A 72,089-nucleotide genomic window follows, 5' to 3' on the forward strand; every position below is an offset into this window, starting at 1 on the left:
AACATATTTTACATTAGTTTGTGATTAAACTTTTAATATATATTTTTTAATTTTTAATTTACTGAGTTATTTTTAAGGTTACATACACTGTTTCATTTAGTCCTCTTATTATATTTCTTAAAAGAGTAAAAAGCTCCTCCATAGTTTGAGAATCTTTTTTTAACCTGAAATAGGTTTGAATAAAAATAATTTAAGATTTCACACTTCTTGTTTTTTTTTTTTGCTTTTCCTTTTATTTTTTCTTCCTGTGTTTTTACAAGTTTGTTTCACATTTCAAAATAGTAAAATGAATCTAAACACTTTAGATTTTGCTAAATTTAGCATATTAAAAAATTTTAAATAGGAGTTTAAGGGCTCTAAGATGGAAAATCTTCGGAAAAACTTGACTACGATTATTATTGTAGGAGTTTCATTTCCAGCTCCATCTGTTCTTCTAATCATTCTAAATTCCAAATGCAGTGTAAACAGTTAAAAAAACCAAGTCTTACAAATCAATTCTTGCCTTTAAACACACGATCTTCGGAGTCGCACGCAGCGTCTGTATAAGCAGACTCCTCCCCACTCTTGGGGAAAACCCTGCCTAATATTTATAACGTTATGACATACTGTAATACTCACAAGGTGGTTGTAGAAGTATAAACACGACTGGAGTTATCTGATTGGCTGCTGGTGATGTAACACCCATGTCAATACTTCCCACTGAACGCACGTGTTCGACCTTTTATTTAAATTTCCATTTCATCACAGCAATAAGACACTCGGGGCGGTGCATTTTCTGTGAAATGATTATTGCCTTGGGCCTGAGGTGCTGCCTCGCACACACAATGCATCAGACGAGGAGGTGTCCGTGGTTGCAACCTCCTCGCGTGAAAGGCACAGCCCGGTCCAGTCTTTGTGAAGGAACAAAATAAGTTCACTTCCTTGGGCACCGCCACCCACCCCCAGCAAATGACAAGGCTGGAGCGCAGCTCCCACCGCACAGTTATTTCCAAAGTCCCAGGTGAACTCGTGGCGAGAGAAGGAAAATGTGCTTCCCGGGCGCGGGTAGGTGCGTGCCGGCAGCGGGGAGACGGCCAGACCCTGACACTCCCCAGCTGTTAGTCCTCCGCGGAGCCCGGCCCCGGCCGCACACGCCCGCCCCCTCCCCGAGACCCCCAGCCCGCCGCCCAGCCTTTTGTCCCCCGCTCGTCGGCCGACTTCCTTCCCCGCGGCCGCACCCCCGCCCCCAGGCCGGAGGCGCGGCCCGGCCCCTTTCCCGGTCCCCTGGCGCCCCCACCCCACCCCACCCCAGCCCAGCCCCAAGCCCAGCCCCCCTCCCCCAGCCCGGCCCCCACCCTTTCCCCCTCCAGCGGTTACTGCTACCCCGGTGCATTGTGGGCGCACGGTCCGTTGTTCATTTGCCATTCGACCTCCGCCGGGGCCTGGTCGGACGGAAACGCTCCGCCGGCTTTATTGTCGGTTCGTTATGTGGCGGAGCCCGGCAGTTTAACGTGCTTCTCGCCCTCAGCGCCTCGGAAGCCGGCAGCGGGTTGGGACTCCTCGGCGCGCCGGAGGAAGGATATCTGTTTGGAGGGTCGGTGTGTGCGCGCGGCTTTAAAGAGGGGGCAGCGGAGGGTCTCCCCGCACTCCGCCTCTCAACTTCGAAGGCCCCACGCGCCCCGGCTCGCTGCTCACCTCTCCGCCGCCCGCCCCCTTCTCCGCGCGGGACGCTGCCCGGAGCGCAGCGGGGCGGGGGTGGAGGATTACGAGGCGGCCGGAGGCGGCGGCCCGGCGGGCGGCGGCGGCGGCGGCGGCGGCGGCGGACGCGTGAGGTAGCCCCGGGGAGCGAGCGCGAGCCGGGCGGGAGGGCGAGGCCGAGCCCCGCGAGACCGGAACGCCCGGGGTGGGGGCGGGGGCGAAGCGGAGGGGGAGCGCGCGGGACGCGGCCCGAGGCCGGGCGCGAGCCGGGGCACCGGGCGGCGGCGGCGGCGGCGCGCGCCATGTCGTTCAGTGAAATGAACCGCAGGACGCTGGCGTTCCGAGGAGGCGGGTTGGTCACCGCCAGCGGCGGCGGCGGCGGCTCCGCGAACAATAACGTTGGCGGGGAGGCCTCGGCTTGGCCCCAGCACCCCCAGCCAAGACAGCCCCAGCCGCCAGCGCCGCAGCAGCTCAATGGGCGGGGGGCCGACGAGGAAGTGGAATTGGAGGGCCTGGAGCCCCAAGACCTGGAGGCCTCTGCCGGGGTGGCCGCCGCCGCCGAGGAAACCAAGGAGTTGCTGCTCCCCCAAGACGCGGGCGGCCCCACCTCTCTGGGCGGCGGTGGCGCAGGGGGCCCTCTGCTAGCGGAAAGGAACCGTCGGACTCTGGCCTTCCGAGGCGGCGGCGGCGGCGGCGGCGGCGGGGGGCTCGGCAACAATGGCAGTAGCCGCGGCCGGCCCGAGACCTCGGCGTGGCCCCTGAGGCATTTCAATGGGCGAGGGCCCGCGGCCGTGGAGCTGGAGCTGGACGCGCTGGAGGGGAAGGAGTTGATGCCAGACGGCGCGTCCCTGAGCGACAGCACCGAGGACGAAGAGGAGGGGGCGAGCCTGGGCGACGGCAGCGGGGCGGAAGGCGGCAGCTGCAGCAGCAGCAGGCGGTCGGGCGGCGATGGCGGGGACGAAGCGGAGGGCAGCGGAGTGGGAGCTGGCGAAGGAGAGACTGTCCAGCACTTCCCGCTCGCGCGGCCCAAGTCCCTAATGCAGAAGCTCCAGTGCTCCTTTCAGACCTCCTGGCTCAAAGATTTTCCCTGGCTGCGCTATTCCAAGGATACTGGCCTTATGTCTTGCGGCTGGTGCCAGAAGACCCCGGAGGACGGGGTAAGCGGGGACCTGCCTCCAGTGGGGCACGACGAGCTTTCGCGAGGGACCCGCAACTACAAGAAAACCCTCCTTCTGAGGCACCACGTCTCTACTGAGCACAAACTCCACGAAGCCAACGCCCAGGTACGGTGTATTCTGCTTCTGCTTCGGGAGAAAGGTTTATCAGCTGAAAACCCCGTTTTCCTGGGTGAAGACATCTTTCCTGTTGGGAGAGAGGTGTCGGGAGCTTACGCGTGGGGGGGTTAGAAAACCTGGGAACAAGTTTTCAAAAGTTACCGGGGGAGGGGGAGGGGGGAATAACAATTTTCTAATTGTAGCGCTGAATTTGTTTTAATTTTTTCATGACGCAGATTTCTTTGCCCATCAGGTTGAATCAAAAGGAAAGTTTAATACGCGAGGTGGAAGGGTTTAACCCTGTAAGGTTAGCTTTGTGGGGTCAAAATGTTATTAGCTGTGGTTTTAGGAAAGCTGCTTTATGTTGGTAGTCTTTCAGCTTGCCGGTGGAAGTCAAATCTGGTAACTCTTTGAAGAATGAATTAAACAATTTCCTTAATCTTTGACGCTACCCCTTTTAGGAGAACATCCAACGGAGAAAAATATTTTTTATCATATCAGGATAATGTGAAATATGAGAGCAGTATGTAAATGTAGAGGAAGCTATGTGGATAAGACTCCTTTTTCGTGGATTATTTTACTAAATCCATCTCCGTTAAACTTGTTGAACTTCTCTTTCCAAAGGCATACTTTTGGTAAATTGTGGTAGTTTTTGTTTCCTTCTACCCAGATTTTTGTGCTGAGGTTTTCTGTAATCGCCCCTTTTCAAAAAGTTTCTTGTAAATGCAGTTTACTTTAAACTTAGCATATTTGAAATGTTTAATGTAAAGTTACTTATACCAAGTAGTTGATTTGGACTGGTAGAGAATGTATTTACCAGACTCCTTAAAATCATAAGTTCTTAGTTATAAAACAAGTAAGCTATACTTCAGTTGTTCTTAGCTCTTGTTTTAATATTTCTAGTCTAAAGATAATAGTCTTACCATTTTGATAATCCTTTTTCAAGCCAAACAGATGTTGATCAGTGCTTCGAAGACTTTTAGACAACCTGTGGTGGTGGATCGAATTTATTCTTTTGTATTGCTAGCCATTGATTTTAGAAAGTCACCTTTCGGATATTAAGTCCCTTTGTGTCTTTATTGGAGTGATCTTGCTGTTCAGAACACTTATACTGGAGTTAATTAGGCACTATCCAATAACCCTGTAGCCCAGAAGTTTCCCAGAAGTTGAGGCTTTAACGTTAAAGCATAGGGTTGTTTTTCTCAGGGGGCTATGGCAACAGTTTTTGCACAAGTTTTAGTTGCCTAATAAGCCCTAGAAGGAAGGTCACTTAAAGATATAAGGCCCAGAAAGGTTAAGTAAATTGTCCCAAGTCTTACAGTTCTTCGTGATAAATGAGACTGAAGTCTATAAGGAATGTTGCAATGGAAAAAAAAAGTTTTGGAGTAAATCTCGGTTCAGATCTCAGCTTTCTGCAATTACTAGCTTTGTGAGCTTGGGCACTGGAGTGCCAAACTTGTCTTCTGTATGCCGAATACAGATGTCCCTTACTCTGCTCTGGCAAGTAATTATTCCGTTCCCATTTTACAGAAGAGGAGTCTAGAGGCTTTAAAGAGTTACATATTCTTGAAGTTATTTAGTAGTATGGTGGAGGTGGAAGGCTTGTGAAAATGAAAGTGTGCTTTTCTAAATGGTAAGTTGGTTATTTAGAAACATTTAAAAAGACAATCAGAATGAATTTTCCTAATCCAGTGGACCAGTTACTCTTATCTTCTTCAGCGTAGTCTACCTGTAGGCAGATCTGAATGGGAGTACAAATTATAATTAGCTGCTTAGTGAACCTGAAATCAGGAAGGGGAATTAGTGGATAACTTTATGATAGACTTAGTGTGGTGTATCCTTCTCCCCTAGGCATATGTCTGGATTAGGGAATTCATTCCTAGGTAAAACCTTTTCTAAACTTAATCCGTGAGTTATCCCTCCCTTACCCTTTGCCCCCTTAAACTCCCTTTTTACAGATATAATCTGTAGACCACCTTTTTTCTCTTAGGACATTATTTCATTAGACTGAGAATAATAAAGTTTAGTAGTCATGTTTGTCTAAGGCTATTTATTGGTTCCCTGGATTGGATTTTGGATGTTATTTCTGTTTTCATTCTAACTAACCTTAGTTTGGGGTGTTACCTTGTGATTGACCCCAGGTACCACCTATAGAATCCTTTTGTCTTGTTATTACATGAGTGTCAGGTTCAAGAACTGACTTATTTTTTCCTACGGGCAGAGTTAATCACTTTTTTTTCCATTGCCATGTAGCCTTTGATTACCTGTAGGAGGCAGTATAGCACAATCTGTAAGAGCACTCTTGAGTTTAAAGAAGGGGGACCTGAGTCCTAATCCTCTTTCTTGGCAGGAAAATGAGTTAGTTACCTTCTAGTTTCCTCATGTATGCAAAGTATATATGCCAGCACATAATCCCTCAGTAAATGATAACTGTTATTGTCATCATTACTTATTTTCCTTGTAGGTAACTATAACAACATTTTTGGGGGGGACTTGGTACCTCATGTCTCAGTGTTACCAGTTTTCTCAGTTTGGGAGCCACTTTATCTCATGGAATCACTCTTGATTCTAGAGAGCAAACCAGTTCTCTTCTTCATACTTCTAGAGACTCTGGCCATTCAGTTCTTTGAACATTGAGACTTTCTCATCATACATGCAGTTTTTCTCACCTTCGTAAGAAATATCTTGCATTAGCCTTGTCCTGTCTTAAAAATGCTGAAATAAGAGTTTTGGAGTTCCTCTGGCAAGAATTAAGTTTGAGGCTAGGGTGTAGTTCACTCCCTTTATCCTCCCCTCCCTTTTTTTTTTTTAAACCCAGAGGACTAGCAAGATAGTTTTATTATTATGAAAATAATACATGCTCATTTTCAAAAATTGGAAAGTATAGAAGGATAAATAATAGCAGATGAGTCTCCCTCTTACCTAGTTCCCCCTCACCTCCCAATAACAGTTTCTTCTATCTACTTCCACAGTCTTTGCACATACACGCATCTGTGTGTTTATCCTCTCTTATTTAAACGTAATCAGGAGCACATGGAGGCCTGTTTTTTTGAGAAGAGTTTGGCCAAATCTTAGTATGTGAATAAGGGTTACTTTACTTTTTGTTTCTTATATGCCTTCTGTAAGAGAAAAGTTATTTTCCATTAATTCCATGGTGGTGGCCAAAAAACTGCGGCACATTCTTTTTTTTTTTTTTTTTGGCTGTACCTCACGCCTGTGGGATCCCTAACCAGGGATCGAAACTGTGCCCCCTACATTGGAAGTGTGGAGTCCTAACCATTGAACCGCCGGGGAATTCCCTGTGGCACATTCTTAAAACCTTTGATATTCTGTTATTTGGATGTTGGTTGTTAAGGATTGCTCATGGGAGAGTCCATAAATATGCTTTCAGAATGTGTTCTGGAGCCTTCTATTTCAGAAATACCCTTGTATTTTTAAGGATTTGTAAGGGACAACATGTAGTTTCTGTTTTGAGTAACAACTGCCTATATCTTAAGAGTCAGGTTCAGTGATTAGCTCATATAGGAGTTGACCATTTGGCCCAGAGGACTTTAAAATTGCTTTAATAACAGTGATTACCACTGTATCTTGGTTCAGATCACTTTCTACCCAGTTGTGAAATTTTCGTAGCCTAAATCACACATTCTGTCAACTCTTTCCAGTTTAGTAAGCTTAAAACATGCACTCAAATGTGTTATTGTTATAAATTTAGTTAACCTTTCCAGAAAGTAAATATTTAATTCAGATCAGTGATCTGATTAAAATTACTAATTGGAATATGTTGGTGAGCAACAAAAGCAAAGGTGGGACAGATCTACTAGCCTTCTTTTCATTTGGCAAAAATATGTTGTTTGTTTGTTTTAAAGATTTTGGAAGAAAGACTGAAAAAACCTTAAACTAGCAAGGAGAAATAGGTATTACAGATGACTACGGAGCCTATGGCCCATTAAGTAATCAGTTTGTATAAGACATAGGTTCTAACAGTCATTCATTGTGTTTGATTTGGTAAAAGCTGGTTCCTTTTCCTTGTGGTTTTTACTATATGTTACAGTGTATCTAGAATTGGCTTGTTTCTCCCTCTTAAATTTACATACACATATTAGGTAGATACAAGGCACTGAAGATAAGCCTATATAAATAAGACATTTTTCTGCCCTCAAGAAACTTGTACTCTAGTAAGGAGAGACAGACATAAAATGATAGCTACCATGTTAGAAGTATATTCAAGTTACAGTTAAGACACTAAGGAAAGTCATCAGTTCTATTTGTGAAGGTTGGGAGAAGCTTGTAGAATTGGCTCCTAACTTAATTGTGTTAAGTGAATAAGTGTTGAAGAGGGGAGGGCATTCCAGGCATTGCAGTGGGAAGCAGCTTGGGCATAGTGGAAATTGATGGCTTGATGTGTCTGAGAAGTAGATAATTTGGTTGTTGAGCAGGATGAAAAATCAAGTTTGAATGGGTAGACAGACTCCAGGTTATGGACGATCTTTTTATGTTGAAGTGATTGTATTGATATTTTATTCTGCTAACAATGGGCAAACTATTTAGCAGTTTCAAGCAGGGGAGAACCACGATGAAATACGCGTAAGTTGCTGTTTAGAAGCACCTGTGTAGTGTGTATGTGTGGGTTTTGAGGAGAGCTCGTAATAAAGCATATTTTTGGCATCTAAAATGGTTGGAAGTTGTAATCACCTGAAGGCTAATACCCCCGGCCTATAGATTTAGAATTTCTAGGGATAGTACTTAAATTGCAAGGAAAGATGCCATCACTCAAGGAGATCAGAGAAGTGATAGAAGATTGCAAAGGAGATTTTCCTTTCTTTCTCTACTGACTGTTACATAATTTGTCAGTACTACTAGCAGGCATCTATTTGGCATCATGTTCGCAGTGGCCTTGTTTGTCCTCATTACTAGAAACTGAATTTGGGTTTGTAAGTGGACATTGATGTTTCAAATCTTTCAGTAGTAAAGATTTTTGGTTTTAATGCTTTTAGCTTACACTTTGATGTTTATGTTGGAAATTGTTTTTTCTACTGATCCATTTATCAAAAGAGGACTATAATTCTCGGTAGGGAGGTAAATACTAATTATTTGATTTTTTTAGCCAAATAGCATTTCTTTATTTATGGATTGACTACAGATGAGCTCACTGCAACTGAAGTTCTCTCTCCCATTGTACCCCTCAGAAGGGTGGGGAGACTGGGTAGTGTGGTCTTGGATTCTCTGCAGGTTGGTGGCATTATCTAGCTCCCCCAGCTAGAATGCTGTGAAGACCCTATGATCTCCCTCCCCTCCCCTACCTTGAAATCTAGTTAATCACTCAAGTATGGATTTTACTTTCCAAATTTTTTTCCAGGCTCTGCCTCTCTACCTCTCCCCCCATTATTATCTCTGTTACCTAATTAAGGTCCTTGTTTCTTGGCGAGTGCAGTGTGTTGCACTATTAACAATAGATTCCCCTGGTCACAGTATCTCTAGTCTTCATCCCCTGATAATTATCCTCCACTTTGCTGCCACAGTCATCTCTATCTCCTAATTCAATCAGATCACTACTTCTAAAGCTGTGTAGGCACCTATGGCAGTGGTTAATCTTGTGCAGGATTCGAATCTCTTGATAATCTGATGCAACTTATAGACACTTAGCTCCAAAAACATTCATAAGAGCATATTTGCATTTCTTGGGCTTTTTTGGGATCACCTTGAAGTTCTTTCATAAATCTAGAATTGTGAGGATCTGTAGACCATCTTGGTTCTTTTTCTCATGCCATCTCATTTGCTTAGAGTGCTCATCCTCCCATTCCACTCTTGGCATCCTTTAAGGTTCAGCTCAGATCTTTCTTTCAAAAAGCATCTCCTCCCCCACCTCCAAAAAAACTGGATTAGATACACTTCCTCTCTGCTCTCATAACATGCTTGTTATACTCTTCAGTACCTTAAGAATCTTGCTCAGTAGTGATAACTTCAGGTTGGGAACTAATTCATTTTGGGTCTGCAATGTACAACCTGTCTAAAGTAGGCATTCACTTAATGCTTATTAAATAAGTGAGTAAAGTCAGGATTTTTCAAGCTTTTAGCAGCTTTTTCTCTGAGTAAAATATTTACTATTTTTTGTCCTCTCTGGAAATAAATTTGAAGATAATAAGCTGTGAGGATTTTAACCAAATGTATACTTTTCTATATTTTCTTAATTTTGGAAAAGTTAATTAAGGTGTCTTCCAGATCTAAAATTATAATTTTACATATGGGCATCTTCACAAATAAAATAACGGAAGACTTTTCATATTTATAGATTCTCTGGTATAGCAAATTGTCTGATTTTTGAAGTCTGACCATTCCCTTAAAATCTCCTTGTTTATCTAGTTTAGACTAATGTCTGGGCTAAGTCGTGTTTTCCTTTTCGGGAAAGAGAATAGAAAATTTTCCAACTGGTCTTTAAAAAGACTAGTTTTGGAAATATTCAAACCTTTTTATCAGTATATTTTTACTTATCAGTGATATCTCATGTTTATCAATATACTGAGAATGGACATAGAATGTTAAAGAAAGAACTAGAGAGATAGATGACTTCTTAGGGATCTATTATGACTTTTGTCTTTAGTACTAGGAATTTATTTGGTTCAGCAAATAATATTGGCAGTTTATTTTAGTGCTTATTTTGCTCTGTTTTACCCATATCCTCAAATAATACTCCCGCTTGTTGAATACATATATTCTTGACTTGTAAACCCTTCATTGTGAAGAGCATGTTTAATAGGTGCTACAGAAACATGGCACAGTGCTCTGATCAATACTGAAGGAGAAACAGCTGGTGTTGCTTGTAGAAACAGGTAACATTACTGTTCTTGCACAATAGTAATGAGAAAAAGTAGTGGTTGAATAGCGTGTTTGGTTTTGCATAGTTTGTGTCAAAAATGGAATGGGCAAATATTTTGGTGGATAGGCTTTTGTCTAAGTTATTTTTAAAAATTAGGACATTTGGTCTGATAATGGCAGAGAATTACAGAAATTAGGACTGGCCCAGAAAATTCAGAACAGTCACCATGGCCTAAAATAACTGCTATGATGTAGCCGCCTCCTTTTTAAAGTGTTTCGAACTGCTTAGTGTATAAACTTCAGGCACTTCTTGACTTGTACGTGCTAATTCACTGCTTCCACAGACTCCTTCATGATGTGCTGCTAAATTTTGATCAGTGCTTTTTGCTTCTTCCAAGTATTCATACTGTTACTACAATACCTGTTAGAACTTCGAACCGAACGAGCTTTGCTGGGCAGGTATGGCATGCGTAGCAAAGCTTAGTTTTAGGCTTGCATCAAAGAAAGATGCTGCAGTTTGGAAATTTGCTGTAGTGAATAGAGAGCATAAGCAAATTAGTAAAAAGTCTTTTAGTAAAAGTAAACAGTATGATGCTTCTGTAGAAAATTATACTACAGCAGTAACTATTTTAGATATTTTTAGTATTGGTTTAGTTCTTTATATATTCATACAAGTCCTAAACATTTCCCATTCCCTTTGCTAAATAGTTTGAAACTTCACAACATACTGGTTGGTTTATGTACAAGATCTAAAAGTTAAAATGTCTTTTTAACCTCACTTCCTTTCCTCCAGCCCCTCAAAGCAAACATTTGGGACTTAATCATGAATTACTTGATTACTTTACTCCAACTGTGGCTGTTAGCAGGTTTAGCTTAGGATTGGGTGTTTCAGTAGGAAAATATAGCCAATTTAGAATATTTTGGTCTGGCAGAGCAAGAATGTGGGGGTGGGGTTGGAGTATAAGTGTGCAGTATGAAAGTATGAAGTATAAGTATGCAGTATAAGTATGCAGTATAAGTATGCAGTGTAAGTATGCAGTGTAAAAGTATAAGTATGCAGTATAAGTATGCAGTGTAAGTATGCAGTATAAAAGTATGAAGTATAAGTATGCAGTATAAGTATGCAGTATAAAAGTATGAGGTATAACTATGCAGTATAAGTATGCAGTGTAAGTATGAGGTATAAGTATGAAGTATAAGTATGCAGTATGAGTAAGCAGTATAAGTATGCAGTATAAAAGTATGAAGTATAAGTATGCAGTGTAAGTATGAAGTGTAAGTATGAAGTATAAGTATGAAGTATGAGTATGCAGTATAAGTATGCAGTAAGTATAAGTATGAAGTATAAGTATGCAGTTGAGGTGCTGGGAAGTGATAGGGATGCTGCCAAGGGTCAGTTGGAAATGCAAAGGAAATTCTCCACTTTCTGCACTTCATTCTGTAGTGATCGTGTACTCCAGATTTGCAGGGTTATCTGTAATGTTTCATTATTGTGAAATACTGAAGTGTCCCGGAATTCTAGTGTTTTGGTTCTTTCAGTTGACTTCTCATACCTGGAAGCAGCACGAAAATTCTTAGATAGATTATGTGATCTGGTTTAGTTTCAGAGAATTGGGATTGTTATATGCATGACCCCCTGTGTTCAGGACTCAGAATGAAACCTGTTATTTTTGTAATTTAGCCCTACCCATGGTGGGGTTAAATGGAGATGTGGGATTGCTTCAGGAATCTCACCACCATTTAAAATATTCAATGAGAAATATTTTGCAGTCCTAACAGCTTTTTTCCCTACACCCTTTTTTCCCCTAATTCCTCCTTCTCTCTTTTCCTCTCCAAGCATATCAGTCCTCCCAGCATGTATCTTTTCCATGTTTTTCCCAGGCTCATATACTCATAGATCTGTATATATGTATCTCATTATTTTATAGTAATGACCTGTATTTAAGTTAATATTTTGTGCCAAAGAAAGTAATGAATCTTTAACACTTAAATAAAGTCAGCATTGTCAGTTATCTTTTCTACTAGAAAGGTCTAAGCACTTTTTTTTGCTGGAAAACAATTATTACTTCAGTTATCTATGAAAGTTATTGAGCAAGGTGCTGAGAGAATAGACACCTGCCTTATTTAGGGAGCTTAACCACCTAGTCACTTTGTGAGTAAAGTCCTGAAGTTCTTAATTAGAAACATTCATAGTACTTACTGCTTTCTAGTTTAAGAAGGCGTGGTGACTTGCCCAAGGACACACGCTTAATAACTAGCATAGGCAGCATTCCAAATCTAGATCACACTCCTTTATTTTTTCTGTTGATATCACATGTTATTTTATAGGAAATTACCATAGCTTTAGTGTTGCTAAAATGAACTGTAATGAGTACTTATAAGATTGCTAAGAGGGAAGATTATAAACATTAAGAATTTTGAGTTCAGGAATTTTACCTGATGGATAGTATTTATGGTCCTAAAGAGATAAGTCATTTTGAAAATTGATTGGGAAATTATATACTTGGTTATTCCTGTAGTTTGAAGCACATTTTTTATTAGGGTCCTAACTTTATCATTAGTTAGATTTAATTAACTTTGTTGACCTAAACTATTTGACTCAATGTTTGCCAAGAGTTTTACGTATTTATTATTTTATTTATTTTTATTTTTGGCTGCGTTGGGTCTTTGTTTCTGTGCGCGGGCTTTCTCTAGTTGCGTCGAGCAGGGGCTTCTCTTCGTTGTGGTGCGCTGGCTTCTCATTGCGGTGGCTTCTCGTGGTGGAGCACAGGCTTTAGGTGCGCTGGCTTTAGTAGTTGCGGCACGCAGGCTTCAGTAGCTGTGGCTCATGGGTTCAGTAGTTGCGCACAGGCTTTGTTGCTCCGTGGCATGTGGGATCATCCCAGACCAGGGCTCAAACCTGCACTGGCAGGCGGATTCTTAACCACTGAGCCACCAGGGAAGTCCCTTAAATAATTCTTAATCCATGTCTTCAGCTATATTTGAAAAGATAGCATGATATGTGATACATATTCTTTAAATGAAATTCTGCCGATCCTCAGGATGTTTCTTTTTTTTTTTATGATAACAGTGGCTTGAAGCGAGCTAAACTGTTCACTCCTTTCCTCTCAATATTTGGGATTGTGAACACTTCAGTCTCAATATGTAATGATTACTAACAAATTAGTATATTTGATAGTGCTTTTTAAAAAGTTACTGATAATGATTTGTTGTCTTTGGTCTGATGGCTTTAAAAAGTAAATAAAATTTAATATTAATGTTTTCCATGTATTACAGGAGTCAGAAATACCATCAGAGGAGGGGTACTGTGACTTTAATAGTAGGCCAAATGAGAACTCTTATTGCTATCAACTTCTTCGACAACTAAATGAACAGAGGAAGAAAGGTATTCTCTGTGATGTCAGCATTGTGGTGAGCGGAAAAATCTTTAAAGCTCATAAGAACATCCTGGTTGCAGGCAGCCGTTTCTTTAAGACTTTATATTGCTTTTCAAACAAAGAAAGCCCTAACCAAAACAATACTACCCATTTAGATATTGCTGCAGTTCAAGGTTTTTCAGTCATCTTGGACTTCTTGTATTCTGGTAACCTGGTGCTCACAAGCCAAAATGCCATTGAAGTAATGACAGTGGCCAGCTATCTTCAAATGAGTGAAGTTGTTCAAACTTGCCGAAATTTCATTAAAGATGCCTTAAATATAAGCATTAAATCAGAAGCTCCAGAGTCTGTAGTTGTGGACTATAATAATAGAAAACCAGTTAACAGAGATGGCCTGTCTTCATCACGGGATCAAAAAATTGCCAGTTTTTGGGCAACACGGAATCTTACCAATTTGGCAAGTAATGTAAAAATTGAAAATGATGGTTGTAACGCCGACGAGGGCCAAATAGAAAACTACCAAATGAATGACAGTAGTTGGGTCCAGGATGGTTCACCTGAATTGACAGAAAATGAGTCTCAAGGTCAAACAAAAGTGTTTATTTGGAATAATATGGGGTCCCAGGGAATTCAAGATACTGGCAAAACAAGGAGGAAAACCCAAGCTACGAAGAGATTTATTTATAATATACCACCTAATAGTGAAACAAATTTAGAAGATTGCTCAGTGATGCAGCCACCTGTTGCCTATCCAGAAGAAGACTTGTCATTCATCAAGGAAGAACCAGGTAAATACTGTATATACAAACGTATTTCAGTTCTAATTCTGGTTGGATATAATCTTGTGTGTATTCTTAAAGTATTTTTTTTCATTATAAAAAGAATACACATAAGTAATACTAAAATTTGAGTCTTTATAATAGAAGGGAGAAAATCACTCAAACAAGCACATATTATATCTTACATAATCTTATACTAAATGTAAGATTTAGCATGTCTTAGTTTTTTCTCTAAGCATGTAGATATGAGTTTCTCAAAGGTTGTGTTAAATATAGGAATTTGCCCATATTTTACGGAATGTGGACTCCATGTATAGTTCTTTGACTTTCCTGATCTTTAGCCTCTGATCACTTTTTGTACCCAGTACTGGAAAAGATAAAATCTTCTGGTTGTAATGTGTGATCCGTGTGTCATTTCAGGACACTTTTTGGGATCTAGTTAACACTCTTTATTCTTAATTTTCTTCGTAAACATATAATTGTTTTATAGAAGTTTGCAAATGTTAATGGGATTATTCTACTTTGTTGAGAGCTACTGTTCTGTGCTCCGCATAGATCTTTCAGAAGCTGGAATATTTTAAATTTGTCCCACTATTACCTCATTTTCATTCTCATTTACATTAGTTAAGTAAGAGAGAGGCCTCTGAGACCTTTCTCTTCAATATATTCCCAAAGGAATATATATAAGAACCTCAGCATATCACATTTGTAGTGTGGGTTTTTAAAAAAATGGAGTGAGTGGGGGACCATTGTTGAAGATTGAAAATAGATTTGAAACTTTTCTTTACGTTTAATTTGATTGTCTGTGTTTAACTTATTTGAAGAAGTAGCCCAGTGGGTTTGAGATTTTCCTATGTGGACCCCAGACTTGTCTACCACTGTCATATACGATTTAGTGCTTGTGTTGCTTCAGAGCTCTATAACTGTTCAGTGTCTGATTTACGTGATGGTGATCATCTGGGGATGGAGTACTTTCTGTTAAAGAGAATCATTGTTGTTAGCTCCCAAAGGGCAAAATGCCATAATCCTGTGAAATGGTTCCTCTGGCTGTTTAGGTTTGGGTTTAATTTTCATTGGTAGAAATTTTTAATCATGTGAAAATCAGTATGCATGTGTAATGAATACTATTTGCTGATCTTTCCCCTCCTACTTATCAAGTATTTAGCAATAAAACCCCAGAGGTAGTTTCTTTAAAGTATTAATGGTAAGTAGACTTTCTTAGCAGCACTTACGTTTTGTCTTAATTTTTAGTGTAGAAGACCTTGAAGCAGTTCTCAGAATTAGAGCTACATTGTCTTTTTCTGCATGAATTAATCATTTAGTAGTATGGTGGGAACCCTGTAGTGTTTTTTTAAATTTATATAGATAACACGCAATATAAGGAGTTAGCAGATTATTTTGTGTAGTAGTTGATTGACAAAACTAATCAGAGCTAACCCCGTTCTTAAAATTAATGCCACACATAATTGGAGTGATTCAAAGAGAAGAAAAGCAGTAATTTGAACCACAGTGCATACTTTCAAAAATAACATTGCTAGTGATTATCTTAGCAAGCACCCCTAGCTGTATCAATGGACTAAGTCTATCATAAATTAATTTTTGGTAGTCTAGTATGCTTTTAACTTATCTCTAATATCTTATAAATGAAAATTCTGTTTTGTTATTGATATCACATTACTATCTGATGAACCTTGCTTAACTCACAAGTTTGGTTGTATCAGTGATGTGCTACATTCCAGCTGTTAAAATTTTACACAACTTTTTAGTGCCTCTGAATCCACCTTTATTCAGTGGCAGAAAATGGGTCCTGTAAGAGCTAGAACATAATATGATACAGAGCCAGAGGCTGGCAAATTTTTACTGTAAAGGGCCAAGCAGTAAATATTTTTGGGTTCGTTGGTCATAAAGTCAGTTACTTAAGTCTGTCATTGTAGCCTGAAAGCAGTCAGACAGTATGTAAACAAATGAACATGGGTGTGTTCCATTGTTGCCGACTTTTGGTATAGAGCAGTGGGTCTTAATCATGGCTGCATGTTGGCATTACTTGGGAACTTTACAGGCCATCATGATTCTTGGATCTCTCTGCTAGGGATATAGATTTAATTGGTCAGGGATGTGGCCTGGTTGTTGAAACTTTTATAAACTCTGCAGGTGATTGTGTTGTGAACCAAGGTTGAAATCCGCTGATGTAGAGGAAAGAGCCCAAACTGAATCAGGATTGGGAAGTGAGCTCTGCCACTTACTATGTTACCATAATCAAATTAAGCTAAACTCGTGCCCTCAGTTTCCTCTTCTTTAGAGTATGCTATTTATTTTATAGGGTTATTATGAAAAATGACAAATATAAAAACATAGCTGAGGGGCTTCCCTGGTGGCGCAGTGGTTGAGAGTCCGCCTGCCGATGCAGGGGACACCGGTTCGTGCCCCGGTCCGGGAAGATCCCACATGCCGCGGAGCGGCTAGGCCTGTGAGCCATGGCCGCTGAGCCTGCGCGTCTGGAGCCCGTGCTCCCGCAACGGGAGAGGCCACAACAGTGAGAGGCCCGCGTACCGCAAAAAAAAAAAAAAAAAAAAAAAACCTAGCTGACATGGTCATCTTAGTCCCCCTTAAAGACTATTGAGATTATTTAAAATCAGTTTTCCAGTGCAGTGTACTTTCTACCAAATTCTAGATAAGTGGTCTTATAACCTCAGCCTGACCTTTTGTTTTAATACTTAGAATACTTTTTGAAGCAGCCTGTTCCAGGGTAGAATGAATATCATTATTAGGAAGTTACTTTATATTGAGCTAAAATTTGCTTCTCTTTAACTTCCTAATTCTGCCATTTTTAGTAGTATAATCTGAGCCTAACCTCTAATCTCTCTAATCAACTTGATAACCCTTCAGATATTAACATTTGAAAAATTCACCTGAAGTCCCCTTCTTCTAGGCTAAGTGCTGTACCTCCCACCTTGTGAACTCCACACCATTTTACACCCTTCTTAACAGTCATAAACAGTTTGTTTCACCCTGAAATTTTGATGCACAGAATTGACTAGAACTCTCCAGGCAAATTCTGACCAGTAAAGAACACAGTGGGTCTGTATTTACCAAGGTTAAGGCCTTTCTCAAGGTTATTCAGTTAGTAAAAATAGAGGCAGTTTCCATGTTTAGGACTGTCTGGCATTAAAACCTTGGCAGTTAATAAACTAGTGACCCAGTCTTTTAAAAAATGAGGCCCATTTAAAACTTGTAACATTTTAATGAATTCCACATTAATGGTTATACTTTTTTTCATTTTCACTTATTGAAAAAATAGTGAAATTTTTCAGTGAAATAAATGCTTTTAAACGTACTTAAAATTCTAAACATCTGAAAAGTCGTGGTGAATTATCCATTTAGTCTATAAGCAGTGCTTGGTATATTTGGATTTGTGGGTCTCTTGTAGGAACTGTGACTTCCCAGATTCTTAAGCCTACTATTTGTAAATCACAGCTCTAAATAATGTCTTCTTGTCATATAATGTTGAAGGTGGTATTTGGATGCCTTATAAAGAAATATAATTGAGATATTGAGATAGGAAGGTTTATCAGGGATTGTATTCAGATAGTATTTTTTTAATCTTAAAGAAGGTAGTATACCTATTATTTGACTCACTACTGGGATTCCCTTCAAATCATTTTGATATATGAAGATATTTGGAAGTGGAACTCAGGAAAAGTTAGAAACTTCTTTTTTACTGTCTTATTGGGGTTTATGGGATAATTAAAACTGTTAGGAAAAACAATTCTGGGTAATAAAGTAGGAAAAAAAGGAGTCATTTAATGAGTTCCTTTGATAATGTAAAAATTTCAAAACCTCATCTTCCTGATTTACAGCCAGAAAACAAATTTTAGCCAAATAAATAAAGTACATGTAAATCTAAGATTAGAAATTAAATTGTAGGGGCAAAAATAACTAATGCCTACATTATTTTACACAGTGTGTTCATCTGTACCGTTAGAACAAGTCAGGTATGTTAATCCCATTTTTGATCTACTCTGGACTCATGGAACATTGAGTTTTCTGAATCTGTATTTTTGAATTATTTGTGCCAGTCACACTGGCAAGTTGCCCCCATTGTAAATAACTGTACTCTGCATGTAATACATTATATATATGCATGCAATACATACCTCATTTTGAACAAAGATTTTGAATGACTGACAAGAAACAAATTATCAAAATACAAATAAAATTTAGCAGTAAAGAAGTGTGCTAGCCAAGGGTGTTAATATGGTTAGCCTAATTAAAATTGTTTTTTGTTGGTTCTGAGATGATAAGAAATCCTTCAAAGTGAGGAAACGTACCAGTTCTGTGGGATGACAAACTTTTCTGGTACTGAATTCTGAAAGGAATTTCTCCCGTGGGGTTTTGTATAGTTGACACCAAGTAGTGTAATTGACAATTTCCTCAAAAGCATTTTCTAGTAAATGCAACAGTAGATTATATAATTAATTTTTATCTAATAAAAGCTGGTAAAATTTCATCTAGATAATTGAAATTTTCATGATGCCATACAAATACTCAGACGCAAGGTGGTTTTAGTTGATCAAAGGATATAATTTAGGGTTCTTTTAAACAATCTAGAAGTTCCTTTCTCTCATCTGTACTTTGAGATGGGAAAACAGCTTTGTGGCATTTGTGAATTTTTATTAATTCCTACAAGTAGATTTGAATTCAGGTTTAAGCTTTAACCTCTTTAATTTGTGTAATTGTCTTTTGGTTAAAAAGCATTTAATTCGAGTATTTAGGAAACAACTTTGAGAAAAGAATGCTCAAATTATATATCTTTAAGATATCCTAATGAGTCATACTTGAAGTAGTGAATTACCAGCACTTATGCCCTTCTATATTTGGGGTGATAATTGGTACGTGACATCATTTTCAGATGTTGCAGAATCTTGAAATGCTTTCTTAAATCTTTTTTTTTTAATTTAAACATTTTTACAACTTTAAAAATTGGCCATCTGATTTGAGATTTTCCGATATTTTGGCCATGCCATATAAAGTTACTGTATGAACTACTTAAAATGTTTCCACTTAACTTGGCTTGAGTTTATCACACATAATGTCTCTAATTAGAAGGAAAGAAAATTTCATAATTATGAAATCTTGGAGGCTATAAATCAAAGCTTTTAAAAATCATTTTGGCAACAAAACCTGATAATTGGCAGCAAAACCACCTATTTATATTTTTTACTTATTTCCTAAAATGTGAATATCCATATGTTTTGTTGCAGAAATACCATTTTGATTACAGGTTGCTACCCTACATCCACTGGGGGTGTTGTAGTTATTACTTGCCTAAAATCTGAAAATTTATGCATTGTACATCTTACCCCAAGTGTTTTACGTAACAGGTTTATGGACCTGGATTAGTTCTTTCTTCTTAAGGGATTCCAGATGTACTGCTCTACGTTACAGGCATCCTTTTGGTTGAGTATGTTACAAAGTATGAACTACAAGTGATTTAAAGTCATTTTTCTCTAGAAACTGTTACATTTGGGTATTAAATGGTAGTTTGAAGGCCTGATGCTCATTTAAAAAAATGAATGTCCACCACTAGCTAATGGACTGCAAAATATACTAATATATAAGACTCCTCAATATTTAATCTTAAAAGGATGATAATAGGTAACTATATGGTAATAGGAATATTCTGCCATCTTTTTTTTCCTTCTCCTTTACTTTCCTCTGCCCTAGTGTTCCTTTCCCTTCTCTCTGTTGTATCTGATCCAAGAGATGGCTACACTAATGATCATTCTCTTCAAGTTACAAGCCTTAAAGAGATAGAATTTGTGTGGCCATACTAAAGCTGTTTGTTGAAGAAGCCTTGTGTGATTCAGTTATAAAAGCATTTTTGTGACTTCTATCTGTTGATGGTATTAAGTTGTCTAAACCCTGTGTCAACCCCTGAAAATTTTTGTAAGGCTAAATTTTTTATTTCTGATATAGCTTTAATATTCTGGGGTGACCAGAAATTTTATGTTATAACCACATATTATTACTTTTCTGGGACTCCAAAATAGCTTTCCATATCATAAGAGGAAATTTGGTAATAAAATTTTTTAAATCCGCAAGAAACTGAGCAAGAGGTCAGGTGATACTGCTCTCAAGATTGAGAACTTGTTCACAGTAGGATGGCTGTGGGGTAGAAACATACCAGTGCAGTGTGATCAATGTTAAAATCAGAAGTATGGCAGAGGGTGCAATGGGGGAGGTTCCTGACTGCTCATAAGAGTTGGAGAAAGCTTCATAGAGTTGGATCTTGGATTGTATAGGAGTTTGCCAGGAGAGGGTGCAAGGTGGCAAGAAATTGGAGTAAGTGGGTGAAAGAATAGAAAGGGGAGTGTAGTAGGGGTAGATGAGGTTGGGTCAAACGTTAGGGCCAGATTGTAATTCTCTGTTTGACATGGTAATAAATTGTGAATTTTATTTTACAGACTCTGAGGCAGTGAGAGGTTTTAAATTAGAGATCCGAGCTGTATATATTTGCCTTTAACACAAAGGCATTTGGAGGGTGTTGTTCATGAATTGGAGTGGGGAGTGTCCCGAGGAGACCTGCTAAGGCCCATGGAAGAAATAACAGCCTTGTTTGAATAGAAGCAAAGAAGAAACAGTAGAGCCTAGTCTGTCATTTGAATCATCGAGTTTGGGGGTAAAGGGAAACTGCTATTTGTTGAGTCTCTAGGCTGCTATAGAACTGTCAAGGGTGCTTTGTATAATTCATTTGCAACTGAATTTACTCTCCACTGAAAGGGAAAAAAAACTCGAACACAGTGAATGAAGAGAAAAAAATCTATAACTGTTTATGAAAAAAAGTCAGACTTAGTTCTCTGAAACTGTCTTCAGAGAAGAGAAATTTGTTGCTAGTATGTATTTACATGAAAACAAAAGTTGAATAGACCTTACTGAGTTTTTGTATGATGGAGTTGTAGTTATTTGTAGAACCTTGATTTCTGATGTCCTCTCTCATACTTCATTCTTTTAAAGAATACTTGCGTTTTAAGAAAATCTGGATTAGTCTGCACCTGCCTTATGTTTGGAATTTTGAGAACCAAAAGCAAACGGTCAGGGAGACCTGCTTCCCAACATAACTTTGTTTAGCACTTACAGGCAGGCGCTGTACTAAGCACCAGATGCTTTGGAAATGATGCTAGCCCAGTGTGGTCCAAGAGAAACCTATAGCCACATGCACCATGATTAAACTTATTTAAGGACATCATGATTTATGTTGCACTTTATAATTTATGCAATATTTTTATTTACTAATGTTATTTTTCATAGCAACTTTGTGAAGTGGGTAAATATTGCTACTCTTTCCTTGTGAAGAAAATCAAGTTATGATTGTTATAAATTTGGGAGAAGGTAGAGACTGAGATTTATACCATTCTTTTTCATCTCATTCTCTTTGCATTGCTTGGTAATCAGGTTTTTTAAAAACCCATGAATAAGATGTCATTTTTTTAAAGAATGCAATACATGGTTAATCAGAGAAGTATAAAAAAGTGCATTCTAAGGAGGAAGTTGCTTTGAAGATAGACAAAAATGTATTAGTTAAAGAACAATGACAGCTAATAACTAGGTACACTTAAGATTTTGGAGGTGCTTTTATTAAATAAAGAGGTTAATAAAGTGAAGGCTGGTTTGGCACAGAGTGTAGGTAGGTTTTTTTTTGTTCAGTAGATAACAAGTACCACTAGGAAAGTAAGTTTAAGGTGTTTATACTTCTGCACTCTCATTTCCAGCATTGCAGATTGTACTTTTTTTTTTTTTTAATTGCCTGGTTAGTGCCAGGTTTGGTGCTCCTTTTGTCAGGAGGCAGTGTAATACAGTTAACAAACAGTGCAGCACTCTGCGCTAGCTTGTTTCCTCTTAAAGGTTGAGGATAAGAATATTCTTAACTATATAAATATATAGTGACATTTAAATGACATTGCATATACAAAAGGACTTTATGCATAAAACCTGTTTTTTTGGGGCTTCCCTGGTGGCGCAGTGGTTGGGAGTCCGCCTGCCGATGCAGGGAACACGGGTTCGTGCCCTGGTCCGGGGGGATCCCGCGTGCCACGGAGCGGCTGGGCCCGTGACCCATGGCCGCTGAGCCTGCGCGTCCGGAGCCTGTGCTCCACAGGGGGAGAGGCCACAGCAGTGAGAGGCCCGCGTACCGCAAAAAAAAAAAAAACCTGTTTTTTTTTCTCTTAGGGAAGGAGTCAGTTATCTGTTCACTGAAGAAAATACGTTTGTAAAAATAGAAGAAATTGCACGTGGCTTAGCATTTAGCTCTGATTATTTGAATGGTATTACATAGTGTACATTTACCTCCTATTATCTTATAAAACTAATGTTTTAATAGCTCTTCAAAAAAGGTCTTTTGTTGTTTGCAAAGAGGTCTCAGCCCTTTTTGCTAAGTTTACATTAAGAGAAAGATTTCCATAGGAAGGTCATGAATGTCACAAAAGCAAAGTATATTAGAGTTTATTTTTTAATCCTATACTTTTTTGAGAAAAAGATGATGACCAAGAGTTCCTGGTGAAGCAGAATATATGTATTTTAAATTTTATTTATTTATTTTTCGCTGCATTGGGTCTTCGTTGCAGTGTGTGGGCTTCTCAGTGCGGTGGCTTCTCTTGTTGCAGAGCTCTAGGCGCGCAGGCTTCAGTAGTTGTGGCTCACGGGCTCTAGAGCACAGGCTCAGTAGTTGTGGCGCATGGGCTTAGTTGCTCCACGGCATGTGGGATCTTCCCGGACCAGGGCTCGAACCTGTGTCCCCTGCATTGGCAGGTGGAGTCATAACCACTGTGCCATCAGCGAAGTCCCAGAATATATTCTTATATCAAGTGATGGGTTGGTTGCCTGGCTTCTATCTTACTCACATCAACTCAGCTGATTAAAAATAAGTTGCTAGGTGGGTTGGCTGATTTCAAATAAGGTACAGCAGTGATATGATGTATTGATCCCTAAGTTAAGCGTGGTTTTTGAAAGCTGTTGTCAACCTGGACGAGCTCATCTATTTTAAGATTTATTTTTGGTATCAAGAACCAAGTAGTTCGTACCTTTCAAATGGGTTTTAACATCTGTAGTATGGATACGATTTTGTTATTGCACACAGAAAGAATACATTTGCCATCTATTAAGGTTTTAGGTTGAGGTATTCTGTATTAGTGTCCATGTAGCATTAAAGATCACTAATTAAATCCTAATACTTGAAAGCCTTAAACAAATCACTATAGAATATTACGTAAATAGAAACACCCTGTATTTACAAAACCTGCTTGGCAGAAGAAACAGACTGTACACTTTAAAATAATGACTTTTTTCAAAAGATGCTGGGAAAAGTAACATTTTTTAAATAATGCTTTAAATTTTATTTTTTGATTATTGAAATACATTTAACTTTTCATAGGAAAGCAAAGCCACTAAATTTCAATTAATTAATTTTCAGTTATTCGATGTTTTAGTGTTATTATATACCAGAAAACTGAGAAATTATTTATTTATTTATTTATTTATTTTTTGCTGTGCCACGTGGTTTTCAGGATCTTAGTTCACTGACCAGAGATTAAACCCAAGCCATGGCAGTGAAATTACTGGATCCTAACTACTGGACTGCCAGGGAACTCTGGAGAAATTATTCTTCTTAAGTTTAAATTAGTAACACAGGTTGCAAAGGGCAGACTACTCAAGCCAACATTTAACAACATTTGTTGAAAAGCCTTTTATTTGTCATGCATTATGATAAATACTGAGAAAATAAAATCTAGATAGTATCCCTGCTCTCAAGGAACAGGAAAGGAGTCTGTCTATTTACTGCTCCTTCTGACTTCCAACCCATTTACTCTAGGCAGTAACCTCACGTTCTGCTGTTCTAAGTTACAGAGAAAATAAAAGCCAATAGACATTTAGTCTTCAAGTGCCTGTCTTCAAACTTCTCTCTGTATATACTGATTGTCTTAATGCTTCTGAATCCCATACTCCTTAGGAATCTTAAAAATTGATAATTCCTTCTTTTTGCAGTGTTTCTTCAGTGTCTTCTCCCTTTCTTGGTGACTTATTCCTTTTAGTATTTAAACATGTTTGTTTATTCCATCTTAAAAATAAAAACCCAAACTCTTACCCTATATCTCACTCTTGCCCTTTACAGCCACATTTCTCAGATTGTCTGTACTGTATCTCTAATCGTCTTCCATTCACAGCACAGGCCACTCTCACTCTTTCTACTTGCCAGCTGATCCACCAGTACCACTCTGAGATCACCAGGTGACCTCCAAGGTGCTCAGAATTTATTGAATGAAATGAAAGTAATGCATACTTTAGTCTCCATCTTGAATTCTTGGTAGTATAGGATGGTGACACCAAAGATGAGTCTTGAATGGGAGGTAGAGGAGAGATTGCCTATTAAAAGTGGCATTTGAAAAATGTCTTCTGAGACTTTGATTTGAGGAGTAGATAGTACCAGTGGGATAATGCTAGATTCATAAATAGAAACCTGAATGTTAGGACCTTGTATTCTAAATTATGGAGTTTGAAGATTATCCTAAAAACTGGTGAATTGATTTTAAGTAAAGGAGCAACATGTTTTATGTTGTTGAAAGATCTTTCTGGCAGTGTTGGGGGAAATGAAGAGTGAGCCCTGTATTTTGCAGCAAGGAGACCAAGAAACTGTTGAAGTAATTCTCTAACTAATCCAGGAGAATAATGATGAGTGCCTGAATTAAGGCAGCGGTAGAGAAAAAGAAGAGATGGAACAGATTCAAGGGAAATAACAGATTGGAACCAAAAGTACTATCTCATTAGTATGCCCTTTATGCTGCTTTTCCATATTTCAAGATTAACTCTTAGGAATTACCTCTTCTCTGAAGTCTTCCTTTACTAATCTAGTATTGATTGGTCTTTTCCACTTCTGAACCAGTACAGAAACAATGTTTTATACATCTAGTGCTTAATACTAGCAGTAGCAGCTATCTTTTGGGTATCAGACACCATAATTGTAACAGTTGGCTTGCATTAACTAATTAAATTTCTTTATCAAATCTATGATATAGGTAGATGCATATGAGGAAACTGAGGCACATGCTTGTACAAATGGAGCCAGGCTCTAAAGCTCATTCTTAATCCAGTGTGCTGGTGTGCCTTTGGAGTGTGCACTTGTTCCTGTGGTTGAAAAACTTGTCTTCTGTACACTTTTGTGCCTTGTAGCATTAAGCACATAGTAGCTATTCAGTGCTTGCAGATATCCCCTATTTAGTCTGCATAAGAAACAACTCCAAGAAGAGAGTGGTGTTCTGGGTGATGGCTATTGTGTGGTTGTAAATAACAGATTATTCTGTATCTCCTTTTCAGATCTGGATGGTGCTCTAGTCTCAGGGCCAGATTGTGATAGGAATGTGAATACAAATTTATTGGCTGAAGCCGGCTCCAGTCAAGATGGAGGTGATGCTGGTAGGTACAATAGAATTTTAGCAGGAGTGCCTTTAAGAGGATTTGAAGATTGGGAGGTATTTGTGTATGTGTTTATTAAGGACCTACTGCAGTTTCTTTTCCTTAAAGGAAAGTATTAGGTATAGACACTTTCAGTCTGTGGCAGCTATGTTGATTGTAGAATTTAGAAGCCTGGTAAATACAAATGGATAGGTATTTCTTGTTTGTTTGGGGGAGTCATTTATTTAGAGTTGTTAAAACTTGTGGCTTATGGCTTTCTGCTAGTGTATAGATGGAATAAGAATGGTAACTATCAGAATGGTTGACTAATATATTTTAATTAGCTTTGATGTAAAATAATAGTGTGGTTGTTGATGACTATAGAAAACGTTAATTCTAAATAGTGATATTTATAACAACTGCTTTGGGGGAAGTGCACATGAATACAAAGAATCCATGAATACTCCAAAGAATAATATAGGTAAATTAAAAAGGGAGAAAGCTTTCTTAACAGAAGAATGCCAAGCTAATAAACATAGATGAATGGTAGAATTGGAAAAACACCTATTTTTCAATGTCCACGGGAAATAATTCAAGGTCATCATTGGACAGTAAGCCACCATTGATGGGCTTATCCCATGATGACTGGGATAAGTTTGTTGTAATAGCATTTTGTTGTAAGTTTGTTGTAATAGCATTTTACAGTTTTGTTATAATAGCATTTTGCTGTAATAGCATTTTCGCGTGGTCTCAGTATCATACCACAGGTTACTTTTATTCCCAAAGGAGAAAAGATATCTCTACAATAAAGAGATCTGATGAACATGATCATAGCCAAGTGATTAAATTTAGTATGCCTCCTGGTATGATGCACTAGCTGGCACCATCACCTATGTCTTACAGTATACTTGCCAGAATGTTTCACTCGACTTTAATCATGAGGAGAAAAAAAGACAAATCTCTCCAAATCTAGCATGTCCAGATTCTAAAATGTTAATGCCAAGAAAGACAAGCAGAGGAACTGCTAGGTCAAAGGAGACCAATGAGACCAACTTAAATGCATTTAGCATTATGTCAATCTTTTATTATATCATTGATCCAAAAAAAAAGAAAAATGAAGAGGCATTTTGGGGATAGTTGGAAAGGTGAATATGTAGTCTGGGTTAAATGATAGTCTTAACAATTTTTAAAATTCTTGGATGTGATAAAGGCACTGTGGTTTATATAGGAGGAAGTTCTAAAAGGTGCATGCTGTGTTTAGGGGTGAAGTGATGAAGCATGCAAGTTGTTTTCAAATAGTACACAAAGGTATATATATGTATATATAGAGCGAAAGCACATGTGACAAAACTAACATTTGTTGAAGATAAATAAAGGGATATGGGATATTCAATGACTCAGTTTCTGTAGCTTTGGAAATCTTTATAAACAATTGATGGGGACTGGGATAACTATGGGGGTACTTTTACAGAAAACTCCCAGGGGCTTTTGAATATACAGTGTGCACGGACCAAAATTAAGCCATAATTCTGAAGAAACTGCCTTAAGGTGGTTTTCTCCTAACTGTTGAAAAGAATTTACGAAGACTTTGAAGTTAGCAGTTTACAGATTAGATGCACTGAATTTTGAACACTTGTCTCTTGTACAGAAAATCACTAATAGTGCCAAGAGTACTTTATTGCACTTGCTTTCTTGTTTTAGAAATCTGGTTCAAGAATGGTTTTATTTAGTTGGGCATGTGAATTCAGATGTAAAATTTAAATTTGTGCACATAAACATATTCAGTGGAGGACGGTCCATATAATTCATTTCATTCTCAAAAAACAAATCCTTGATTTAGAGTCCTTTCTCTTTAGGGGACATTCTAATCCATTAATGAGTATTTTGGGGAATTCCCTGGCGGTCCAGTGGTTAGGATTCTGTACTTCCACTGCAGGGGGCATGGGTTCAGTCCCTGGTCAGGGAACTAAGATATCCTGCAAGTTGCACGGTGCAGCCGAAAAAAAAGAAATAGTATTTTTGCAACTGAGATCCCTTGTGTTACGGTGTTTTGTTTTTTGGGTTTTGTTGTGGTACGCCGGCCTCTCACCGCTGTGGCCTCTCCCGCTGCGGAGCACAGGCTCCGGACGCGCAGGCCCAGCAGCCATGGCCCGCGGGCCCAGCTGCTCTGCGGCATGTGGGATCTTCCTGGACCGGGGCACGAACCTGCGTCCCCTGTATCGGCAGGCGGACTCCCAACCACTGCGCCACCAGGGAAGCCCCTGTGTTACGGTTTTGACATTTAAAAAAAAAAGTGCTTTCTTCTTAGTTTGCCATTATGGAATAATGTACCCAGAAGATTATTAAACAGTAAGCACAATTATAGAACTTAATGATCCTTCAGTTTTATGAATTGCAAAGGAAATACCCTTTTCAGTTTTCAAATGGGTGTTTTATCAGATTGTTTGAACATTAAATGTATCCTTTGCAATCCAAAATAGTTACCTGAAATTTGCTGTTTGTGTGTTTACTTTTACTGTATATTTGTTTTCTAAATGCTTTGGCACAATTTTCTTGGGTGGGCGGGTGCTGCCATGATACTAGTCAGTCGGTACTGCCAATTCTAGGCATTTAAATTTTGGTTTGTTTGGGTTGTGGCTTTCTTTTGTTTTTGAAGTCTCCTGTTCTTTATTTGTAACAATTGTATTTTAATTTTCTGCATCCTCTAACTCCAAAGTATCCTTTTTCTCCCTCCCACTCAAAGGCGCAATACCTTGGTTCAAGTTGCTCTTATACTTCCTAAAAGTAATTTGTACTGGTTATAAGAATTTGGAGAGATGAAAGAAGTTTGAGATGAGGCTTTCGTAATTTGAATTACCATTTTGTATTCCAGATATGGTTTTCTTGCCAGGACCATGGATGCTTTTTATTGCATCTTACTGTAGGTCTAGAGAAACATTTCAGGTGTTAAAAATCTTCAATTCTGAATCTTGAGTTATCAATTCATCACTTGTTTTAGGGCTGCTCTCTTTATTCTTATGCAGTGAATAATATTTTGTTGGATATTAGCATATCTAATAATGATTTATGAGGTTAGTTTTCCAAGTTTTTTGAGCAAGTAAAAAATAGTACATGTTAACACTTTACTAGATACATTTATTCAACAAATAATTGAATGGTGTATGTTTGGGACATTAGAAATACTGAGGTGAGTAACAGGCACAGTCCTTGCTCTTAGAGCTTACTTTGTTTTGTACTGATTTGGACAAGAGCTATGAATCATAAAACTCAAACTTTATGTAGAAATGTGAAACTGAAAATTGATGAACTTTCACAGGCTACTACTCCCAACCTTATCTCTATCACACACACATAGATATGGTGTCTCACTTTAGGATTCTGAAACTTTACCCCAAGCAGTATTACAGTTAAATTATATAATTATGGATTCAGAGGGCTTTCCTAACATTAAGAAAAAGTGGGTGAAGGTATTCCAAGTACAAAACAATTTACAATAGTAGTAATGAATTGCAATTTTTTAAATACCTTAAGACCTTTTTGTATTGTTGGGTATTGATACTTTCAATTTTTCCTTAAGAGGGAAATCTTAAGTTCTTTTAATTTTTAAAAGAGGCAATGTATCTGGCAAGTAGATACAGGAAATCGAATTCTTAGAAAACTCATTTGGCAAGCACTCTCTTATAAAATCGTGTATATGGGAGAAAAATTATTAAATTGCTGCACGAGTGTGCTGTGCATATATCCTAGAAAGCAGTGTTCTAGGCAGGGGAAGGAGTAAGTGCAAAGTGCAAAGGCCTTAAAGTGGGAGCCAATTTATCATGGTGGAACAGCACAGAGGCCAGTATGATTGGAATAGAGTAACCAAGGGGTTGACTTGGAAACAAGGGCTAGATCAGGTAAGGCTTTGTAGTATATTGGAAGTCTTTGGCTTGTACTATGAGTAAGATGGTTAGTACTTGCTCTGATTTAAAGTTTTAAAAGAATCTCTGATTGCTGTGTTGAGAATAAACTCTACGAATGCAGCACCAGTGTGAGCTGGGAGACAAGCAGATGGCTGTTGAAGATAATCCAGAGGCAGCAGTTGATGGCCGATTGGAATAGGATGGCAGTAGTTATGGGGGATTCTGGGTATCTTCACACTGCCAAAGGACTCCTGGATCCGAGGAATTACATACATATTCAAGATGGAATTAAATGCAGAGGAGATGATTCCTACTTTAGCTTGTCTGAAGATCCCCAGGCACAACTTCCCTAAGGCTCATTGAGTCTACTTTCCAGACTTGACTTAAGGATGACATTAGAGAGGTGTTGATGAACCCCCAGATTCCCCATTACCTTGCACCAGTGTGTCTGAAACAACAAACAAGGGTCTGATAATACAAGAACTTTACATTTGTAATTACCTTATATTTATATTCTTCATCCTTAGCCCATTTCTTCTCTACTGATAGAAGACTATCCCATTCCACAGCTGGGTCTCCCATTCCACAGTTGGGTTTCCCATTCCACAGCTGATACTGGTCTTAAGTGATAGTATAGTTAGAAACAGCAGCTATTAAAAGGGTAGTTTCATGTGGGCTCCACATACCATTGAACAGTATTTTTATTTTACTGAATTTTTTTTTCTGTGGTTGAATTGTATTTTAAACTTTAGTTTTTCTATTCTAATAGCCTGCCAACCAGGATATTATAAATTGGGATAATAAGGTATGAGACCATCTCAGTTGTAGACTAAAATATAGTTTTTAATTCAGCTATTTTATATTAAGCTGTTCTGTCATAAAATATAGATTTTTTTTTATTCTCATAAGAGACAGATCTTAATTACCATCATTACATCAGGATCACTTTTCAATTGTTTTAGGTCCTTCACATGATTTCAAATATGGCCTGATGCCTGGCCCTTCAAGCGATTTCAAGTATGGATTGCTACCAGGTACTTCAAATGATTTCAAGTATGGATTGCTACCAGGTGCTTCTAACGATTTCAAGTATGGATTATTGCCTGAATCTTGGCCAAAACAAGAAACTTGGGAAAATGGCAAGTATTAGTCAAACATCTATAGAATTCTTAATACTTTTTATCAAATAAAAGCCTCCACATTCTGGGTTCTAAAAAACTCAGATAGTAGTAGCCCTATAATAGTCCCTGTACTCAGGAATGGACAAGCTTTTGATAGCAAATTTTCTGTTTAATATATAATAAGTGCTTTTTTTGTTTGTTTTTTAATTCTCAAAGGTGAATCATCTCTAATCATGAACAAGTTAAAATGCCCTCATTGTAGCTATGTAGCCAAATACAGACGAACACTAAAAAGGCATTTGCTCATTCATACGGGAGTCAGATCCTTTAGCTGTGATATTTGTGGGAAACTGTTTACTCGCAGAGAACATGTAAAAAGACATTCCCTGGTAAGTAACTTTAAATGTAAATAATCTTTGAGATAAACTGTATTTGTGTCAGTGAAGCTCAAGATATTTTAACACTATTACCTACAAATTTAAGGAAGGTAGATTATTAAATAAATTGCTTTAAACAATGAATGTGATTTATGAACCAGTACTGAACTTCGTACAGAAAGATAATGATGTATTTACTCATTGTTAAATGGGAGGTTTAATTTGAATGGTTCAAATGTATTATATTGTCTGTACTATCCTTACATTGGATTTTTCCCCCCCTTCAATTAGGTGCATAAAAAGGATAAAAAATACAAATGTATGGTGTGTAAGAAGATCTTCATGTTAGCAGCCAGTGTTGGAATAAGACATGGATCTCGACGCTATGGTGTTTGTGTAGACTGTGCAGATAAATCACAACCAGGAGGGCAAGAAGGTGTAGATCAGGGACAGGATACAGATTTCCCTCGGGATGAAGAATACGAGGGGAACGGAGGTGGAGAAGCTGATGAAGAGCTGGCTGATGATGGAGAAGATCAGAATGATGCATCTCGTTGGGATGAATCCGGAGATGTTTGTATGTCTCTAGATGACTAACTGACCTACTATACTCCTCAAGGATGCTGCATTTGGACATAATATGAATCAACAATTTGAACTGTTGAACTTGAAGGCTTGCAAAATATGGTACATGCTGGATGGTAGTTATGTTGCTGTGAAAACTGTAGGGTCAAAGCCTTATAGCAAAAAAATTTTTTTTTATATTTGCACAGGACTGTACAGCAGACAACCTTGTGGTTGGATTACATGGAGTCCACACATCTTCAGTCAGTTATTATCAAAGTAAAAATATTTTTTATTTATAGGATATACAGTAACTATTTGGGTCCTATGGAAATATAGTACCTGTTCTTAAAAAGCTTACATTCATGTGCCACTTTAACATGAATTAAGAAAATCCATTATTAAGAGTACAGTGACAGCTGACCTAATTACTCTGTCCATCAAACCACTCAGGCTAGTTTGTACTAGTAGAGTTTTGTTTCTATTTTTATTTTTATTAATTTTATTTTTTTTAATACAGATGTTCAGTGAGGGGCCTTTTCAACCCCATTGGTTCTACTTTTCTGTATTTTCCATTTTAATTTGCTTCATAACTTAAACCAAGTCTCTTCTAGTCTTAGGTATTATTTCTCAATTTTGTGCTGATGGGCATGTTTATAAGAACTGGAGAGGTAATTTATTGGAATGAACTAACTGACTTCCTCCATTCCCCTTTTCCTTTTTGACATGAATTATACTACTTTACAAATGAAGAATGATGTTGCAAAGTACCATGGTGAGGCTGACAAATACCACTAAAATGATTATGATTTAGAAGTAACTTTCTCCTGCTGCTCTAATCTGATAAATGGTTACTATATGACGTTTTCTGACAAGGCATTCGGTTTTGGGTATCTGTTACTTTGGCACTACTCTTGTTTGCTTCTTTTTATTTTTGCCAGTGTACTATACCTCAGTCCTATTTGAAAAGACAAATCTAATCGAAAGAAAAGTCATAGATAAAATGATTTGTTTTATAATTTATCCTTCATGTCCAGTTTTGGTTAGCTTGTTATGCAATATAAGTGAAATATCAGGTTTTTACTCCTGTGCCCTTTTTATCATTAAAATTAACACAAAAAGTGCATTCTCTTTTGTTTCATACTTACTGGGGTATTCAGTGTTTGAAATTATGATAGATAATTTAGTTAATTTATTTTTCAGTTCCTCGAAGTCACTACATCTTGATATATAGTCTTTCTAGTAGTCACCATGATTCAACAATCTGCAAAAATCCTACAAATAAAGCATTGAGACGCTTTACAATTTTTATTCTGTTAGCTAAATTCTTCAGGGTACAAGGGGGTGATGTGTTAAGTTGAAATTGCCAGACTTATTTAGCCTGATGACAGATGAATTAGCTGATTGACTCACAGCAGCATTTCACATAATTGATATTAACATGCACAACATTTATCAGGAACATACTGTATATTATATAAGATTGAGGGATATCATATTTTCAGCTTTCTTTTAAATAGAAATTGAGTATATTTTCCTATTTTATATCAGGTAACTAAATTATGCTAGTCTTGTGGAGAAAATTGCAAAGTACACTTTGGCAGACATAATCCTTTTGGTGCTCCATCCCATCAAAGTTGAAAAGATGATAGGTTTTTTAAGAGACAGTCTTTCTTATTGTCTCTGATTTCAGTAGAAAAATGGTTTAATGTTAGACACTGATGCTTCTGCTTGGATAAATCAAAGAAAGATAAAGTACAGTTACATGGTTAGATGCATCATTTGTCACCTAAACTTTATCATAGTTTCTACAAAACTGAAAAACTGACATGAATAGTTTTGGTTTGACTTTTGTTTAAGACTGAAGAGTACATCTTTTTCTCAATGTTCTAGACAAATGAGTAAAATGTAATTCTGGTTGGGTCCAAAGTAGACGTTAGTTGGGCAAAGATAACTATGAATGGAAAAGTATTTTAAACGTAAAATGTTCTGCTTTGTGAATATGTAAGTATAGTATAAAGATTTCTTTCATCCCATTTATCCCTCTCCTTTAAAATAAACCATAGTTTACAATTGGTAGATCTGTCTATATATAAATATATATTAAAGAGAAAAGATATATATCTAAAAATCACCTAAGTCTGCTTTATTAGATTCACTTGAGTGAACTACAGTTCACTTATTGCATAGAAACTGGACTTGGCTTTACATTCTTAATGTACTTTTACTTTTCCTTAAGATATGAACTTACTCTCTTTAAACTGAATTTTCTTTTACTACTTAAATCATTTATGTATATCTGGTAAATTATGACCAAATTTTTGTTAGATTGCATACAGTAAATTGAAATACACTCTTGGTACACTACGGGATTGTTGTGCTTTTGTTTTGGTTTTAGTTGGAAACAAGGTTTGATGTAGATGGCTTGTTACTGTTAATTTAAAATATTCTATAATTATTGTCCATTACCTTTTATGTTGTGTTGTGACAGATTTGGCTATATTTTTAGTCAACTGAAATATACTTTAAGAGTTTGTTTTTAGAAAGGTAATCCAAAGGAAAAATGTTTATACTCTTGAATATATTAGCCTCAGCCTATATAAAAATTTCGTCTTTAAAGTAAACATTTTACCAGAAACAGAATTGACAGATTTTTCTACTTGCTGACTGCCTAACTTATTTTGTTTCATGATCTCGAGGGGACTGCCTTTTCCCTTCCAGATCTTTTTTAAAAAAATAGTTTAGTACTAAGGTATACTACTGGATGTTTCTATTTTTTTAAGTATATTCTTTTTCTGACTTACAGTACAATTTCAGGAAGTTGATAGATACTAAGAACTTAGGATTGGTCTCAGAGAGGTAACAATGGAATACTCAAAATTTTGTGTGTGGAGCCCTGGCGGAATTATGTGTTACACATTTGCTGAATTTTTCTCTTGTAACTTATATTTTAAATGAAAAATATTTTAGAGCTTTTATTTAATGAAGGGGAAGAGTATAAACTGTTCATTTCCTGCTCATTTTGTAGTAACAGACCCTCACAAATCAAGATCATGTGTTCTTTCTTACAAGTCTCAGAGACAGTTACTTCATACGGTCCCTGATTTTTGGTTTTGGCCCTCGTTTTTCATATTCACTAGATATTTTGCTAAATTTTAACACCATAACAATTAAGAGCTAAAAAAAAAACATCATAGGAAGGGAAAACTGAACAGTAATGAGTAACTTTGAAATTTGGGTGGAAAATATGAGCTGGTTTTGGTAGAGCCATCCTGATGAAGGAAGAGTGAGATGAATGAGTTAATTCATGTAAAGCGCTTAGAACACTGCCTGGTGCATAACAGGGGCATGACACATCTTAGTTGTTTAATAATACGTGGAAAACCAAGATGAAAAGAAGTGGGCAAAGGGGTGGAGAATAGGGAGAAAATAGGGAATGAAAAGATTGGGGCTTAGAAATTTGTAGTAATACAATGTGCTGTAAAAGGCCTGAAGATGACTGGAGTAGTATATATAGGGGAAAGTGTGATGGAAGATGGGTCTTAAAAATCATAAAATTTAAAACCAATAAGTTTTATTTATGTTTTTAGGATTTAACATAGGATGAAAAAGTTATTTTTCTGAATAATTCCAAAAGCTAGCATTTTTTTAGTGCCTGCACGTGCCATGCGCTTTACATTATCTTATCAAATTCCCTATAAGTAGGTGCTATTGTCTCCATTTTATAGAAGAGGAAAGGCTCCATTGAAATCTGCTTAATTTAATTTGACTAATGTAACACAGTTACTAAGTGGTAGAGCTGGATTTTGACCAGGTCTGATTCTGAAGCCCATGCTCTTTTTAGGGGGCTCTACTGCCCCAACTTTTGTAGGATTTTAGCTCTTTAAAGGGGTCTGTCTATGGAGACATCTTTTCCCTGTAAAACAGCTATGTTAGCAATTTGAATGTCTAATCCTTCCTCCCCCAAATATCCTTAATACTCTTTCCTCCTAGTACAGCAGTTGTTGTATCACATGATTATAAACAAGATACCCAACCTCAATGTAGCTCATGCTGTTAATTGGCTATAGCATTTTCATTTTTAAAAGGATGATTTTTAACTGAAGAACTAGATGTGAACCCCAGTTTTTGTGCCGTTCAGTCACCCGGATCCTTAAACTTAACTATGGTACATAATACACATGCTTAGAACTAACAGGTGTTTTTTCTTAGTCACTTTAGGATTTTAAATGGAAAGGTTTTTTTTTTTTTCTTGCTGTATCCCTACTTTCAAGTGAAGTTGAACCATTCAAGGTAGTTTAAAACGTATTAGGGATAAGCACACTTTAAAAGATGTTTTCTAGCCCTGAATTTTATGACATTGGGTACTTAAAATTTGGAATATGCTGGCTATTGAGAACAAAATTTTGGGTTTAGGAGAGGGATGGTTGAGGCCATTATGAAATGGGAGAATCAGCATTTTAAACACTGTAAACATAAAAGAACACTTTCTTCTGCCTGCTGTTTGTAAAAGCTCTTTGGGAAGATCTTTTACGAAGACCAATTTTTTAATGTAATTTACCTACCTAGTATAAGTGTCCTAAGACATGTATGTAAACTTCCACGACTGTTTTGTCTGTGTATTTAGGAAATACACAAGAATCTTTATCAAACCTAAAAATATAAACTTGTGAGCACTGAACTGCTTCTGGCTTTGTGAATTTTGTTGACTCTGACATTTAATTCAGATTTCTTTGCTTTTAACATATACTAATTTAGACTAATTGGGGTCGGGAACACCTCTGTAAAATTTGACTTATGTATATAATTCAGATACCTTTGTACTTAAGGTTTACAAGTTTGAATTGTAGAATATGAAGGGTTTTTTGGTTTGTCTCTTTTTTGTGAAGTGCATAAAAGACCCAAACTACCTCCTAGTAATGTTTGGAGAGCTGCTTTAATTAATAGCAGTGATTTGTAATCAGCATATTGTCTTTCATCTTTATTTTTTGGAATTCTCTACAGGTTGTAGAAAACATTGAAATATTCCTCCTGAAATGTACATACTTTTGGAAATGAGTTGGCAAGGAAAGGTGAACTACTTCATCTCATATTTGCTGCATACTAGTGGATTAATGGATTATAAGTAAATATATAAATTTCAAGTCTTTGAAACTTTTTAATAATACAGAAAAAACATACTTTTAAAAGGCTTTTGTGGTGGTGGTGTTAGTAATAGCCCAAAGGAAATCATAGAATGACTAGATATCCAGACTTCTAATTATTAAAGAAATGAGTTTTGATTTAGTTTGGAAAACAGTGAATTACTGAACGGGATGCCTGTATTGCATATAATTCTTAGTATCTTTAAACTTTAAAAAAAAAAACTGTCATGTGGCAGAATTAGATATATTCTAATGGTTTATATAGATAGACTCTCTACGGTTCCAAGGGATTAGGATTGGAACTGCTCAGAGTGCTCAAGGTTAAAAAGCAGTTTTTAATAAATAAAGATGCAGTGGGATTACTCCAGGAAAAAACCAAACCCCCTCACCACTGGAGATGTCCTAAATAAAATGAAAGATTATCTGAGAAGCATTTTGGCTAAGGCAGTATAGACCAAAAATTTCTATTTCAAGGTGGATTTTTTTTTTTTTTTTTTTTTTTTGCACGTTACGCGGGCCTCTCACTGTTGTGGCCTTTCCCGCTGCGGAGCACAGGCTCCGGATGCGCAGGCCCAGCGGCCATGGCTCACGGGCCCAGCCGCTCCGCGGCATGTGGGATCTTCCCGGACCGGGGCACGAACCCGTGTCCCCTGCATCGGCAGGCGGACTTTCAACCACTGCACCACCAGGGAAGCCCTCAAGGTGGATTTTTTTGTTGTAATTTTTTTGTACCATTGTAGTTATCAACTTTTTGTTTTGCTTAGAGTGTTGATAAAATTTTGTGTAAATATCTCATGAAGGATATTTTGACACCAAAATGAACACAGTTGAAACTTAGAAAATCATGTTTAGCTTTATGGAAAAAATTGTTACTTGAGCTTTTTTCTTTTTCACTACAAGTCATCACAGACCAACGTTTGGAAGCTGGTGTAGGAAATTCAGTTATTGGATCTATCTATAGTTAGATAAGAAAATTAGAGGTCCTTCAGATCTTAGTCTATGTCCTAAGTGAATTTTGAACTAAGGGAAATTTTAAAATGGACTACAGGAAATCTATTCAGTTAATTAAAGTGAATAAAAAATAGGCTCCATAGTTGCATGGTGCCTTACATGCTATTAATACTACCTTCTGAATGTTTTTTCTTTTTTCCAATAGAATCAGTTTGGCAATAAGAAAATACTAATTTTCTACGCATAATTAGGTCTGTTTTAGAGTCTTAGTGAAAGACATGCAAAAGACAGCCTTCTTGACACATGTCCCAACAGCTGTTGAGAGGACAATATATAAAGATATAGGAGATAACTAACACAGAATTGATTCCCAGAGAGGGAACTAAAAGGACTTTGCAGTCAATTTTAGACCAGGGCTCCTCAGCTTTCATTTCAGTATCTTCCTCATAACAAACTCATTCAATAAGTATTTAACATTTGGGAAAACTTCCACATTAGAGACTACAAATATATTCAGATAAAATTCCTGGCACATAGTCTGAGCTCGAAATTATTTCCTAAGTGAATGATTATTTAAAGACCTCAACATTTTTAAGGCTTTTGCCTGCTAGTATCTTATGGCATGTAGTTCTCAAGCTAATTTTGTTTAGAAGTAGTTTGTGTTGTGCCATGCATAGGGATCACACTGAGCCTTCGGGGCCCTTTATCCCAACACCACCATAGGTGTCCATACCCAAAGGCACAATGACCAAACCCAACCTTTGGCTAATACTACCATAGACGTCTCAATGCAAGTAGTCTTCTGTGATCCTTTTTTAACCTACACCATCTCCATAACAAGTGGCAAGATTAAGTATCAGCCACTTGCTGCAAAATTTTAATGACTGGCATAGCCACCACTAACATCTAAATGTCTAATAGTCAGTGTATATAAGGAAGATGCGAAAAAACTAGGAAGAAAACCCTATTGGAGTTCATTCCTTCATGTAGTGTAGACTGCAGCAATGCATCAATAAAGATATTTGGATCTGATGTTTTAGTTTACTGATATGAATTTTTGGTATTTGTGAAGAGGAATGTTGGATGTTGCATTTATATTTTACCATATGAAAGACAAATGTGTGTTTATCTGTACCATGTTCTTATGTCATCCACTTGGATTTTGGTAGCACCTAGATTCCTAAACTGAGATGGTGGTATTTACATAAGAGACATGAGTGATTCTCCAAAACAAGTTTTACCACACTAAATGTTCAAGTAATTGCCACTTAAAACAATTAGCTCATTCCAAAGAATGGCAATTACAGGAATTGGATCAGTGTCCAAGAGTTACTAACCCAGGGTCTTACACTTCTCATCTATGGTAAAGGAAATGAGAAGAAATTATTTTAAGAATTACTTTAATTTTGGGTAAACAACTAGAGTTTTATATATGTAGGTATAGTTTTTCTTTGATTTGCTTCCTTAAAAGATTTTATTATTGGGCCTCCCTGGTGGCGCAGTGGTTGAGAGTCCGCCTGCTGATGCAGGGGACACGGGTTCGTGCCCCGGTCCGGGAGGATCCCACATGCCGTGGAGCGGCTAGGCCCGTGAGCCACGGCCGCTGAGATTTTATTATTTCATAGGCTTAAGGGTGTTTATTAAAATCCTACCTTAGACTTCAGGCAGTTATTTTTGAGCCATTAATCATCCTAAACTTTTGCCCTATTTGTGCCTTCTGAAGGTCGCTGACTCTTTAGCACCCTAGTCTATTTGCTGGCCCTTCTTTGTTACTACTGGTGACTTTCGCGACACTCAAAATGTAAGCTCCCATTTCAGTCGATGGACTCTTTTCCTCTTTGGTCATACATGTATTTGGCAGATGTACTGAATACCAGTTTGTGAGAAGTTACCTGTGATGGATAATGGGATCACAGTGTATATTCTGTTCTCTATTCTACAAGACATTTGGGATGGGAAAAGATGCAAAGTTAGACAATCAGGGAACTTTATCAAAGAGGCCTTTCATTTCAGCAATTTAAAAAAGTTAGTAATTGAGAGGTGTGGAGTGAAAATATAAAACAGTGCAGATTAAGTTAGTAATGCATACACAGCACTTTGCTGTCCCTCTTCAATGTAATAAAGAGGAGAAAGAATACCTTCACCTTGAAAATTTATTGCTTTCTAGGTGCCTCCCAGTCCTCTGTCAGCTATACTGGACAAGTCTGTAGGATTAGACAAGCTCTTCTTTTTCTCGGAAGACCCATCTGTGTACTCAGGGAAACGGACACCTTAGTAGAGTCTACCTACTGTTTGGGGGACCTAGATGATTAAGACTTTGACCTAGAGGTTTCGTATCCAACAAAGCAGTTCAGTAAAATTGTAAGAAGTTGGGGCTAATGTTCATTCCACATATTTTCTGAATAGGGAAAGAATATCACCTCAAAGGATGAAATCACAGGCTTCCGTAGTCCCCAACCCCACCCCAAGTTATTCTTAAGGAAAGTTATGATAAGATCTTTACTCAATTTTTTTTGAATTTTATTTTATTTTTTTATACAGCAGGTTCTTATCTATTTTATACATATTAGTGTATATATATTACTGTATATATGTCAATCCAAATCTCCCAAATCATCCTACCACCCCCCACCCCGCTTCCCCCCCTTGTTTATTCAATTTTGATGTGCTTTTGTTTTTAGCATAGCATATTTACGCCTCACTAAAATTCATCTCTTAATATCAAAAACCTAGTCAATGTTCAAACTTCCAGTCATTCATGTTCCGTGTGTGTGTGGTGTATTTTACAGTTTGCTTTTTGGTCAGGATTCTAATAATCTATAATAGGAGTCAGCAAACCTTTTCTGTATAGGGCCAAACCGTAAATACTTCAATATATACATTGAAGAATGACGTGCCTTCTTAACATCAGTGAATTACTTCTTTTCCAGAATTACAAATCTGGGGTAGCAACAAGATTTAACACTTCGATGGCACCATTTTAGATACTATCTTGCCTGTGATTAAGCAATAAGACCTTAACAGGAATTCAGTTAAATACCATACCTCAGTACACAGAGTGTGCCCTCCCCCGATACCCCAGTGGCTAAATGAGAAAGGATATGTCCAATTCAGAAATACATTCAGAGCTTGAAAGAGGAGACTTGAACTTGCTGATAAAAATATGTACCTTTCTAAATTAGACCCTTTTATTGCCACTTAATCCTATCTTTATCCTCTGTTAAAAGATTCTTTTATATCAGACCTCAACCTTAGTTGAGTACTATGACTTTGACCTTCCATAGCCTTTAGAATGTAAACTATTTTGGGAGACTTTCATTAATATCTACACTTAGGAAAGGTGTCAGTAAATTGGACTTGTCAGTCTTCTTGGACACAGTTTGAAAATGCTAAGCTTGTGAGTAACTGAGCCAAAGTATCTGACCTGAAAAACACTTTCTATCACACTGAAGAAGAAAATTCCCCAAACTAAAGACTATCAAACTGATTCAGAAGCCTATGTCATTGTTTCAAACACATAATTCCCCATTGTAAGTCCCATTGAGGATGATCTTCTTTGTGTTGCTCAGTCTCTTGTAATAGTAGACCCAAGTACATGGCAAATGAACCAAATACTGAGCACAATTCTTCCAACAGTTTTTCCTTATAATTAAGGTTAAAATTAATCAAAACAGATGGTCTGATTCTAAGAGATTTAGAAAGTTTTGTACCTCTTCTATCTTACATGGTACTGTCCCATCGGAAGTGTCAAATATATCCAGAAGGGACATACGATGGAACTCTGAGAAGAACATAGTCACTTGAGAACACAGCAGGTTCCTATCTGGGCATCCCATTCACTCCTCAACCCACTGCAACCTAGATTGTGACTTAAATATTTGAAACTACCCTCTTAAAGGCCACGATCCTCACCTCTGCAGCATTTGCTACTGTGACTGAATGACTCATTTCCTTCACACAGCCCTCCTCTTGACCCTGTAAACGTTGGTGTTCTTTTAATTCTTCACAGGGCGCTCTCCCAGTGTTCTTTCTGTTGGTGTTCTTAGTCCCAAATGGTCACAATGACCTGGTTGACCTCTCTTCAGTGTTCACAAAGATTTGTTGAAATGACACCACGCATTGTTGTTCGATGCACAGAGGATTTTCGATCACATCCTAATTTGGGTCACTGTTCTTTAATTTATCGTGGATGACCTCGGGGGTCTTTAGATTTACGTTTTTGGTGTATGGAGTCTCATCATGAGCATAGCAAAGTTACCTTTAGAAAAATTATAACCTTGATTTTTCTAAAGCTATTTAATGTATGCCAGCCATGTAAACACTATTTGATGAGGTGATGTCTAGCGGACTTTATCATGTCATATCAACATGTATGTATCTCTGTTAACTATACAGACTAATAAAATCTTCGAATTGAAGGAACCTGAGAAAAACCACACCTGTTTATCCAGCCTCTGCTTGAACTCATCCCATCAGTTCATCAGTTCATTTCCAGCTCACATAGCAGCCATATTAGGTTGAGATCTATCTTTTTAGTTCTTCTCTAGACTGAGTTGAGTTGAAGTCTCCTTATTCCATTTCCCAATGCCACATAGATTCACATCCTTTCACATAATGATCTATGCAACTGTGAGAACTTGAAAGGGGTGTACACTATATTTGAGGAGTACTTAGGGCCTTAAATTTTTTCCATTGCTAGAAAACTATGTTTTCATTCCTGTAAGTATTAATATAAAGTCAGAAATCCATACTATTCACTCTTTTCCAGTTTAATATTTCTCTCTTCATTTTAAAGCTAAGAATCAAATATTTAATATGAAAAACCAATGCTCAAAAAAAGATTTTAAAGAAAAGCACCCAGAAGTATTTCTTGTAAAGTAGAATATTAATTTGTTGGCACTGGTATATAACACTTAACATAAGATTAAACTTGCTTCTCCAAGATAAGATTAAGTTTGCAGCTTGATATAAAAATTTAAACGTTGCTTAATCCTAGGCTTTCAAGAATTTCATAATTAATTGATTTCTTAATGCAGTACAATTTTAACATGTATAAATTTAATGATTCAACTCTCTTTAGAAAATGTATTACGAGGAAGATGTGAGTTATTTTTTCCTTTATTTGCATTTCAGATCATATTCTAAAAGAAGTGAGAAATATTTCATTTTTATTAAATTCTTATAAAACTTCAGGTCCTTCAGGCCCAAGCCATCCCTCTCCTTAAGCAGCAGGATAGGTTTATAATTATGACTACTTTGTTATTTTTATACTTAGTTTGAAAAAGATTATGAGTACAGTCCTGATGCGTTTATGTCACCAAGATGGAAGAATGAGAATATTGTCTTCATTAGGTAGCCAGTTTAAGTCCTAAACATTATTGAGTATTCATGGGCATAATATTTCTTCTCAATGTTTGAACTCTAAAAATATGAGTCAGGAAATTCCATAAAAATAGTTACCCAAATGCATTTTTGTAAGGTTTACTGCATGCTGTTTGAAAGTTACCACCATATCCTTCATCTTTGTTTCAGCACAAAATCCAGGAACGTGAGCTGAGAATCCGAGGACATTTTGCCTGTGTAGGTGATGAATTTCATTGCAATTTTAGCCATTTACAGATATGAGAGGGAAAAGGGGGGATGTTTTTACTCTTTAAGCATTTATAACTCACATCGTGCCAGTTTGTTATAACTTTTATGCTTAATGTGAGCCATTTCTTTATAGTATCATTGTGACTCTAACCGACTAAACCTCAGAATGGCTATTTTTTGGGAAACTAAGCTTAAATGATGCAGATATAATATTATTTGCAAGCAAAAAATGAATAAATTTGCATTAGCTGGTTTGCCACTGTAAAAGTCCATTTTCTGCATATATAATGGAAATGAAGTGACTTGAAAAATCAGATTTGAGCATGTTTTCAATATATCATCCTGTTATTAATGTCCTGCATTTTAATAGAATCTTTTTTCTTATATTCCCACCTTTATTAACATAATTTTTCGTTGGAGATGATTAATGAGGCAACTGCAAAGGCAAAATCTGACATTTTGTATATTCTAAGAAAGACTGTCAATTTATTTTTTAGCCATATGTACATACAGAAAGCAAAATTTAATCATGCCATTAAAGAAAAATTGTAAGCAATTGAAACTGTACTATGTAATTGAGTCCCATCATAATAATTTAAGTATGTTCAAAGTATTTTCATTGTGAGATTAATAATTAGAGTGTGGCACATATTTGAGCCCTTTTATATTTTAGTTTCAGAGTTGAAAGCTTTCCAAAGCTTCTAAAAAGTAAAGTTATAACACATTTATGTGGCTCTCTCATTTATGGTCATTAGAGAAGGGACTTACGTAAGTCTTATGAGGCAAAATATATTGAAAAGAGTATTCCTCAAGCAAAAGTCTTCATGATCTGTAGATGTGATATAGAAAGGTTTCAGAATAAACTATAGAATTTCATATGAACTTCACTTGTTTGAGCAAGTAAATTTGGTAAATAATTAAAGAATGTTTTCCTTTAATGAATCCAGTCCATTTGGTATATTAGATAATTATTATCATTTAGATCATGTCTATTTCTTTAGCTCTATTAGAGACCCTTTGTTCTTTCTTTAGTAAACAGTGATCTAAATTGTTATATATGCTGTTGTATTCCACAGTGACTAATTAGCATAAGCTATTCAAACACACCAAGACATTTCTATTTTAAAATTCATCCTTGAAGAGAAAGTATACTTTATAGGATAATTGCTAGTTACAGTATTCATTTTTTATAAATCTAATTAACTTATTTACAATGTGAATTTTTAAAGTGAGCATTTTGTTTGCACATTTCTTTTCCCTGTTTGCATTGGTGCTTGACAGGTATTCCACACATTCTCCACTCACTCTTTTGAGTTCCTACTTTAGCCCCTTTGTGTACATTCATCTGATCTTTGGCTGACTCTTGGAAGTTACTTTTTTTGTAGCTAAATTCTGATCTTTGGCTGACTCTTGGAAGTTACTGTTTTGTAGCTAAAAACAGTAACTTTTAACTAAATCTAGCCATGTTTTACGATATAAATATGAAACCAAGGATCCATTCATCCTTGAAATCACTGAAAGTGAATTTTAATCCTATTTTATTTGCCGAAAATAATCTTAATTAAATATTTTTTATTCTAATGGTAACCATGTAAATTTACTGCCTGATTCTTAATACCTCACCACCAGGAACAGTTTCTTTCTAGTGAATTTCTCTCTGCCTTAAATTTGGCCATTTTGCCCTGACTATGACCTTTCTTATTTAAGCCTAACTGGCAAACAAATGCAGAGCAAACCTCAAAAGAGGAGCATTGTTTTCACTTCTTAATAACCTTCTTCAGGGATTTTCAAACTATGCTCTGCAATCCTAGGAGTTCTTTGAAGATGCCTCTGAGTGGAGTTAGCTGATGCAGAGTAGGTAGGGCCCTTGGGCCTTCAGCCAAAGCTCTACAACAGCTTCACTTTTATCTATTTGTTTATGCTTTCAGGGCCCAGTACTTAAAAAAATTTTTTTTAAACCACGGACTTGATTTAAAAACATTCATGGATGATAATATTAATAATAACAGTAGTAGCTTTAGTTTATAGAGTGCTTATCATGTGCCAGACCCTAAGTATTTTCTAACATTAATCTATTAATCCTTAAAACAACGCTGTAAGATTAAGCATTTTTATTATTCCTATTTACAAATGAGGAAACTGAGACTTAAGGAGATCAAATAACTTGCCCAAGTGATCACAGCTACTAAGCGACAGACTCTGATTCAAATCTGGGTGCACCAATTAATGTCTTAAGTCAGAAATGGCAAATACAAGGTAAGTGTGCCACCACCCTGTGCTCCCACGCTTGAGGCAGACAGAGCTAATGGCTAAAAACAGTGTTTCTCACTGATCACCAACACAGCCTTAAAATCCTTCTCCATAATGTGCTATGGGCAGTCACTCCTAATCCATTGGTGTTGGCATTCAAGACGAGACCCATCTTCTTACACTACTTTAAGATGAGATATCTGTGGCCTCACACGTCTGATTAGGAACTCTCCCCCAAGTCTAAAAGTGTTGCCAATTGCTTGTTTGGATTTTGGTAGTAGAAAAACACCAAATTATCTTTGATCCTAGATGTAATTTTTCACAGTGAAGCTAATTTTGATAAACAAAAGTCCCTCACGGTACCATCCTCATTCTTGCCAACTTTTAATAGAGGCTATTTGTTTTTCTATTTATAGGTTTGTAATTTGTATAAATTTGTAAGTTGATAACTATAAACACTATATACAACACTCAAAATCAGGATAGTTAAGGTCTTTTAAGCTTCTCTTTGAGTGCCTGCTGGAAGAAAGACCTAAAGTAATTTATATTCTTAACCTAATATTTTAGACGTGGGGTGGAGGTGGTGAGGGAAAGGGTGGAGGACTTATGTTTGAGGCAAAGTCCGCCAGTTTCCGTATTGTAGAGTGGAGAATTCAGTCGTTTGGATACCCATCAATATTTCCACTACCAGCATACCCTGCCCAGGAATGTCATAGCTACAGGGCTGGGTGAATGCCCAAACATTTAAAAAAGAAACACACATGCCCAACCCCCAGCTGATTTTTCAGTTGTTCTCGCCAGGAGGTAACCAGTAGTTGCTGTACTGTGCCCAGTCTTACCAGGGGAAGCTACGTGCAATTAAACTTTTTCCTTTTACGTCCAAGACTTTTTAAATGACTCATAGTAGTTCCTGCTCAAGACACATCGAAGTGGTCCAAGACTGTATTTAGGAACTTGCTATGAAATTACCTGTCAGTTCCAACCAATTTTTCCAATACAGTATATATATGGAGAGTTAGTAGCAAGTAATTTATAATTTTCAATGCACAAAAAACTTGTCGTTTTTTGTTGTTATTGAAATCTAGATTTCCTTAAATGGATAGACATCCCTTCTGTGAAATTATTACACATTAGTGTATTGGAATGATCTTTATGTGACCATTATCGTGGAACCCATTAAATCCTTGTTCGTAAAAATATTTGAATATGTCTTAAAATGTTCTCTACATAAATAAAAATTTCTTCCTAAAAGCTATTTCTGATACATTCTCTTTCCAATTATTTGTAAAATTAGAAATTGCTGGCGAGTGAATCACAGTGAGTGGGTTCAATGACACTTGGATAGTGCTACTAACTAGGAAGTTACTCTATGGTTGCAGTGTGCGGTGAGCTCCACATGCCTTTTTTCTCCTGGTTTTTACTTTTGTCAAATGAGAGAATAGCCAGTTGTAAGTTGTCCTATTCCTAGGTGATCAGGGCTTGCTAAAAAAAAGATAACCAAAGCCATTGATTAAATTACATGAAAGAGTTTTAGTTAGTATTAGTAGCCCACATGAAGTAGAGATAGGAAAGCTGATCTAAGAACTGTGTGATACTAAGATAAGATGTACAGAACGGTAGAAAGCATTATAATGCTTTTCTATAATGTAGAAAGCATTATAAAAAACATTATAATTAAGACTGGAAATGATACCAGGGTTATATTAAATGGTGATTGGTAGCAGTTAAGGTTTGGTGAGAAAGGTTAGTTATGTGTGTTTCTTTGCAAAGCTTTTTCCCCTTGATATTTCTAACTCACTGTGTATGAAAGCATCTAAGCCTAAACATTAAACGTTAAACTTTTTTTAAAAAGTAAACAAACATGCCACTGCAGTTACCTGATGCTACCACATACTAACTGCATGGACAATATTTCACAGAAATAAAAAATCCTTTTGAATGTTAATTTACAAACATATGAATCAATGGCAAATACCATGAGCTATAAACTGAATATAGTTCTTTTTAGCCTTAATGATTTAGTAGAAGAATGGTTATGATCTAGGCTTAATATGAATACTAAAAACTCTATACCACTTTACCAACTGAAATTAAAATGCTGTAAGTTCAGAATACTTTCATCTTGTAGACAAATAGAACGCCACCACTTTTTTGGGAAAAAAAATTATACAGAGAAAAAGAGTCACAGATAAAGTTCTTCTTTAAAAAGCTATTGTTAAAAAAACCTTTTTTTAAAACTTTCAATAAAATTTCTGGCCCATAATTTATTTATTAGATAACTGTCATCAGTATAGTTCTATGATAATAGCACTTGCTATCAAAATGTCATTTATATGGCAAACAAACACACAAAAATAAATCAGTGTAACTAGTTTTCAAATAGAAATTAAAACATCCTAGAAAATGGATGATTTATTTTAAAAAATTATAATACCTTATATTGGCAGGTATGAAGTAATTTGAGATGATTGGGACTATTGGAAGAGGCTCTCTGGAAAGCAACTAAGTAATATGTTTCAAGAGTCGTTTAAAAAGTTCATGCCCCCAAAATGCACTCCCAGAAAACTAAGCCACAGCAGAGATGATTTTTATACATTTCTTTTTCAAAGTGTTATTTATAGGAGAGAAGAATTTTTTAAAAACCCTATATTTCCAAGAATGTAAGAATAAATAAATTATGGTAGATGCTGACTATTAATTATTAGTTAATTATTATTAACTATTATTACCCATTAATAACACTTTCAAAGAACATTGGTAATATAATAGTATATCACCTTATCTAAATATTAAGAAATAAAGACACAAACTACAAACAATGGACAATGTGTCCAATTTTGTGTAAAAAATAAATATACCAATATCTTAATCTTTAAGAAGTTTTTTTTTACTATATTTTCCAAATTTTCTTTGATAAGCATGTATTTTAGTCAGAAAATTATATGATAAAAATTAAGAATCAAAGCATTTCTTATTATTTTAGGAAACAAACATCTTTTCTATTTTACAATTTATGGAAATGGTGCTATTTAGTTGATTAGTTGGTTGATTTCTTGTCCTTTGCTTTATTTCTCTTTCCAAATAAACATACAGTATTTTTTCCTGATTATAAGAGTAATAATGTTGTTAGTTTAAGAAATACAAAAATATAGAAAAGTGTGAGTAAATGAAAAAAGACATGAAAAATTACCCACAATCTTACCAAATAAATGTTAACATTTATTGTATATTCTTCCAAATAATGTTTATGCAGATATGTCTATATCCTGGACTGGTTCTCAGGGACATATGCTGATAAATAACCATATCAGTTATTTACAAATGGCAACAGTCTGGTGGTTCCGTGTTCATACCTACAGGTGGCAAAATCTGTAGACTATCAACCTTTTCCAATCTCCAATCCATCAATCAATTGGTTGATCTATCTATCTATATATATATATATATATACTTTTTTTTTTTTTTTTTTTTTTTTTTTGCGGTGCGCGGGCCTCTCACTGTTGTGGCCTCTCCCGTTGCGGAGCACAGGCTCCGGACGCGCAGGCTCAGCAGCCATGGCTCACGGGCCCAGCCGCTCCACGGCATGTGGGATCCTCCCGGACCGGGGCACGAACCCGTGTCCCCTGCATAGGGAGGCAGACTCTCAACCACTGCACCACCAGGGAAGCCCTATTTCTATATTTTTTAAAATGTGGTCATATTATGTACTCTGTTTATAATCTGCCCCTTTTCCATTTAAAAATATAGTAACATCTTTTTATGTTAATAAACATATGGGTCTACATCATTTTTACAACTGCATTGTATTTGATTGTGTGCTTAGAAAGACCTTCTCCACTTCAAAATCATTAAAATGTCCATCTACACTGCTTTCCGGTAAGCCTATCTGAAGCTCGGTGGTCAGCAAACTTTTTCTGCAAAGGGTCAGATAGTAAATATTTTTGGTTTCGTGGGCCACACAGAATGTCTCTATCACAACTACTCAACTCTGCCATTGTAGTGGGAAAGCAGCCATAGACAATACTTAAACTAATGAGTGTAGCTACGTTCCACTAAAATTTTATTTATGCACACTGAAATTTGATTTCATATAATTTTAATATGTCATGAAAAAATATTTTTTCAGCCGTTTAAAAATGTAAAAGCTGGGGCTTCCCTGGTGGTGCAGTGGTTGAGAGTCTGCCTGCTAATGCAGGGGACACGGGTTCGAGCCCTGGTCTGGGAGGATCCCACATGCCGCGGAGCAACTAAGCCCGTGAGCCGCAACTACTGAGCCTGCGCGTCTGGAGCCTGTGCTCCGCAACGGGAGAGGCCACGATAGTGAGAGGCCCGTGCACTGCGATGAAGAGTGGCCCCCACTTGCCACAACTAGAGAAAGCCCTCGCACAGAAACGAAGACCCAACATGGCCATAAATAAATTAATAAATTAAAAAAAAATAAAAGCTGCCCTCCCAGAGGGGGATCTTAAAAAAAAAAAATGTAAGAGCTTTCTCCCTCCTCTTAGCTTGCCAGTCCTACAGAAACGGGTGGCCAGTCAGATGTGGGCTGCAGTCTTCTGTCTCCTTCTCTAGCTGAATGCTTCGCTTCACAGCTTTCATCTCCTGCTATGAAGTCTATCAGTGTCACACCTAAATTTCTTTCAGTTAGATGCTAATCTTCTTGGAAAATGTTCTCTTGACAGAGAATCCCTAAGGGATAAAGCAAAAAATCATACCTCTGACTTAGCTTGCTGTTTCTGTCCAAAACCTAAAATCATAAAATTCAGAGGCCTTCATTTCTATTTTAGAATAACAACAATTTCACTTTTTCTAGAAACTGAACACGTTCACTGAATGCACTAGTATATTTTATAAATTCTATTTCTTCCTTTTCTTGTAAAAATTTCCCATTGCTTTTATACTTTTACTGAGACGAAATTGACTTGATACTGAAGACTTTACCTTAGTGTTGTCCTGTGGAAGCCATACTCCTAAGCTTCATTATATATGCTTCTTGTTTATAGTTTGTTCCTTAGTTGACTGCCACAAAGAAATATTGCATTTTAGTAGTGACCATGTATTTAGAAATGTTTTGTTTGCCACGTACTCTCTCAAGGGCCTAATATACCTTATCTTATTTAGTCATCATATAAACCTTTGTGTGGTAGGTATTTATGTCCATTTCCCAGATTAAAAACTATGGGTCAGAAAGGTAAATAACCTGCCAGCCAGCAAGTGCAGGATCAGAATTTAAACCTAGATTTGTGAGTCTTTCAAGCCATGAATGCCCTTGAGCAGTGCTAGCCTGCATCCTTGTAATTTATTTGCTACCCTGATGAAGTATAATTTTTGGTATTCAGTAAAAACCTTGTTAGAGTTATTTGATGTAGTTGCAAAGGCCTACCTCTACAAGATCCATATCTCCCACCCAGAAACAAGTTGGTTGGCCAATATGGTCAGAGGCTCAGAATAAATTAAGCCCAACAAACTTAATTACATTAAAAAAAAACCCTCAGTGAAAAGTGTGTGTCTTTGTGATACAATAAACGTACAAAAACTTTAAAACATTGTTTCATTTATCTGTTGTCTTACCTTTTTGCTTTGTAGATTTTTAAATGTAAATGTATAGACCACTTTTTAACATAGTCAAATAAATCATTTTTATTTTCTTTATGGTTTCTACCTTCTCCAATTCAAATTTATTAAAGTAATCTCCTATTTTCCTTTCAATATTTCTCTTAAAGTAAACCAATCTCCAAGCTGTTTGTAAGATTGCCTGGAGATTTATTTACATGAAATCTATGTCAGAGGATTTAAGTTTAGTATGCTTTTGCCTTCATTTCAGTCCCAACAATTTAGATAACAATTTTACAACCACATTCTCTTCCCTGTTACGAGTCTTGATACCTGAATTTATCATGTTCAAAATTAACTTCACTTTCGAACAAATTCAGTTACCTTTGAAACCATGCTTCATGTTTATCAATTGCAGAGAAACCCATGAACTGTGGAAGACAGACCCTTTTCCTAGAGATTAATCTCAGATTGCTATCTAAATTATTAGCTCATATCTTAAATGATTTCTTAAATGGTCTCATTAATTTCCCATAAGAGATTAAACTTAATTCAGAAGTTGTATAGCTTCTCTGTAGAACTGTGACACACAATGAATGATCCATATGTTGCTTGTGGAGGAACTGGCTAAAATTTCAATCTCTGAAAGATCTACTAAGTTCTTTAGCTATTCTCCTAATTGAGATTTATAGTCACCAGATGAGTTCTATTGGTTTGCATCTAGGAGTTGGCCGTTAGAACTTCATAGTGCCTTTTTTTTTTTTTAATGATTTTTGATTCTGCAGAGTTCCTCTGATTCTATACCCTTTGCCGTCTGCTCAAGGTGAAATACTACTGAGTAGCGGGTACGTTTCATTTCACTTACATTCCTCATTATGTGTTTTCTAATTAGAAGTGCAAAGCCATAAGATTTTGAAGTGAGAAAAAAGCAGTATACATAACTGACAGAAGTTATGAATTTTGTGAAGCAGAAGAGAAGTATATATTCACAGAAAAAAAATCTGGAAAATCATAAAGTTTGAAGTGGCTATTCCTATGTGGTGGGATTAATGATTTTCAGTTTCTTTATACTTTCCTTTGTTATTTTCAAAATTTGAACATGAACATATATTACACAGAAAATAATTACAGGCATGCCTCGTCTTATTGCACTTCACAGATACTACATATTTTACAAATTGAAGGTTCTTAGCAACCCGGCGTCAAGCAAGTCTATCAGTGCGATTCTTCCAACAGAATTTGCTCACTCCAAGTTTCTGTGTCACATTTTGATAATTCTTGAAATAATTCAAACACTTTCATTATTACTATGTTTGTTACAGTGAACTGTGATGGTGATCTTTGATGTTTCTACTATTTACTTGCTGAAGGCTCAGATGATGGTTAGCATTTTTTAGCAATAAAGTAGCTTTAAATTGTTTTTTAAGACATAACGCCATTACACACTTAATAGACTACAGAATAGTGTAAATATAAGTTTTATACGAAATGGGAAACCACAAAATTAATGCCACCCACTTTGTTATGATATTCATATTTGTTTATTGCGGCGGTCTGGAACAGAACCTGCAATATTTCCAAGGTATGACTGTATTTGGAAAAAAAAAACATAGAACTATTACCTTTTACTAAAACATACCGGAATAGATATTATTCGATATAATTCTAAAAACTTTATTTCTGAGTAAAAACGTAAAAGTAAAAATACAGCAAAATATAGAAAAATAATTATTAAGCTATTGGCTTTATTCAATAGCACTGCAGAAAGTAAGGAGATGAAGAAAACGCCAAAACATGGGAACTGAAAGCAGGCAGGTGATTGACAAATGGTGGGAAGACATAAAGTTTCTGAGGGTCATTTCATATCCTTTTTCTTCTCTTTCTTTTTTTTTTAAGGAATATTTCTTAGAATGAGAGAAAAATCATGAGAATCAAAAGATTTCTGTATTTATTATTTAGAGGATTGAATTAATTCTTTGATTACAAGCACTGGTGATTATGATTTATCCATTTTGAGGAAACATTTATTGAGTTAGCATATATAGAAATCGGCCCTGAAAGGAACTCAAATGAAGCCAATCAAGACCTAAGTGAACTTATACAAAATTCAAACCTTATGTTTCATTTCTTGATCTTGGTGATAGTTATATGGGTGTTTCCACTTTGTAAACATTCATCAAACTCTATACCGGGGTTAAAATTTGTGTGCTTTTCTGTATGTGTTACACTTCAATTAAAAATTTTTTACTTTACAAAAACAAAACAAAACACCTTGTCGCAGCTCTGCTTCTGTCTTTCTGCGGTGCATTATGGTAACCCCTGAGCTTGGTTCCCCAGAACTTTTCCTCTGTACCCCCAGCTCTGCACCTGGCCAATCATAGCAGCCCATCTCCTGGGCTCAGTGACTGGTGGGTATACATTTCAAGCAGAGCCATTGGTGTCCTTCCTTGGGCCACTCTCTGCAAGTTAGGGGGATCGTTTTTAAAATGAGATAGGGCTGGTATATTTTAATATTTCCCTAGATTTTCCTTTTTATATATTTAGTTATTTTAGTATTGGTCTATGTACAAATTTAACAGTCCAGAGAGCCAGGACATTATTCCTCACTTTCTCAGTCCCTCCTTTTCTCAGCCCTCTGTGGGGTGGGAAGGAAAACTGATAGCCTTTCATATCCTCAAGTTATCATGCTCCTTTTTCTTGGTTAAAACGTCAGGTTTTTTTTTTTTTTTTTTTTTTTTTTTTTGTGGTACGCGGGCCTCTCACTGTTGTGGCCTCTCCCATTGAGGAGCACAGGCTCCGGACGTGCAGGCTCAGCGGCCATGGCTCACGGGCCCAGCCGCTCCGCGGCATGTGGGATCTTCCCGGACCGGGGCACGAACCCGTGTCCCCTGCATCGGCAGGCGGACTCTCAACCACTGTGCCACCAGGGAAGCCCCAAAACGTCAGGTTGTTTAACCTGAGAATAAGGAAAAATATTCTCCATGACCCCTTTTCCTTTATGGGATCCATGTGACAGATGATTCTTGGACCTATACAATGAAAAAAGAGCAAGACTAAAAAAAAAATTTATTTTCTACTGCTCCATTATCAAGCACTCAAATAACAAATACTATTAGCTATATGTCATCTGTGTTTGTAGAATCTTTTGCCTTAGGCGGAATGAAATTAAATAACAGGTCTGAGCCAATTCTGAAGCCTTACTTAGTCCTTTCAACCCAGCCTTCACCTTTTCTGAAGCTTTCCTTTCTAACCTTTTAATCCTCTTCTCAATGTGTTGACGGTCAACCTGGGAATGATTTATGCAAGGAGCCCACTGGTCAGTACTGTGGAGCTGCAGCGCTACCTTTAGGCCTGGAAATGGACTAATTCGTCTATGCTGTTCTTTTGTGCTTTTCTGGATCCTCTTCATAGGATTCATACCACATTTAAAAAATATATCAAACAACACATTATTTACTCAGTTCTGATTGCTTGAGCCAGAGGGAAGAAAAAAGAGAATAAGGAAAAGAAAATAGTAGACACAGTGCTACATGTGTCTAATTTTAGTTATCTCATTTGTATTTAATATCATTCCCTCTACACATAAGCATCCTATCTGGCATTGGAAAAAATTTTCATAAATTTCTTAGTCTTCATTCATATTTCCCTTGTTGTGGTAGCTTGAATAAATATAAGCATGTAATATTTGTCGATATATTGTGCATTTGCTAGTTCCAGGCAAAAGTACATTACATCATCTCTGTGAAGAAATGTTTTATTTAAATATTTAAACACCAAAATACCTGATGCATACATATAAAATCTTATTCAAAATCTGAAATCACTAAAAAAATTAAGAATTGTGTTGATTCCCCCCTCACTGTGAGCTCCTTAAATGACAGGATCTAGGTTTTATACGTGTTCATATCTCTAGGGCAAGCACAGCACCTGGCACTTATTAAATGTGTGTCAAATGAATATTGAATAAATTGAGGCACTAAGAGAAAAGGGAAAGTCTGAAACCTGCAGGCTTAAGTGTGAGAATATTATCCATCAACATAGTGTATTGTCGTGTTCTCAGGTTTCCAAAAGCTGCTTCTTCTCTATCATCTTTCATAGGTTTCACTGTCTTTCTTATGGCATCTGAATTTTTAGAAAGTTTCCTTCTGCACAGTATCTTGAGCTGCAATTTGTTCCAGTTTTGTCAGCTTGGTCACATCTTCCACAGAGAGTGCTTTTTTTCCTTTCATGTTGGAAATCTAAGACACTGTTAGCTAACATTTACTAAGTCCTTACTATTTTTTTTTTTTTTTTTTTTCGGTACGCGGGCCTCTCACTGCTGTGGCCTCTCCCGTTGCGGAGCACAGGCTCCGGACGCGCAGGCTCAGCGGCCATGGCTCACGGGCCTAGACGCTCCGCGGCACGTGGGATCCTCCGGGACCGGGGCACGAACCCATGTTCCCTGCATCGGCAGGCGGACTCTCAACCACTGCGCCACCAGGGAAGCCCCTTACTATTCATTTATTCAACAAATATGCGTTGAGTGTCTACTATATGCCAAGCACTGTTCTAGGTACACTATAAAATAGAAGAGACAAAAATCTGTGCTCTGTGTCTGGCTCTGGGCGGGATGTTTTCTACTGTATCATCTCGTTTAATCACACGCTGTGAAAATTAACTTTCCAAGTGTCATGGTGCACTTCAACTTAATGGGGTAAAATTTCTAATTTACATTAATCTCTTTTAACTCTATTTTGAGTGACAAAAGTGGTCATCATATTATCACTAACTATGCCATATCCTTTTATATATTATAAATTTTACCAAGTTCCTTTTCTGGCTCACAGCTCTTCTTTATTTAGCACTAAGCACTCATGAAAATTGCACCCTAGCCCCTGGGCTACATCCAGCTCTGTCTGTTTATTGAGTGAGGTGACTAATAGTATTCTGCACCCAGGCAGCACCTTGGATAAGACCGTTAAAGGTCCTGGGTGCCTGGGTTCTCATAACTATTATTACTGTTAGGATGCCGACCATATGGCACAGAACTTCAAAACCCTTTGATTTGATTTGTGATCCCTTGTTGATTCTAGGGACTGTTGAAGAGTAATGAAATTTTTAATCTAATTTTCCTACTTAAATAGTACTTTTAAAAACACACACAGTAAGATACTGTTTTACTGTGGTAAAAAAGACAACATAAAATTTACCGTCTTAGCCATTTTAAAGTAGTGTTACTCACTCAGTAGTATTGTGAGAAAACACTGTGAAACAGATCTCTAGAACTTTATCACCTTGCAAATCTGAAACTCTGTACCCATTAAGCAACTCCCCATTTTCCCCCCTCCCTGGAATATTTTTATGAGGCTTTCATATACAAAGCTTATAGAGTTCAATCTTTTTTTCTTGTACAGGTCTCTAAAAGCACAAGAAGAAAATAGTAAATGCAAAAAAACCTGCTGTCTGTGTTTCCCTGAGGGTCACTTTAACCATCTGTAAAAATCAGTGGCTGTCAGAGGGCTCCCTGAATGCCTTCATGTCTTTAACAGATAACTCTGCCCCTAGTAGTGCCAGGGAGTTGAAAAGCCTTTTGCCTGTTTGTGTGTTTTGGGAGAACGTCTAGAAACAGATTCTAGGAAATAAAAGGGCCTCAGAGCTGTGGGTTCATCCTTCACCTCCCAGTGCTGGTGTTCTCTCCCTCACAACTCAAACAATAATCATGTGGCTTGCACTTAAATAGTTCCAAAGACAGACATCTCATCACACCTGAGGTCAGTGTTCATTCCTTGTTTTCCCTTTACAATTACTATAGGTTTTGAGAAAACCTCACAAAACTGCTCTCCTACATGTCGGAAAGTATTTCAAGTTAGCTGTCGGGTCTGATTCTCTGTCTTGACTGTTTCAGACTTGCTATCTTTTCTTCTAGATGCAATCTGGATTTAGGAAATATTAAAAGAATATATGTTCCATAAGCAGAATATTAATGTGTGACAACTGGACTTTCCCTATCAGTATAGTTCATTCATGAATTCAACAGATAGCAATACAGAGAACAACTTGATGTGGGATGGAGCCTGGAAGCTGGGAGACCTACTAGCAGGATATCTTGGTTTGTTTGGTTGGGTTTTTTTGTTTGTTTGTTTTATTAATAAATGTATTTATTGGCTGCGTTGGGTCTTTGTTGCTGAGCGCGGGCTTTCTCTACTTGTGGAGAGCGGGATTTACTCTTCGTTGTGGAGCGTGGGTCTCTCGTTGCGTTGGCTTCTCTTGTTGCAGAGCACGGGCTCTAGGTGCGCAGGCTTCAGTAGTTGCAGCACACGGGCTCAGTAGTTGTGGCTCGCAGGCTCTAGAGCGCAGCCTCAGTAGTTGGAGCACACGGGCTTAGTTGCTCTGCGGCATGTGGGATCTTCCCAGACCAGGGCTCGAACCCGTGTCTCCTTCATTGGCAGGCAGATTCTTAACCACTGTGCCTCCAGGAAAGTCCCTAATGTAACTTCTAACTATGGGGTCATGTTCAAAGAGAATCAAAGTGAACAGGTTGCAGTGAAGGCCACTGGCTCAATCTGATTGGAAGTATAGCTAGGAAATTAGATTATATTAAATAATATAAAAATAAAATGAGATTTTATATAAGAAACTGCTAATGGATGAAGAAAATGTAAAGGCAGACCCAACCCTGAGAACATTTTTAGAGAATTGAGAATCAAGTAAGTGTCAGATATATGTATATCTGAAATGTATTTAAACTTTATTTTTTCACTCAAAAAAGTAATGCATGTTATTTCCACATTGAGCCCTGTGTAGTGTGTTTTTGTGACATTGGTACAGTAATACATTCTATGTGGATAGTTGATTTATCCATCCCCTATTTCAAAAAGTATTTGTGGACATTTCAAAGTGAACTGTGGCTCTGAGTTGAAAATTAACTTGTTTAGAAGACTTTATGCTGCCAACAATACCAAATGATAACCAAAAATAATAAAGAAATAAGTAGCTCAAACTTTGCTGATCTTTACCATAACCTAATTTCTCTCACGACTGTCTACCTTTTGAAGTTCCATTAATGATATCCTGCACAGGCTACTAGGGAAGTAGTTTTCCAGTTTTTTGACTCTGACACAGATAAGAAATATTTTAAATGGAAGTTTAGAATAGGCACGTACATGTATATATACGACTGGGAAAAAGTGTTATGAAATATTGCTTTCCTCTACTACTTGCAATTCAGTAATATTTTCTTTTCTCTTCCATTCCGTTCCATTCTATTCCATTGCATCCTATTCTATTCTATTCTCTCTATTTGTTCTATTCTATTTCATTTTAAAATGTCATTTGTGACTCATAAAGTTGATTTCACAACTTACTAGTTGATCTTAACGAGCAGTTTGAAAAACATTGCTCTAGTCCAAGTACAACAAAGGATGAAAACTAGAAACGTCTTTTCTCCGGACCAGCCCCAAGAACGTTGCCAATCTACTTCAGATTATTTCCATACTGCTTTTACATTCATTCATTTATTCCCTCATTTCATTTATTAGAGGAATAGCTATGAGGCCCCTACCACGAGTTGGGCACATGGTCAGTTATTGGGAAAACAGTGGTAGGCAGGCTAGATTCCAGAGATCACAGGACTAACCAATTCTAGGAAACTTGAGTCAGAGGAGATCTAAACTCCAAGGGAGGGGCAGTGGTGGTGTGACGAAGGAGATGAAATGTGCTCTTCTGTCATGGCACGGGGGGAATCGCGTACTCAACAGTTTCCTGGTGGTAACGATGCATGCAGTTTTCAGAAAGGAAGACTCTGGACTTGGTTCTGCTGATAGATGGTGAATAAACATGGTCTCTTCACTGCTGCTAGTCTGATAGTGTTGGGTGGGTAACACATAAATGATTACAATACAATAGTGCAACAGACTCACATAACCATTTTGAGTTGCAGAGAGTTAACGGATAGTTAAAAACAGAGGAAATGACAGATGATGAGGGTAAGCACTGGCAAAGGAGCCTGGTTGTGGGCAGATATTCTCCAGAATAGGAAGAGATTTGAATATTTTTTACAGGTTGAGGGAAAGGAACCAGTGGAGAGGCCAAGATAGGGCATGATTAATTGATGCAGTAAGGTGTTGGTATATTTGGGGGTAAGGGTGAGGATCAAATACAGAGGTGAAGGGATTCACCTGGGAAAGAGTAACTAGTATGGTGACCACTTTATGGATAAAACAAAGGAATAATAGTCAAAGTCTGCAATATTATTAAATTTATTGCAAAGAGTAAAAAAATATTATTTGATATGGTGGGCATTTTTTCATTAGCTACCTTTTCTCATTTTCTTGAATGACATAGAGATAGCATTTTGTCCTGAAATTACTCCTTAAGTTACAAGTCCTCTTGCCTCATCCCTTTATTTCATTGAATTTTTTTCCTTTGGGCCTGCCAAAATGACATCATCTTTCATTCATGGTCCTGTATTTTTTAATTTGTACTTGAAGAGTAACATATATAGAGAAAAGTACAGGAAACAAAAGTGTACAGCTTGATGACTTTTCACAAAATGAGTACATCTGTGTGCAGCTTGTAGCCCTTTTAAGAAACAACGTTTCCAGCACTCCAGCAGTCTGCCATCCCCAGCCCCTACCAGTTATTCTCTCTCCATTCAAGGGTAACCACTATCTTGACTTCTAACAAAGGGCACACTTTTAAACAAGAAAATAATCTAAGCTCTCCAACAGATAAATAAATCCACATGCAAGAAGGTATTTCTGGGGCTTCTCTGGTGGTGCAGTGGTTAAGAATCTGCCTGCCAATGCAAGGGACATGGGTTCATGTCCTGGCCCGGGAAGATCGCACATGCTGTGGAGCAACTAAGCCCGTGCGCCACAACTACTGAGCCCATGTGCCACAACTACTGAAGCCTGCACGCCTAGAGCTGGCGCTCCACAACAAGAGAAGCCACGACAATGAGAGAAGCCCGTGCACCGTAACAAAGAGTAGCCCCTGCTCACCGCAACTAGAGAAAGCCCACGCACAGCAATGAAGACCCGACACAGCCAAAAATAAATAAATAAATAAATAAATTTTAAGAAGAAGCTATTTCTTTAAAAGTTGTCCAAATAGGAACAGTGTTTCCAACCTGTTCTTAGCTGTTTACCCAAAATGTTCCCCTCACTCCTATATTGTTTGCCCAGTTGGAGTAAAAATGAAGAGTAGACCAATCAGAAAGCTTTTTGCTGGAAGACTCCCCTTAGAAACAAACATTTTGAAATGAAATGGGAGGCAGAATTAAAACCAAATGTGAACCACCTATTTATATAATAAGTAACCTGTCTCTGGCTATCGTATGCATCTGGTGCATTGGTATCTTTCTAAAAGCCAAGACATATTTTCATATTACTTCCAAAATGAAATTCTGAAAAATACAGAAAAGTCAAAACAATCCACAGTTATTACCCAGAAATACCATTGTTTGTAATAGTGAAATACTGGAAGTATCTTAATGTCCGTAAGTAATAACATTTTAATGTCCATCAATTTGTAAGTGAAAAAGTCTCAGAACTATTTGCATAAAACCATCTCATTTATGTTAAAAATGCATAGATGAAAAAGAATTTGGATGTTTATTTCTTATCCAAAACCATTTTCTTTGGTCTCACATAGGCATGACTTAAATTCGTTTTAGGAGCAATTAAGGAACACTTTAATACTTTGAGAGACTATGCTATTTGAGAACAATGACAAATGGTTATTTATTCACGTATTCAATGCATATTTATTGGTACATAATGGTTTGGAAGCCAATACTCAAGTGTCTCGTGGAAATGTCAGGTATTTAAATATTACATTTATAACATTTCGTATTATGTACTAATTCATGATTTTTAGCATGTCATTCTCTTTCGTAATTAAAGTGTCACTAAGCCAAGTATGACTTATTCAGATATATTGTATGAGAAGTTAAACTTGAGAGGCAGCTAAAGTGGTTACCAGTGAGAGGTGAGAGGGGAGGGGGGAGGGGCAAGCTAGGGGTAGGGGATTAAGAGGTACAAACTACTATGTATAAAATGAGCTACAAGAATATACTGTACAGCACAGGGAATATAGCCAATATTTTATAATAATTGTAAATGAAGTACAACCTTTAAAAGTTGTGAATCACTATGCTGTACATCTGAAACCTATTTAACATTGTACCTCAACTAGACCTCAACTTAAAAAAAGATGCAACTAGAATAATCCAAGTACAAGATTGTTTATTTCCAGTTGCCTTGAAGTTAGTATCCTTATTAGAAATATAGCTGATGAGGTATCCCATACCTACCACTATAAATGATTCTCTCTCTCCTTTTTTATTACCACAGTTCTTAAGAGCCACCATAAAGAGTCTTCCTCTGTGAATGCATCTATGTTTCATTCAGGTAGAATGAGATGAAGTTTTCTTTTCACATGTATATCAACATTTACCTGCATTATTGCATATATCACATATAATTGTAATTATTCACTTCAGGTCTCTCCCAATAGATTAAACACTCCTTAAAGGTAAGGAAAATGCCATATTTCTCTTTAAAACCCTAGCCTCTAGCATACTGCTCAGCACTATACCTGAGCCAATGTTTAGATAATGGTACCTAGATAACAATGGTGGTAGCTAAATATTTTCAAAAGCAGGTCCTTTTTTTAAATGAATATTTCCATCTGAATGATTTATTTAGCAACTGTGGAAGATTTTATTTTCCAAAGATGACCACCACAATATATCCCCCATCCCCCATGCTCCTTGTACCGTGAGAAGGTGACACTCATCCCATCAAGTAGTATGGCCAATGTCCCCTCCTCTTGAACAGGGGCTGACTCCTGTGATATCCTCAATCAGTACAGTACAGTTGCAAGTGGTGCTATATGACTTCCAAAGGTAGATCATAAAAATGCCATGTAGGGCTTCCCTGGTGGCGCAGCGGTTAAGAACCCTCCTGCCAATGCAGGAGACGCGGGTTCGAGCCCTGGTCTGGGAGGATCCCACATGCCGCGGAGCAGCTAAGCCCGTGAGCCACAGCTACTGAGCCTGCGCTCTAGAGCCGGTGAGCCACACTGCTGAGGTCCGTGCGCCTAGAGCCCGTGCTCCGCAACGAGAGAGGCCAGCACAATGAGAAGCCTGCGCACCACAATGAAGAGCAGCCCCCGCTCACCGCAACTAGAGAAAAGCCCGCGCACAGCAACAAAGACCCAGTGCAGCCATAAATAAATAAATGAATAAATAAATAAATAAATTTGGAAAAAAAAAAAAAGAATCCGCCTGCCATTGCAGGGGGCACGGGTTCGAGCACTGGTCTGGGAAGATCCCACATGCCGCGGAGCAACTAAGCCCGCGTGCCACAACTACTGAAGCCCACGCACCTAGAGCCTGTGCTCCACAACAAGAGAAGCCACAGCAATGAGAAGCCTGTGCACCGCAACGAAGAGTAGCTCCCGCTCACCACAACTAGAGAAAGCCCATGCGAGGCAATGAAGACCCAACACAGCCAAATAAATAAATAAAATAAATAAATAAATAATTTTTAAAAAGTGCCATGTACTTCTACCTTGTCCTCTTGGGACACTCGCTCTTGGAACCCAGCCACTATGCAAGGAAGGCAATCTGGCTCACAGAGAGGCCACATGCAGGTGTTCCAGCCAACAGCCCCAGCTGAAGTCCCAGTTTCAGCCAGCAGCAACTGCTAGATGTGTGAGTGAGTCTTTGGATGATGGTTCCGGCCCCTGGCTGTCGTCACCAGCTGATGCTGCGGGAGAAGGAAAAGGCTGTCCCCTCTGAGCCCTATCAACTTTTTGTAGATTCAGGGGCAAAATAAATGATGGTTGTTTTAAGCCACTTATATTTACCTATACTTATAGGTAGCTTGTTATGCAGCAATAGATAACCAGAACAGCTACCACTAGTTTACACACCAGTGGAAATGGAGGCAAGGGCTGGGGCCCCAGAGCCTTCTCTTCTGTTTCCTGTTCTTAATCCAGGTGCAATGAGAAGCAACATGGAAATGGAAGTAGGATTAGAATCAGCAGGATGAACCCAAACCAGGACAAACAGTCCCTGGAAAATTAATTAGAGCCCATTAAATTTCAAACAGAAACACTAAAAATGCATTTGTGATGCCTGGATTTTTTTTCAGGGAGGAGGCAGAAAAAAAATGTTTAAGTGATTACAGAATGATTGTGACAAACTCTTCTAATGTCTTATTGATGTGTTAAGAATCATGTTATAGGTATGGGAAGTTTAATTATCCAATGCCAGTGTTTTGCAATCTTGTAATGAAGGACCCGTTAAACTGCAGTGGATGCTTCAAGATTTGCCTAAAGTAACTGAATAATAAGTGTGAACAGAATGTGGTTACCGACCTTATCAATGCCTTTGACACAGTGAGTCACATTGTGCTGAAAAAATTACACAGGAGTGAAATGTGCGATGCAAGCGTAGATGGGTTAACTGGCTGGTTCATGGACATAGGCTGCTTTCTTTCCTGGGAAATTACGTGTGACAGTTAAATTAACCTTAAGGGACTTGGAGGCTGGCAAAGATTTCCATTTTTTCCCCTATTCTTTATTTATGAACTGCCAAGTTCTTTCGAGAGTACAACAGTGCACTTTATATTAACAATGAAATACATTATTTGGGAAGAAGCACTGAAGAACGAGATTGAAGAAACCAACTTGGGGCTTACCATCCATTTCAATCTATGAAAATACCACAGCATTTAACCTTGAGTAGCACTGTCTTGGCTCTTTAGTGGAGATAAAATGTAAACTATTTTTTATTAAAAACAAAAGGCTAAAATTAGATTCTATTTATTTTAGAATTTAATTAAAATTTAAAATTTCTATTTTCCTTTTATTCCCATTTAAGTCAAACTACCTATTTTTGACTTTGAAAATGGCAGCTGTCAAGTTCACAGGAGTCTGACCCTGGCTAACAGGGGTGCACTTCTTTAGACATCCAACTGAACAAACGTGAGCCTTTCTACTTGCTCTCTGGAAGTGGGATACCCTCCCTGATAAAGTTGGAAGAAATGGACACTGATATCCTCTGCTCTTCCCTTTAATGTTTTCTTCCTCTCTTCTCTTCTGTCTTCAATTCTGAGTCAAGCTAATTTAAGCAAACTACAAATCTGATTCCTAGTCACATTTTTTAAAAGTTTTAAAATCAGTGCAAATTTCTAAAAGGAGAAGCTTAACATCCATTGTCATTGTGGTCTTCCTCCTGGAATGACTCTCTGCACTATTGCTTGAGCCTTGCAGGGCGAAGATTCATTAAAGATAATTATGAAACCCAAAATATTGATAGAGTATATACAGGAAGATGTTCATCATGGTATTGTGATTTTTTAAATGTCAAAAAATTAAAGACTGTCAAGAATATTGTATTATGCAGAGCTTACATATGATTAGGAGAACACTTAGCAACAAGGGAGATCTTATTATATAGAATAGTACCCCAAACCATAAGTAGACTGTGATTACAACTACGCAAAAAAAGTTGATAGAAAAAGGAAGGAAACATTAAAATGCTAGAATAATTTTTTCTTATTTTTCTTTACACTCTGTAACGGTGATTAAAAATATTTATATATATAATACAATTGCTAAGGTAACTGTTCCAGTTAATAAAACTGGAAGAAAAGGAAAGAAAAAAAAGCCCCAATAGTTAAGTACTTAATAATGCTTAAATCCAGTAGGGGAGAATAGAGATCATTTTGAGTTACAGGCTAAAATGAAGTGACACATAAATATGAAGAAAGTCTTGACAGGGGTCCTTCCTATGTTATATCACTCAGATTCAAGAGGTACACAGAGGTGACTTCCATCAGCAGACACAGTCCCGTTACAAATAAACTGTACTCCCATTCCTGATCTTCCTCAAAAGAGTCTTTGCCTGACTTCATCTAATTCCTTCACCTTCTCAACACTTCACACAAACTGGAGTTTTAAAAAGGCATTCTGTTTATAAGGAGAAGCGAATAATGTTTTACTTTTTTATCTAGAAAATAATTTTAGGAATTGCAAAGCTGTTTTTGAGAAAACGAGATTCAGTCTACATGAAGAAAGATGAAGAATATATGAAGATATAATACCGTCAGAGGTCAGCTTGGTTTTGAGAGAAAAAACTTAAAACTAGTGTAGGAAAGCCAGTAAGTGGTAGAAGTGCAATATGCAAAATAGATGTAGTTGAACCACAAACTTTACAAACAGGTGTTGATACAAACACAAGTTAGACTATGAACAAAAATCAAATTAACCTGAGGTGGTTGGGAGAAAGTGGGTATTGTGGGTTTCCCAAGTGGTCTGGGGCTATATATCTGCAGCCTTTTTGGCTTACTCTTCTCCCATAAGCATGCTACTAAACTGTAATTTATATGTGTACTTGGAATACAAATTCAGATTTTAGAGATTATCAAAAAGAGGTTCTTGCTTTCTCCCCTTGCTTAAACAAGTTTAATCCTGGATGATTTCCATTTTCCCGTTCAGTAGACACTTGTTTAAAAAGATTATTCTGGTTACAAGTAACTAATAGTAGGTAAATGCAAAATTTACATATAGTGGTGTTTTAAAATGTTCACTTTGCCTTCTACCTTGCATACATCCAAAATAATCTCATCAAAATTAGATTCATTTCCAAATATGAAAACCAATATTTCTGAAATTCTGGCTGCTATCTTTTAGGATCATCAATATCATTATTTGCATACATTTGGAATAAAGACAAAGGGCAAATCACATTATCTGTGCCTTGCTTGAAACCAATTTTTTTCTGAAGAGTATCATTAAAAAGTATTGTTCTCTTAGCACCATTTCATAGTCCTGATATGTGGCTGTAATAGTTCTTTGTTAATATGGTTATAAGAAACTCTTTGCAAAGTAACCATTTGGGGATAACAAATCGTTTATCCATTCCTCATCCCACAACCATTCCTCTCTTTGACAAAAAAGTATGGGGTAGTTGTTTGCAGAATACATCTTGTTAATGCTTTTTAAAAAATTCCTCTTCTCCTTCCCGAAGTAAACAATTCTAATCAAATTTTCCTCACACCTTCCGTGCAACAATCATCCTTCCCCGATGAAAAATGACAGGTGAGGACTTCCCTGGTGGCACAGTGGTTAAGAATCTGCCTGCCAATGCAGGGGACACGGGTTCGATCCCTGGTCTGGGAAGATCCCTCATGCCGCGGAGCAAGTAAGCCCGTGTGCCACAACTACTGAGCCTGCGTTCTAGAGCCCACGAGCCACAACTACTGAGCCCTTGTGTCACAGCTACTGAAGTCCGCACGCCTAGAGCCCCTGCTCCGCAGCAAGAGAAGCCACCGCAATGAGAAGCCCATGCACTGCAGCGAAGAGTAGTCCCCCTCACCACAACTAGAGAAAGCCCGTGTGCAGTAACGAAGACCCAACGCAGCCAAAAATAAATACATGTATTTTTTAAAATTCTTAAAAAAAAAAAAGATATGCTCATTGGGGGCTTCCAGGTTTTTTTCCAACAGTAGTTCCCATGCTCAGGACTCTATATGTACAGTCTACATCAATTATTTAACTAATGACTATGGAGAATCTCAGGACTACATGTTTGTCATTCAACTGTTATACGTGATCCAAATATGAGCCAAGTGCTTTGAAGATGATTCATACATGAGTCAGGTGCTTGATTCACACCTTTTCTTTTGACAGTAATCCTTCTTAATGCTCTAATTTTATGATATAATTTTAGTAGTGGAATTAACCTGGAACAACTCAAAATTATGTAATTAATCACATTCAGCTTCAATTATAATTACTGTTTACTCTCAGCCTGATACCCCAGCAGAAAGCCAGACACAATGGCAATCATGGTGAATGGGGAGGCCTTTCCAGCTTGCAGGATCATATGGACTCACTAATTATATAAATTGTATTTATTTTTGCTAAATAAAAAATCTCAGGGATCAGTCAAGTGTATGTATTTATTTTTGCTAAAAAAAAATCTCAGGGATTAGTCAAGTGTATTTATTTGGACCTGAGGACTTGGAGAAGTTAAGGGGTAGAGAGTGAAGGGAACTAATTTCAGCAACACCTAATTATGTTTCCCTTAGCACTCATTTGGAAAGAGTTTAATTGATGCAATTTTTAAGTTTCTGTGGTCACATAAATTTGGTTTATACTGGATTAAAATATTAAATAGGTTTCTTTACTATAGCGTTCCTCGGTCTTTAATATGTTAATATATGTTGTGAATCTCCAAGATGTGAGACATAAAATGTTTCTCAAACTGTTTTGAACAGAGAACACCCTCTCCTTTAAACAACAACTTCATTACAGTATAATTTACATGCCATGAAATTCACTTGCTTTAAGGGTACAACTAAATGATTTTCAGTGAATTTACAGAGTTGTACCATCACTAAAATCCAAGTTTCAAACATTTTCATCACCTCAAAAAGATCTCTTGTTCCCATCTACTATTACTCTGAATTCCCACCTCCAGCCCTAGGCAGCCACTAATCTACTTTCTGTCTTTATAGATTTGCCTCTTCTGGAAATTTTATATAAATGGAATCATACAATATTTGGTTTTTGTGTCTAGCTTTATTCTCTAAGCATGGCTTTGATGTTGATCCATTTTGTAGCATGTATTAGTACTCCAGTACTTCATTTCTTTTTATTGACAAACAGTATTCCATACAGATATACTTTTTTTTTTTTTGGCCACACCATGCGGCTTGTGGGATCTTAGTTTCCTTGGCCAGGGATCGAACTCAGGTCCATGGCAGTGAAAGCCCGAGTCTTAATCACTGGACCACCAGGGAATTCCCTAGATATACCATATATTATTTTGATCCACTCATGAGTTTATGGGAATTTGGATTGTTTCCACTTTTGGGGTACTGTGAATAATGCTATGGAACATTCATGTAAAAGTCTTTGTTTGAACATACTTTTTTTATCTCTCCTGGATATATATTTAGGATTGATGTTGCGAATCATATGATAAATTTATGTTTAACTTTTGAGGAAACTTCCAAACTGTTTTTCCAAAATGGCTGCACTATTTTGCACTCCCACCAGCACTGTATGAGAGCTCCAGTTTCTCCACATCCTCACCAGCTAGTCATCCGAGTGGTTGTGTAGTGCTATTTGACTGTGTTTTTTTTTTTTTTTTTTTTTTTTTTTGCGGTACGCGGGCCTCTCAGTGTTGTGGCCTCTCCCGTTGCGGAGCACAGGCTCTGGACGCGCAGGCCCAGCGGCCATGGCTCATGGGCCCAGCCGCTCTGCGGCATGTGGGATCTTCCCGGACCGGGGCATGAACCCGTGTCCCCTGCATCGGCAGGCGGACTCTCAACCACTGCGCCACCAGGGAAGCCCTCGACCGTGGTTTTGATGTGCATTCCCTGATGACTAATAATGTTGAGCATCTTTTTGTGTGTTTATTGGTTATTCATATATCTTCTTTGTTCTATTCAAATTTTTTGCCTATTTTAAAATTGGGTCATTTTCTTATTATTGCAGTGCAAGAGTTCCTTGTATGCTGGATACAAGATCTTAACCAAATATGATTTGCAAATATTTTCTCCCTCTTTTCTTTTCACTTTCTTTTGGTGTCTTTTTAAGTGCAAATATTTTAAATTTTGATGGAGTTCAGCTTATCAAATTTTTTCTTTTATTGCTTGTGTTTTTTTTTTGTTATTTCTAAGAAAGCTATGAAGAATTACGCCTATGTTTTCTTCTAAAAGTTTTATAATTTAGCTCTAACATTTAGATGGATAGTTCATTTGGAGTTAAATTTTGAGTATGATGGGAAGTAAAGGTTTGAATATATCCTTTTGCATATGGATATCCAATAGTCCCAGCACCATTTGTTGAAAAGACTATCCTTTCCCTATTGACTTGCCTTGGCACCTTTGTTGAAAAGCAATTGAGCAAAAATGTAAGAGTCTTTAATATGTTAATGTGTGTTGTGAATCTCCAACTGGGAGGATATAGACTGTTTCCCAAAATGTTTTTAACAAGGAATTCTACCTCCTCCCTTCCCCCCTTTTTAAAACACAGGCTTTCACACAGGTTCTCACTGCTGTCCACACGACAAACTTCAGTGAATGCTTCTCTAAGGGGCTCAGGGCTCTAACTTTTACTTGCAACTAACTTTATTGCTTGTTTTTAGAGGCTCAGAGCCTGAGTGTCATATTTGAGGCTGCAAAACCAAAAACATAATTTCTAGCAATATGTTTACAGTAAGTACAATATAACCTCTCACTCTGCAGAAATGTATGTAAAGGCTGTTGAAAATATTTGGTATCGAATTAGATCCATATTTTACACATAGATAGAAATAAGGTGAGTTTTCTTTTAGGCAAAATGGATGAAACTTTGGAAGTAGGGAGAATTTTGCAATCGTGTTTTACATTTTTAGGGCAATGCATCTTGCTTGATCATGACATCTGACAGGAGTAAACATCAATAGTAAGGTGTTATAGTAAAGAAGACCTATTTTGAATACACTTTATAATATATATACATACACACTTATATACACACACCCTTATATCTACATATATACACACATATGTTGGAGATGTATTTTTTCCTTTTTAAAACTATTTTGTCAACGCTCGAATTTAACCAACTATAAGGCAAAACGTTGGAAAATTGCTTAAATGACCTCGTTAGAATGACACAACTATCACTTTAGCATTATATTATTGCAACACACACACAAACCAGTACAAAAATAAAAAGTGAAATTAAAATTAATGTCTCCTTATCATCTTGTATTTATCTGCAGAACAAGAAAAATATAGATAAAAGTCAATGATGAGGGGAGAAGAAAATGAACAAAACACTTTCATGGGGAGAATGAATCATCATAAATCTAGAAAAGCAGACCCAAAGCGCTTTGTCAGTGCTCTAGGCGCAGAACCTGGTGAATGTCGTTGACGGACTGACAGGCAGGCAACTCGAGTGAACGCCTGAGGTTCTAGGAACCCGCAGAAAATGACAGTGTAAGCCAAGCATGTAGGTGTTCTACCAACATATGCTGAAGTGCGTTCAGTACCCTAACCGACTTGTTGATTCTTCTAACCAAGGTTCTTTCTGTTAGTGATTTAGCGTTCTTTTTAAAAGCATAATTTTGTTCTCTTATATATAATAAATGATTGCATACCTAAGTTTCCAAATACATAACAATAATATTTTTCTTTTGGATATTCTGTTATGCCAAACAAAACTGATAGTAGAAAAATATATTTTCTGGTAAAACTGTAGCCATATTCAGGACAGGATTCAGAATGTAAAGCACTGCCTCCCCCTCTTTGTCAGGGTTTGAATTCCATCCAGTTTTGAGGCTTAATAGTCCTTGTCCATTTCTAGTTTCACTATGCTTTTAAAGTAACTTAAGCGTTCATTTTAGTTTAAATCTCAAAACTTTTTCAGAATGGATTTTAGTAATTAGCTAATGTAGGACAATTTACTTGTATTTTTTTATTTCTATAATTTTATTTTTTATTGAAGTATACCTGATTAACAGTTGCGCCAATCTACTTGCATTTTATTCTTTCATTTGTTACCTGAAACCATGCCCAATGCTTGCTCAGCATTTATGACTTTTTTTCTCCGAGGATAATTGGAAACTTCCTTCCCCCTAAAGAGGCAGTTCACAGATTTTGGTGTTTGGCTGTTTTCTCTTTGGCCTTGTGTGTTCTCAATTTTTTTTTTTTTCTCCTTCTAGCGTATGCTAGGCTGACCTTGAGGCCCTGTGGTCGAGGCAGAGGCGTGCAGCGAGGACTGTACCAAGTTGAACAGTTACAGCTCTGCCCTCCGTGACCTTGTCAACCTCTGGCGCGCGGTGGGCGGGTGTTGATGACGTCACGGCCCAGATGCTCCGGCCAGGGAGATGGTTAATCAGTTACCTCCTCCGAGCCTCGTGGGTACGTGTGGGTGGGGCGGGGATGGAGAGTTTGGATGTCACACCATCATCGGGGATCCACGTTTCTGCCCATGGGGAAAATCTCTTTTCATCCCGGCCCCCCATTCTGCTCAAGGAGGAAATAAAATTCCCTCCCATCTGCGCAGCTGGACAGCTTCAGAATGAAAGGGGGCAGCAGGCTGATGAGAGCCTGGTGTGAACAGGAAGCCATTCCGCCGGCACTGGAAACAGGGGAAGGAATTCTCCCGTCTTTCCCAAGAGTATCAACGTATGGGAGATTTTCCTCCCCAAAGTAAGCTGCCCTAAATTGAACTAAGAAACCTACCTCCCAGGGAGAACCCTGGAGCCGGTTCCCGTATAGGGGCCAGGAGAATTTGGATAATTTGGGCAGAAGAATCCACGCAATAATGGGGATATTCTGTTGCACACCTGGCTAAGATTTTTACGAGAGTGAAGAGGGATTGGAAATTAATATATTTGTAGCCGTATATCAACCAGATATTGTAAAATGCTTGTGGTTCTTATTCGGCAGTGTCGGTTCAATCATTACCACATCAGTTACTCTTGTTATCTTTATAAAGCTCTGATGTAAAGAACTCCTACCATGTCGTTATAGATATGTGTTTGGGCTGGCAAAACTCCCACATCACTGTGAGTAACTAGTAGGCTGTTTTTCATTCTGTTTACCTCAGTGCTGCAACTAACACCTGCAATAACAAATACAGTCAATGAATGATGACATGGGTAGAAAATGACCAGCAAACGGGTAAAGTAAATTCCAGTAAACTGACTATATATTTCCATTTAGTTACTTGCACTTTTCACATCTCCATTCCTTCTATTTACTTTGCGAAGAGAAAAGCCCTTTGAACCCAAACATTTATTGACCCCAGAACCAGACAAGTCACAGAAGAGGCCAGAGGGAAGGCAACTCTCTCAGCATCTATTTCTAGCGTGAGTAGAATTTCAGGGAGTAACCACTCAGGAGCAGTTAAGCAAAATTGGCAGTTTTCCCCACACAGCTAAAAGATTGGACTCGGAAAACACCCTCATACAGCCAGCCATTCAAAACATAAGTACAATATATTTACCAAATTGAATGTGAGTGATTTTCGAATTGTTCTCACTGCTGTTCCCTCTTGTAGATTCTTGTTAATTACCTTAAATGCATTTATGCATTTTGATTAAATAAAAAGGAGGAGGGAAGAGGTAGGTTGTGAAATGAACAGAAATAGAGGCACCTATCCTGAAAGTATCCTAATACTCCGAGAAATTTTTTCAGAGGAAGATGAGCTTAAATTAAACCAGGAAGAAAAATAAAATAAAATAAATTAAACCAGGAAGGGTTCCCGTGCTTAGGT

The 72,089-nt window shown here is 37.5% G+C and overlaps 1 protein-coding gene across 3 annotated transcripts; it reads left to right on the plus strand.

Annotated features, from left to right (window-relative positions):
* Nucleotides 1–864: 864 nt before the first annotated feature.
* Nucleotides 865–36,023, plus strand: ZBTB10 (zinc finger and BTB domain containing 10; the record flags this gene model as incomplete). 3 transcript variants are annotated; one of them, XM_081258983.1, is made up of 6 exons in its annotated part: nt 865–1,044; nt 13,041–13,929; nt 25,285–25,383; nt 30,227–30,403; nt 30,602–30,774; nt 31,054–36,023. In XM_081258983.1, 6 exons carry the CDS (start codon nt 949–951, stop codon nt 31,357–31,359), a joined length of 1,740 nt encoding a protein of 579 aa, XP_081115109.1. In that variant the 3' UTR covers nt 31,360–36,023. The 3 variants fall into 3 exon arrangements, with proteins under 3 accessions (XP_081115109.1, XP_081115107.1, XP_081115108.1); XM_081258981.1 differs by lacking the exon at nt 865–1,044 and adding an exon at nt 1,980–2,960; XM_081258982.1 differs by lacking the exons at nt 865–1,044; nt 25,285–25,383 and adding an exon at nt 1,980–2,960.
* Nucleotides 36,024–72,089: the final 36,066 nt, after the last annotated feature.

Source organism: Mesoplodon bidens (assembly GCF_964165515.1).
Source record: "Mesoplodon bidens genome assembly, chromosome: 16".
Taxonomy (NCBI): domain Eukaryota; kingdom Metazoa; phylum Chordata; class Mammalia; order Artiodactyla; family Ziphiidae; genus Mesoplodon; species Mesoplodon bidens.